Below are 72,089 nucleotides of genomic sequence, written 5' to 3'. Positions count from 1 at the left end.
GGCACAATAATAACGGCTGGACAACTTTCAGGTCATAAAATGACTAAATACAGCGAAAAAAACATAAATTTGCTCCGGGCACTGCAAACATACGTCCGATCGAGAATAACACAACAACAGCTACGCCGAAATGCTGAGAAAAGCTGCTCCGGTCGTTGAATCACGCAACATCTACTCGTCTTTGTCTCTCGATGATCAGGGCTCTGACTCTGAGGTCGGGGACGGGGTTCCCTTTGTTTTTAAGGGTGAAACGAGGAAACGGGTGAGGCTCCAGAGACCCACCAAAAAACCTCGGAATCTGCCTAGCAGTAACCCCCAACCCACCGTGACAAATTCTAAGAGTGTTAAAAAAGGTAACAAACGTTCACCTCCTGGATTCAAAATCCAAGATGAACGAGACTTTCCTTTGCTCCCGGGAACATCAAAAATCCCAGATGTCCCAATTTTTTCGACTTCTCAACCAGAGGGACAGCATTCGGAGAACCAGGAACAATCTCTTGGTGCTCCGATGTTAACGCTTTCTGGCATCGTAGACATCATCCTTAACTTCTTTAATGCTTCTGACTCAGTGAAGAGCATTGTCAAAGCACTTCTTCCTTGTGTGTCTCCTCTTTTGAAGCAGTTGGCTTCTAAAATGCCCCTCGTACCAAAATTAGACTCGTACCAAAATTAGACTCTTTCAAATTTTTAATTAACAATTTACAATGCGATGTTTTTGCGCTATCCGAAACATGGCTGACACCCGATGTAACCTTACCTTTTTCCGATTTCAACATTATCCGTCTTGATCGGTCCGACTCGTACGGAGGGGTACTTTTAGGGATCAAAAAGCAGCACTCATTTTACAGAGTCGATTTTCAACCGATGACAGGCATCGAAGCCGTCGCATGTGAGGTGACAATCCGAGGTAAAACCCTCAGTGTTGCCTCCATATATCTTCCACCGAGAACTGCGATATCTCGCAGGGATCTCGCCCACATCTGCTCGGTTATGCCTGAGCCACGGCTGCTCATGGGAGATTTCAACTCCCATGGTACAGGCTGGGGGGAACTGTACGATGACAGCCGTTCAACTTTGATATATGACCTCTGCGACGACCGATTAGACCTCTCAATCTGTTCGAGCTCACTATCGCTGGAGTGTACATGGAAGGTTATCCAGGATCCCCATGGTAGTGATCACCTTCCGATCGTTGTTTCTATTTCCAATGGTTCACGTCAACCTCCATATATCGACATTTCCTACGACCTCACGAACCACATTGACTGGGGAAAGTACGCGGAAGCAATTATCGACGGTCAGCAATCGGTAGAAAATCTTCCACCGCGGGGAGAGTATCAGTTTCTATCAGAACTGATCATCAGTAGCGCGCTGCAGGCACAACGTCGGCCAGTTCCAGGTCCTTCGGCTCGCAGGAAACCCCCCAATCCGTGGTGGGATAGCGAGTGTACAGAAATCTATCGCGAGAAATCCGCTGCGTTCAAAGAGTTTCGGAAACGCGGTTCGGTTGAAAACTTTAAGCGGTACGTTTCCCTTGACAGCAAGTTCAAGAACTTGATCAAGGCGAAGAAAAGCGGTTACTGGCGTCGGTTCGTCGAGGGTTTATCGCGCGAGACATCAATGAGAACTCTTTGGAACGTCGGGAGAAGAATGCGTAACGCGTCGTCGGTAAACGAGGATCGAGAAAGCTCTCCTCGGTGGATTCTCAAGTTCGCAAAAAAAGTTTGTCCAGATTCCGTACCCGTGGAGCGAATAATTCGGGATGTTTCCGAGGATAGGGACGACATGGATAGGCCGTTTTCGATGGTTGAATTCTCACTTGCTCTTCTTTCATGTAACAATTCCGCTCCAGGAATGGATCGAATTAAGTTCAACTTGCTTAAAAACCTCCCCGACGTCGCTAAGAAGCGCTTGTTGAACTTGTTCAATCAGTTCCTGGATAACAACATCATTCCGGATGATTGGAGGCAAGTGAGAGTGATAGCTATTCAAAAACCCGGGAAACCCGCGTCGGATCATAATTCGTACCGTCCAATCGCGATGTTGTCTTGTCTACGGAAGTTGTTAGAGAAGATGATTCTCTTTCGACTGGACAAATGGGTTGAATCGAATGGCATGTTTTCTGATACACAATTTGGTTTCCGCAGAGGCAAAGGAACGAACGACTGTCTTGCGTTGCTTACTTCAGAAATTCAGCTTGCCTTTGCTCAAAAGCAGCAAATGGGCTCAGTGTCTTTGGATATTAAGGGAGCTTTTGATTCAGTTTGTGTCGATGTTCTCTCCGACAAACTACACGGAAGTGGCCTTTCACCAATTTTGAACAACTTTTTGTATAATTTGCTGTTTGAGAAGCAGATGAGTTTTGCTCATGGCGACTTGACAGTTTCACGAATTAGCTACATGGGTCTCCCCCAGGGTTCATGTCTAAGCCCCCTTCTTTACAATTTTTATGTTAGAGACATAGATGATTGTCTCATGGAAAATTGCACGTTAAGACAGCTTGCGGATGACTGTGTTGTTTCTATAACGGAATCAATAGCAGTCGATCTGCAAGGACCACTACAGGATACTTTGGACAATTTGTCTACTTGGGCTCTCAAGCTGGGTATCGAATTCTCTCCGGAGAAAACTGAGATGGTTGTCTTTTCTAAAAAACACAAACCGGCAAAGTTTCCGCTCCATCTGATGGGTAAGGTAATCACTCATAGCATGTCTTCTCAATATCTCGGCGTCTGGTTCGACTCCAAATGTACCTGGGGGAAGCACATTGTGTATCTGATACAGAAATGCCAAAAGCGAATCAACTTTATGCGAACTATTACCGGAGCATGGTGGGGAGCACATCCGGAAGATCTGATCAGGCTGTACCAAACAACCATTCTGTCGGTTTTAGAATACGGTAGCTTCTGTTTTCAATCCGCGGCGAAAACACACTTGCTGAAGCTTCAACGGGTTCAGTACCGTTGTCTTCGGATCGCGTTAGGTTGCATGAACTCAACTCACACTATGAGTTTAGAGGTACTCGCTGGTGTACAGCCTCTGACAGACCGCTTTGCGGAGTTATCGTTCCGGTTCCTCATCCGATGCGAGGTTGTGAATCCATTGGTCATAGAAAATTTCGAAAAGCTGCTCGAACAGAACCCTCAAACTCGTTTTATGAGTGTGTACTACTGGTACATGACGCTGGAGGTAAGCCCATCTCCGGTTAACACCAATCGTGACAACTTCTCAGACTTCGACAGCTCCTCTGTGGATTTTGATCTCTCTATGAAGGATGAGATCACCGGTATACCGGAATCTTTTCGTTCCATAGGTATTCCACAAATTTTTGCAAGTAAGTTCGGGCATGTTAGCGGGGACAGACAGTTCTTCACAGACGGTTCGAAAACCGATGATTCGAGTGGTTTCGGTGTCTACAACGAATTTCATAGCGCCACCTACATGCTTCAAAAGCCATGTTCGGTATACATTGCTGAGCTAGCGGCTATATACTACACCTTAGAGTACATTCGCACTCTTCCACCTGAGCACTACTTCATTTTAACCGACAGTCTAAGCTCTCTGGAGGCTGTTCGGTCAATGAAACCGATGAAGCACTCAGCGTACTTCCTGAATGGAATACGCCAAGTCTTGAGTGCTTTGTCCAAACGCTCATACATCATCACCATAGCTTGGGTCCCTTCACATTGCTCAATTCCGGGCAATGAGAAAGCGGACTCTCTGGCTAAGGTGGGCGCTAGCGGAGGCGATATTTACGAGCGTCAAATCGCCTTCGACGAATTTTTTGCATTGGCCCGTCAGGAGACCTTGATCAGCTGGCAACACAAATGGAGAGATGGAGAGATGGGTAGATGGTTGCACTCCATCATTCCACAGGTGTCGAAGAAGCCATGGTTCAAAGGGTTGGATTTAGGCCGCGATTTCATTCGTGTAATGTGTCGGCTGATGTCCAACCACTATTTGTTGAATGCACATACCTTCCGTATTGGGCTCTCAGAAAGCAATCTCTGTGTCTGTAGCGAAGCTTACCAGGATATCGAACATGTCGTGTGGGGATGCAATGAATATCGTGAGGTCAGATCTGAGCTGCATGAAATTTTCCGGATCCGAGGAAAACAACAGAAACCCGTTAGAGAAGTGTTGGCAGGACTTGATTTGGAATACATGAACCTGATTTACCAGTTTTTGAAACGTGTTGATGTCAGAGTTTGATGTAGTACGTTCCTTGTTTTCGTTGTCCGCCTTTTGGTTTTGTTGTTCGCCCCTGTCTGTCGTCACCCCCCTTCCGTTTGTCCTTTTCTTGTCGTTTTCTACCGATAAATCCTTTCTTTTTGGTTCCGTTACAGATATGGACAATTTGTCCCATCAATTTTTTAGTATAAGTTAGCAAATAATTTAGTTTTAAACCCATAAATCCCTCCTTCCCAATTTTATTTTTTTTTTCTCAATCCTTAACCTCGAAACAGCCGCGAGTACTTCGGCTTCCCAAACTAACAGAGCTTAAGGCAGTAATAAATTGTAAAATGTAAAATCATTGTAAAAAAACAAAAGATTTCGGCTCAGTTATGCTCATGTGGCGCCCGAGCCTTCCAAATAAACGAATAAGTAAAAAAAAAAAAGTTGGTCAAATAGTTGTGTATTAGTGGTCAAAATTTGAAAACGTTCGGGCTATTCTCACGAAGATATGAAGATTCTGGAAAAAGTAGAATTATCCGATAGCCAAATTTGAGCTGCTATATCTCCGTATTTAATGAACCGAATGTAATGAAATTTAGAGCAATCATGACTTATATAATGAGCTCTGATTACCGCTCTCATCTTCAAATTTGGTCGACCCAATTTCCAGCGACAAGTTTATATTCATTTTTGTAAGTTTATATTCATTTTTTAGAAAATTTTACAACTTTAGCTTAAGTTTACATACATTTTTTGTAGAAGTTCCACCTAAATCATGTTCAAAGTTACTTTGACTTATCATCTCTTAAATGAGATCCAGGGGTTTGAAATCGGACGCAAATTAGCGGAGATATGGGACCAAAAATGACTTTTTTTTTGAGGGGGTGACCTTAAACTTTTGATCGGGAGTGTAAGAATGGAGTCATACAGTTATTTTCTTCTGCACGGGTATTTTTAAGCTTACCTGGCTAGTTAAATATGTAGTTGACATGTAGCCGTGATACAGAAAATAAAAAAAAAAGTTTCTTTTCATATTTTAATTATATTTCGATGCATCGTTTTCTCAAAGAAACTCATTAAGTTTATTTTAGTTTTATTTGATTTATCATTAATTTATTCGACGAAAATTAACGTAGCAACACTCATCTGCCAGCATGTCAACGCTGGTAATTATGGTGGTTTCGTGGGATGCGTACGTATACCACCGGCTGGCTGCAGGGGGGTACACATCACATCATATCCCCACGTTCGTTAAATCAGGACAAGTGAGATGGGGAGGGGGATCGGGATTGTAAACGCTTTTCAAATAATTTCTACGCCCAAAAGATGTGAGTTGTGTTGTTTTTAACTAACTAAACCCACTCCACGCTTGGCGCGCAACACTTCATCACACTCCTCGCTCAGCATAACTTCCATCGTGAAAAAAGTTGGCATCCAGCACCCGTCTATAAAAACAAGCAATGCCTCATCCCAACTCTCATTTTGGATAGATTTTTTATTCTTTGCTACTTTTGACTATGTACACATACGTACATTATATTATACTTTATGTATTTCGTGCGCATTTCTAAAGTATAGAATTTTTGGGATGAGTTTTTTTGGGATTTTGAAAGTTGGGTGGTTATGGGTAACATTAATTTTAGAGATTCCACGTTAATAAAAAAAACGTGGGAGAATGAGATTTTATGTGTGACGAAAATTTATTCATATGTACTTTTTTCATAAACCAAATATCGACAAAAAACTTATAAAACCGCCACGCCTGATTTTTTTTTATTTTATCATTATAACATGTAGTTTTTTTGCATGCCAATTAATTGTTACATAATGCTGATGATAAAATTTCATTAAAATAGCAAGTGTTCTGCTCCATCCGTTCCCTCCCTGTTTGCAATCAACAATCCACACTTTTGTGCGATGCATAAATGGAACCGTCGGCGGTGACGGGGATTAATAACACATTTACTAATGACTCTAAACCCTTGTAAGGTACATATTCATAGCCATGGTCGAATAGGTTAGGATACTGCATGAGTCATGTTGTTAAATAGAAAATAGGGGTCCGGTGTACTAGGTGGTGCAACATCTACAAACGGCATCAAGAGCGTACATTTCGAAATAACGAAAGTTTAGCTGCACCTGAACGAAATGATGAAACTATTGAATCCAAGCAACAGTGGTTGATGCAAAATGCCTTTAGAACTATAGGAGAATAAGAAATAACTAGGGATGCGGATCTGGCCTTTCCAACATTTTATGCGAGTTATCCTTGACACATTTGCAACAACAGCGCATAGGCAACGCTATGGGACACGCCGGACTTGGCTTAGGTGATGAGGAGTGCCCACGGGTAACAAACTGGAAGAATGCCGCCAGAGTCGGAAGAGCAGAAGACAAACGAATCCACCGCAGCATGGAAAGAAAAGCATGGATCGGATGATATGCGGACTGCAGAGGCAATAAGCATAAGAATACGGCAGTGTCACTTGCGATTACCGGGAAAGAAATTTGATGACAGATAAAACAATGCCGATGGTGGCGGTCAGGTGAAAGGCGAACTTTGAATATTCGTAGAGTGGTAGCACCGAAGGTCTACCGATGGATTAACATAGTTGATTACAGTCAAACAGGTCTATAAGTCATAGAATGAACTGAAAAGCAAAAACGCTGATAAAAAAGATGAGATCGCTGTCTATTGAGGGGCTGTCCATTAATTACGTAAGGATTTATGGGGGGAATCAATCGGTGCCATAATCGCTTGTTTTTAAGTAGGATGAACATGGAAGCGTGAGATTACTGATGGCACATATACCCTACAACATGCCGTGACCAAACCAACACAACTTTTATGAACCGCAAATACTTTCGGTATCATTTCCTTCGACTGATTAAGAATATCACTACGAACAGTTATAAAAATCGCCGGTTAGGTGTTAAAATAACACAAATTATAACTAAAATTGCTCTAGTCATAACATAATTATAACTGATCTTGATACAATTATAACAAGCTTATAACAAAATGAGATATAAAAAAAATAATCAAATTATATCACATGTTGTTATAAACCAGATATAAATATATTGGGTAAAAATTAAGTAGTGTAAAAATTAACTCATTTTTGTCTAATCAATTTTTAGAGTGACATTTTATTTTTAGTAAAAAGTTACTGGCATCAAAAAACTTCTCCACATAGTATACATAAAATCCAGGGATTCGAACCTAGGACGGCTAAAACCTAGAACAGGAGCTCGTCGTTTTTACCAGTGAGGCCATCGCAACAGTTGAAGTGAGGGGCGATATAAGCTGAAATGGTTCTTCATATTGGTAGCTCCTCTATAAATAGACTCGCTGATCCAACATACCGGAGAGGGAAAGTATGACGTCACCATACCCAGTTATGACGTCACCATGCACGTTACTACAGCCCATTTAGTCCCTCATCTTCGATGTCGTGTGTGATCACTACTTCGGAGCTGGAGCCCACATCACTGTACCTACGCGAATGGACGTCACACGAAACTGTTCTTAATACAGTTGATAGCAATTATATCTTCGTGTTATTAACTGAGTTGAACAGATAGCTAATGACATGCAAATAGTGAAAAGTGTGGAACAAAGCACTAGTTGCGCCAGCGTTTATTCAAATGTTTAAAGCGTTTTTTGACATGTTATATTACATTATTATTAATTAATGATATTCCTTCTGCAAAGTTGTTCAGTAGTATTATGGCGCTTAAGTGGTGAATGTTTCGATAGGAATATCCACCGCAGCTTCTTGCAGGAATATTCCCTTGGAGGAATTTATGAATGAATTTTTAAAAGGATTGAAAAAAGTATTTCCATAATGAGTCATTGGTGTAATTGTCGATAAAATTTGTAAAGAAACCTTTTGATAATTACTTCAAGTAATTTGTTTTCGAACACAGAGCGTTCAGGAAATCCAAAGGGATATCAAAACACTTCGTTTCGCTGTTGAACTGAATATTTTATTAACTCTAACAAAACAACTACACTTCATTTGCTAGTACATAACCATTTCGGTTGGCAGATATGCATACACCGATTATCTATGCGGAAAAAAGCTGTAGTTAATTGTAGTGATATTCACAACAGAGACTGAGTGACCAAATACTAAGAAATTTCGAATAAACTGGAATTGGATTGAAAAGTTTACCTTTAAAACTAGAACTTAATTAATTTCTGAGCTGCTTCAGAATTTCTGATGGATTTTCCCTGATGAAGAATCCTTTAAGGAATCTGTGAGGCATAGGCTGAAGTAATTCTCAATGGAGGAAATGTATGTTGGATTTTAAACTTAAGTTGAACCTTGCGGGAAATCCCTATCACGAATGATCTGTATACTGTACAATTGAATTCTTATTAGTTGTTTATGTTGACAGCTCCGACAGATCAAACGCGACGTGATCTGGTCGGTTAAATATAATTGGTGAATTGAAATGTGTTTTCGTGTTCTATGATCAGAGATGAAGGTTCATAGGAGTGGTTTCCTTGAGATCCCAACATGTATATGAAATAATCTTCCAACGAATCCTTGGGGCAAAGTTCTTTGAAGAATTCAAAAAGGAGGTCATGGAAAAAGTGATGGAGTAATTGGTGAAAAATTCCTTAGAGGATTACCCGGAAGAATACGTTGAGGAATTTCTTATGGATTTTTTGCAGAAATTCCTGGAGGAATCCTTTGAAAATTATTGGAAAAAATCTCTAGAGGAATTCCTTGGAGAAATTACCGTAGAAATCTTTAGAGTATTTTTTTTGTAGGAATCATCGGAAGCCTTTCTTAAGAAATCCTTGGAGAAGTTGCTGCAGAATTCTACAACCACAATTTCTAGAGGAACTCTAGGAGAAATCTCTTTAAGAACTTTCGGAGAAATAATTGAATTTTTGACTGGAGGATCGTCAGTAAGAATTCACGTAGGAAACGTTGAGAAATCTCTCGGAGAGATCTCTGGAAGAACTTCTAGTGAGCTCCCTAGAAAAACTACAAGAGAAATACTTTTAATATCTCTAAAAATATTCCCAGAAAGTACTCCGTAGCCATCCATAATAAACAATCAACCTGTAAGACATGTACAAAATCCTCTGAACAAATGTAAACGCCACGGTTCAATTACATATAACATTTTCCACTTGAGAGCCAAGGACTTCTCGACAACTTTGCTGATGAGTGGTGATCCAAACTTCCCAGGACAGCAGAATAATGAGATTTAACATATCAAATAGCTCGTAGTAGTGAAATTGTGCATACAATTTTACACCATTCGAGAATTTCAAGAATCATGAACAACTTTGCTGAACATACAAACTGTGCAGGTGATCTGAAGCATAAGAATCATTTAAAATTAACCAATATCATCACGTAATGGTGGTGTTGCTTTTCTCATTTTCCACCTTCCACAGTCACAAGCTTTCTGTACAAATTTGATGAAGACATGAGCTTTTTGGGAGTTCATATAATAAAGGATATCAACAATTGTGTATTTTCTAAACACAATGGCGCCATACAGCGGTTAATTTACGCACTAAGCACTACCAAAAAAATATTGATTAGCTACACATTACATTTTAAAAATTATTACTGAGTTTGTTATAATGTTGATGTAATGATGATCAAATCACATATTCATTTATTGTAACTGACTTTGTTAGAACCTTGAAATAATACGAACTAGTTTTCGTACCGTCGTGCGGGGCTACTTTTGAAATGCGGGGCTACTTTGGACACTTTTGAATATGGATTTTTTGAATTCAAAATATGGTTCAAATCTGTTTGATGTCTTAGGAACTATTATAAATCAATAGTTTTCCCTTCATTTGGTTGAAATTATTTTTCAAACAGACCGTTTATTGCTTGTCAGGACGCGAAAAAACATCGAATAAACCAATATAATATACATAACGTATCAGAACATTTGGTCTGTAGGCATTGTTTCTACAGTTCATAAATTTCAAAGGGTTGATCAATTCATTCAAAATGTATCAACGTAGCATATACAATCGAATATTTGTATCGTTATACGTTATAAATGACCGTTTCGCCCAAATAAATAATTGATGGTCCCTTTTTTCAGGCTATCTATATAGCAATATCACGCTGCTCATAATACCAAAGGTAGCACAGAACCATCTTAAAACGCATATTTTTATTAAAATTATGTATGATACAGTATACTACAGTATTGGTACAACGTAGTTTTCTAAATAACCCTGGAATTTGAAATGCAGTTTTGTTATAGATAAAAATGTCCAAAGTAGCCCCCATCCGGTTCTATATGAGATGTGTCCGATTGGTATATGAACAACTTTTTTGTTTATTGATGGATTTAGCTCAAATTTTGCATACATCCTACATACATACTCACAATTATTGTGTATAAAAATTGCGGAAATTCATGCACTAGTCTGGGAGTTATAATGTCATAAAGTTGAAAAACCATGAAAAAGTGTATAAAGAAGCCCCGCACGACGGTACCAGTTCCAACAAATATATCTAAATATAACAAACCTTGATATAGATATCAACCGTTGATATAATTATGTTATGTTTTTGTTATGCCTTTCTGATCGGGAATACTTACATTCTTTCACTGCGAAGGTTATACCAAGGGAACCCAGTAAACCTATACTTAATGGGTTTAACTTATACTTAATACTGGGTGTGGTTATACTGGGCAGACGAGTTTGCTAAAAGTGGTTCCAATTTTCAGTTTGTTATCCCAGAACCATTCTGCGGAATATAAAACTACACAATAATAATGGACCTAAAATGCTGGGCTGAGCAGAGGGTGATATCCAATTGGATGGATGCCAAAAATGGCAATCAGTCAAAACGATTTATAGCACCAAATGCTTATAAAACTAAAAAGCTCTTAGAGCTCAACAAGAGAGCTCTATGTACATACCAGAGCCTAGTAACTGGACAATGAGCCGGGGCCCGTGGCGTAGTGGCTACACGTTCACTTAATAAACGGATGGTCATGGGTTCGATCCCAGCACCGACACTTGCAATTTTTCGTCAGTTGCTCTTCCCCCCGAGAGCAGCTGACACCTGACTCTCTTCTGAGAATATGCTCTAACGGACCCGGAAACTTTGATATCGGCTAACGGCAACTCATAATGGACCCCCTAATCGGGCTGGAAAAGAAACAAGAGCCACACACACATCAACCTTCGCGTGGTAGCATGGACAGGGTAGAAAAGTGACAGCAGCGCAAAGGCAACCAGTTCGATATAGTAGAATTAGAATAGAATACATTTAGGCGCTGTACAAAGTGTAAGTGCAACTGCCAATTGGAATCGTTCACGCAGTGCCCTAGAGAACAAAAGAGCTGTAAATTAGGATAAGTGGTTGAAGAATAAAAAAAAACTGGACACTGCCCGAACAGGTATCACTTGAAAAATATTGGCCAGATTAAGAGTGATATCTGTCGTTTAATACGGAATGTGAAGCCTCGGAACATCTACTTTGCAGTTGTGTTGCTTTATACACGCGTAGACAAAGATTTCTTAATAGTGATTATTTGCAACCCTGTGAGATCTGGTTTGCAGAACCTGGGAAGGTCCTGGAGTTTATGAATTCCATTGCACCTGTCTGGAAAACAACGCGTCGTGGCAGAAGCTGATTATTTGACACATGATTATTTGCTAGCTTAATCCGAATCTAAAAACGGGGCATGCCAAAAAAGTTCAGCTTATTGGACGCAGTGGCTTAATTTTCTCAACAGCGAGGAGGAAAAAATATACTTTCTCCCTCTCTTTACACATGCATCGCTAGAATAAAAAAAACGGGATGAATAAGCTGTTTGCCTTCCTTCTAACTTTCATAGCACAATGTCAATCTTTCAGAAAACGCCTACAAGTTATGCAATCAAGCGAACTGTTCCGCGCATCATCTTTAACCCTAAAAGGGATACCTTCATGGCCTCAGTTTCGTCACCTCGCTGAGTGTGTTCCATCAAAGACGAGCTCTGAAAGGCACCTGGGGTCCAATGGACCCCACGTATCCCTTTTAGGGTTAAAGTAATAAAAACACCAATTCTTGCACTAATTTTTCACCTTACGCCTGACATCTACGCACCAATGTGTAAACCCTCTGCCAACAATATCCCACAAACACACTGACATCCGCATGAATTGGTGTAGAAGCAGAGGCATATTCTGTCTGCTGTTGATACAAACGATTGCATTCATCATTTCCTTCCCCTTCCTCACACTGACCTGCAACCTGAACGGGCAGGCGCCTGTCGCCTAAAAATAAAAGATCACCAACATTCACACAATGAAGATATCTACTAGTCCCCGGCAGATATCCCATTGGTTCCTTGTGTGAGTGTAGCTGGTCTGGCGGTGATGGAGTAACATCTCCTCTCTCCTCTCCTCTTCTTGGCGTAACGTCCTCACTGGGACAAGGCCTGCTTCTCAGCTTAGTGTTCTATGAGCACTTCCACAGTTTTTAACTGAGAGCTTCCTCTGCCAATGACCATTTTGCATGTGTATATCGTGTGGCAGGCACGAAGATACTCTATGCCCAAGGAAGTCAAGGAAATTTCCATTACGAAAAGATTCTGGACTGACCGGGAATCGAACCCGTCACCCTCAGCATGGTCATGCTGAATACCCGTGCGTTTACCGCCTCGGCTATATGGGCCCTTGGAGTAACATCTAAGGGTGGTTAATCATGCAAAGCTCAAGCTACACTGAAAGGCGGCTTGCAGTAATGACATGTATAAATATATTTTTATATTTACCATGGCAAAACATGATCATCGACCCACCAACGCTTCTTGTGTGCGTTTTTTTTTTCTTCTCACATCAACCGGTTCGATAACCGAGTGGTAGCGTGCGGGCCTGGTAATGTCAAGGTTCTTGGTTCGAATCCGGTTGCGAACAGAAACGTTTTTTTAATTGAAAATCGAATCCATGGTAAAATTGGAAACATAATTCTGTTGTATTCAAACGAAACTCAGTCTGCACAAATTTAGTGGCGTTGTGCATTTAAATTGACCCTCAGAATAGTAATTTTCACCGCAAGCCGCCGTTCAGTGTACATAACTCAGTCAATAGGAAGCAATCGGTGAAGTACTAGATTAAAAGTAGTAAGCTGGATTTTTGTATGGTGAGATAATCAATTCTCCATTTCTCCAATGAAATGTTGCAGGACTATGATAATCCTTTTCGGCGATGTTCAACAAATATCACAGTCACTGATTTTATTAATATTTTTTATCTTTCTGTGAAATGCTAGAAACTTTGCGGTCGGCTATGCTATGCCATGCTATGCTATTTTGTGGGTCTGCAGTAATTTCACGATGATCATCTTTATGGTCAAAATACTATTTCTCCTTTTTCTGAAATCCTGCCGATTCTCAATCGATCCAGGATTGATTGACTTTCTTGAGCATAGGGTAGAGTATCTCGTGTAGCAGATATGCGAAAGAAAAAAGGTCAATTGGCAAGGAAAGCTCTCAGTTGATAAGTGTGGAAGTGCTCACGGAAAGCTGAGAAGTTGGCTCTGTTCCAGTTGGGACGTAACGCCAGGAAGAAAAAGCATAATCGAAACACTCCCAATAAACTAATAACATTAATAACGATTCTAAGCATTGTTACAAAACATCCATCCTGTTATAAACCGCTGTTATCGATTATTCTACGAAAATAACGTGAATGTGTTTTCACTTATCTTTGCCAAGTGCTCTTGACATCGTCCGGACCTTTACCGAAACGCAGTGAAAAAGATATCTACAGACAGATTCGCCTTGACTCCCAAGTTTGTCAAAACAGGTAAATAACGCTATTATACTGCTTAAACTGCTTAATAGCCACAATTCGCTAGTTAAACATTTAGAACACTATAAAATTTATCATTTGTACATTGATAAGATCGCCGTGAAAAGGCATCGAGGTGCACGTCTCGTCATTCACAATCAATCTTTCTTCAGTATCAGAAGTAGTGTCAGCCGTTACCAGCCTTGTCTCTAAATGTGGTGTTTCTATGGCAACATTTTGTATAATATTGTCTGCTAAGTTCATTTGTTACGAAACGAAAAGGATCACAACAAAAATAGCTTAACCATGCCCGAGATAGCTACTATATCTTACCCAGTGTCCGAGAAAAATCATGAAGCTAGTGCTAATGGCAATGTCAACGATTTAAGCCAGGTAGTGAAATTTACCAACTGTTAATACTTATGAACAACGTTTTCAATTTGCTAAGTTGATGAATACGTAATTTGATGAATGCTGTGCCATTATGTTTGGATTTACTCAGGCTTTTGGTAACGTTCAAAACAAAGACAGGAGAAAGGCAACTAGGTTCCTCGGTCTAGCCAAGGACGTTGTCGTTTTGGAAATTTAAAGTGTTACTCCTAGGACTTAAATTATGTGTACTCTGCAAGAAGTGGGAAATAGTGATTAAAACAAAAAAAACTTCAAGTCAAGAAAGTTCTCGTAGACATTCTTCCAACAGTGTTTATACACTCTATGAAAAAGTTATTCTAAAATGAGCAAGATTCACACAAATCTGAGCTAAAAGGGAACAGCTCAAAAAATGAGTAAATTGCATTTTCAGCGCTGGCCCAAGCGCGAAAATCATATCATTTTAAGCCGTATAATATTCTAGACATTATCAAAAATATTGCAAAAACAAACTGATGATATTTTCGCACTTATGGGTAGTACGCAGATCGCAAGAAATTTCTTGGCCTATCTCGATGCGTGGAAAATTCAGGCAAGGAATCGTTCAAGAAATGAGAAAGCGTCGCTTTATTTCGGATCCTAGTACGGAACTGAAACAAAACGTCAAATCAAATGGGGCTTGCTGTGTTAAATTTCTTGGCCATTCCAGTCACGCAAAAATAATGCATTGAACGAAAATTACTTGAGCGATTCCTTAACTCATTTTTTGTGTTGTCCCATTAGAGCTCGAAATTACGGCCATGCGCAATTTGTGTCACGCTTTCAGGGGGGGGGGGGTTGGTTGGGTTTGCATAACGTGACGACCCATACAAAAAAATTTGAGGCTCATACAAAAAGTGTGACATAGGGGGGAGAGGGGGGGTTGAAAAAGGTTGATTTTTGCGTGACATAATGTGTGTATTACCCCTTACCGTGTATTGCGATCCTCTGTTATTGAGCATTGCAAGGATTTCTCGACGATCGTACAAATGTTCAATCTTTGAAAGCAAAATGTTCACACATCCAACAACAAAGGAAACAGCGCGTAAGGGTACACACTAAGATTCAGATGTTCCAGCTCAGTAATTTTTTCACTGAGTTCAGTATTTTTTCCATCTTTTTACTGAGTTTTCAACAGCAGATTTATTTCGGTACACTTGCTAATCGTATTTACCGTTCACCAGTAACGATATTTACCGTGCTTCAGTAACTTTTGACAGTTTGTGAGCTGAGCTCGGTAACTCATTTACAGAATATCCGCAAAATAAATAAACCGAGCGTACCGAGTTAAATCTGCTGTTGAGAACTCAGTAAAAAGATGGGGAAAATACCGAGCTGATCTTAGTGTGTACGGCCTGAGTGGACGCGTGACGCGTCACGCGACGCGACGCGGATTTCCCATACGATTTGACAGCTTCTTATTATTGATTGCTATTCCTTTGCGTGTAATTTTCCGCGCCGCGCCGCGTGACGCGTCCACTCTGGCCGGCACCTAAACAAACCGATTAATCGAAACACCAAATACGCACCCGCTACAGAAAAACTGTAGCGGCGACTTCAACCAATGTATGCTGAAACCGGTGTGAACATTTTGTGGTGGGACAATTTTATTTGCCTGTGCGTCGTATTTGCCGCAAGATCGTCAATAATTTTTCATTCATAAAATAAGTGTTCAACTCGACACTGCTTTTTCATTAGGACCTAACTGACATTTTCAAATTCTCTTCATCGATCCTCTCTTTGTGTTATTAAAGAATGTATATTGAGATTTCCAAAGAATTTTTGGTTGAAATGCGAAGAAGACGACTACATCTTGCTAAAGAAACAAAAAGAATAATGATTTCATTTGTTTTGATCAAGTTATTAGCGAAAGAGAGAGTCGATGAAGAGAAATCGATCAAGTCAGTTAGGCCCTTATGAAAAATCATTGTCAGTTACTGATCCGGAACGTCTCGTAAAATTTATTTACAATATCTAAATGATTTGTGCAATAAAAAGTTCAAACCATTCTAGATCTATATCTCGCGATATCATACGAGCGTATCTGCCAGCAATAATCAATTTGTCATCATCGATTTTTTTTTTCGAATCATTCTGGGAATGATCTCTGAGGATTTTGTTGAAGAACAACTTGAAGAACAATCGAAAATTATTAAAAGGGTTTTTAACCAAAAAAAAGGTGAGAAAAAATCGATTCTAATCGAGACTAAATTTGATGATGCTGAATCTGATAAAAGGATTCGGAAATCTTACAGCTGGTGTATTTCGTATGTAAATAATAAACTCAAGATCCATTAACAGCAAAATAATCCGCAGGTAAAGGTAGGAAATTTCGCTAAAAATCGTTTGATTTTCGAAAAAAATATAATTATTTAAACAATTAGGGAAGTGGAACCATCTTGGCAGAGGTCCTATTTAGGGCACTTTTCTGCTATAACTTAGCCAACTCTAAACCAATTGACACAATTTTTGGAACGCGATGAGATACACTGTGGTGCATAATTGATCGGACAAACGCCGATTTTCATACAAAATGGCCAAGTTTGAGATGCTGTAACTATGGTTTGCTTTGGTGGATTGAGCTCAATTTTTGACACGGAACTACGAATATGCTGAATTTTGTGTATACAAAGTATAAAATGTTTTCGTTCACAGGTCTGGGCGTGACAAGGCGTTGAAAATATTGCAGAAGTGATCGGACAGCGGTACCCCTTTGATTTACATGCGTGCCGCTGTCCGATCACTTTTACAATATTTTCAACGTCTTGCCACGCCCAGACCTGTGAACGAAAACATTTTATCCTTTGTATACACAAAATTCAGCATATTCGAAGTTCCGTGTCAAAAATTGAGCTCAATCCACCAAAGCAAACCATAGTTACAGCATCTCAAACTTGGCCATTTTGTATGAAAATCGGCGTTTGTCCGATCAATTATGCACCACAGTGTACGTATAAAGGGTGAGTCGTTAATTATTGTGCCACCCTACCTTCAACTAATTCGCAAATTGTCTACAGTTAATGAAATGAAACCAAATTTTTACAGTAGTTTAGTATATGTATGTACACTGATAAAATACTTTCGTAAAAGCTCAACGAATATGCTTCGTAAAACCAGTTTTCGTAAATTGAAAGCAATTTGCGTAAAATGTACGGTCCATTCGTACCACCACGCTGAAACAGTACAAATGAAGTTGTATCATGTACGAAATCACGAATCCGACAGACGCTAAGCTTGCTCATTCGTAGATTTTAGCTCCCGCTTTGTAGAATGAAACAAAATAAACAAATGTCAAACGTTTTTTACTAACCATGCGTAAAAAGAAAATTTCGCTTCGTAGAATGCAACAACGCTTTGCAGTCATCACAGATGTTTGAGTGGAGCGCAGCAAAGCAACCTGTTTTCATGTGCATATGACGGTGCGTGTGCGAGAAGAGGAAAGGAAGCATGCTCTCAGTTAAAAGTAAAAGTTATTTATAAATTGAATCAGAGTAGAAAGCGTTCTGGTTGTTTCCGAACGGTTTCAACAAGCGCCTACAGATGGATGTCTAGCACTGGTAGGTATCAATCAGAAGATACGTGCTCGGAGCCTGTGAAAACCAAGCTGATATGCGTTTGCTTTTTTTTTTTCAATATGATTTATGTCGGTCCGACAAAAAAAGAGACAGAAAAAATCTGTGTTATTGTGTCGGAGTGATTTTTTTTACGAAACGAACTCAGGCACACTACGAATCTTTTCGTTGCAGAAAACAACGAATGGCATTCGTAAACCGGACGAGCGATTTCGTACAATACAACAAAATATTTTTTCAGTGTATTTCAACTATTGGTATAGGTTCAAATTTAGGATGCGTTTAAGTGAAATTCACGACATTTTCAATTAACGCCCTCCATGTGGACATGTTCAGGCTCCACTTGAAACAAATAATTAAAGCTCTCTGGTTTGTTTATGCGCGCATCGTGCCTGGTTTTCACCCAGCTCCAAGCTTATGTTTCACTGACAACCGTTCCTGAAGCCTATTGATGAACATTAAGATGATCCCATAATGTATAATCATGGCGCATGGTCCAAGGCGCGATACCATGATTTTTTTATTTTTGCATGTGATTATACAACATCTTTTTTAGAACTGTTAGCTAAATTTATTTTGTATCGACCGGAAACTCACTGATAACTTCTCAATTCATTAGGCTGACACAAATTTCGATTTTCTCTTATATCAACACCCCCCCTTGGAAATTCTTAGACAGATTTCGACATTTTAAGGGAGGAAACAAAAAAAAATGATTAAAAAATTTAAAAATTTTAAAGTGAAATTAGAGTTGTCGAGAAAATTTCTTAACAAATCCGATGAGTTTGACGATTTTGCCTAATTGTTTGGGTAATTTTTCATCAAATTCATTTATTATTTATCATGCCCCCCTTGACGAGTCAACGAGCAAAGTGTCAAAATAGGAAAACGAGATTTGTTCCGGCCTTATATGTAAACAATAGACTATAAGGAGAAACTGTGCAAAATTTGGTTGATTTTGGTGAAGTATATAGGAAAAAAGTTACGTTAGTTTGAAAATGGCACAATAATTATCGACTCACCCTTTAGTATCTAGCCGTGTACTAAATTTCAAGTCAATTGGTTTGGGCGCAGACAGACGTTCTAGCTCGAACAAATTTATTCAAATTTTCTATGTAAATTTTCACTAGCGACACCTAGGCAACCGATTGCCACAGTGCAGTCGCGTGCAGTTGACAGTTTGAGAAACCACGTGCTTCCAGCCGCTTACTTACCACCCAATTCACCACCCACCGAAAAATAAAATCAAAACAAACACTGTCAAAACCATTCCTACATCTGCGTCACATTCACAAAGATTTCCCAATGCGAGTGAAGTTCATCCAAATGCAGTTTTATTCAAGCAAATCTATGTAAAATAAAAGTAATAATAAGTACAATATTTTACAAGAGTCCTGCGCTAATTTGTGCAAAAGATTTTAGACATTAAATAAAAGTCATTTACTCTGCACAAATTATGTGGAAACATTATTAGCGTGCAACACGTGCGGTCTTTTCCTGCCATCCGGCTGGAAGACGACCGTGGTGACAGTTGTTGGTCGCAACGCATATGTGAGGCAGCGATTGGATATGAACGTCGCTAACGCCATCTGTTCGCTGATTGCCACTTGGCAATTTGTGGCGGCCATGTTTTTTACACAAGCTGCTGAGTCAAACTTGAACGTCTGTCTGCGGTTTGGGATTGACTGAGTTATAACGAAGAGTGCCCAAAGTATATAAGTTTCTATTCCTTAATAAACGAGTGGGAGCAGAGAAATTCAAATTTTCCAATATTGTGGGGGAGCATATTCTATTTGATATAACATAATTTATAAAAGCAATCATGGCAAAATCTCTTCGATTTTCGAGGCTATCTAAATGAATCAACATGCTCCGTGCCGCATATGATGGTAGCGGTAAGTGAGCCCAGCCTAGTTTGCTTAAAGCAAACAACAAAAACTGTTTTTGGATCGACTCTATCCGGTTAATGTGTGCAACCTGATATGGAGCCCAAACAACACTACAATATTCTAGAAGAGGTCTTACGTATGTCACATATAGTGTTTTAATTGTATAAGGATCATTAAAATTAAAACTAAATCGTTTGATGAACCCAAGCATGTTACTTGCTTTATATGTAATACTGTTATAATGATCAACAAAAGTTAGTTTCGAGTCCAGAATAACGCCTAGATCTCTTACCAGATTACGCCTTTCAACAATTTTCTCACCTAGAGTTACCACTTTATGAGTTATGTTTAATTTTCTCGTGAATGTAATTGAATTGCATTTTTTAACGTTAAGTTCCAACAGATTTTTGCTACACCAGCTGAAGAAAACATCAATTTCATTTTGAAATATTTCGAGATCAGATGCTTTACGTATCTCCATGAAAAGTTTCATATCGTTTCCAGGGTACGAAAAACGGATCACGCCGAAAAACAAACGCTTTGTCCTAAGCGGTGCATGTCGGCAACAAAGCCGCTCCGCAACAAACGTATGTCATGCGATGAGAGCAATATAACAAACATCGCTTGCCGTGCGTGTGCCGATATTCCGGTTTTTCTGCTGAGATTTTCAACCCACATCATCGAATTCATAAGCATTTGGACGAATTACGACTCTTGCAAACCTCAGAGTCGAGTTTCAGTTGTAAAACAATGCGAAAATCACGATGTGAATAGAACGAGACAAATATTCCTACCGTTTTTGTTGTGAACAAACTCGGAAGCGATTTTGTCATTATCTGCTAACAAAAAAACAAAGCGTTGTTGCCGTGCCTTCTTTGTTGCCTATTTTTCGCTTGCGGTGCCACATTCTGCGTACACTGATCGTTTCATATCATCATACAATCTTCAAGATTAATCACATTATTGATTTTCGGCAAAAAATCTTGCACGTGGATCCACTTTACCCTGCTGATCAACTTTCCCCCAGATTACGGTAAACAAATATGGCTAAATTTCCTTAACATAAAAATGAGCATAAAAATGAAGGCTTAAATTACTGTTTTTCAAAACACTAAATTTTTTTTTAATTTTTCAATTTTGGTTGACTAAAGCCTGCGCACTTTAGAATCGGTACACTATCAACCGGCTGCATATCAGAAACGGTTTGACCTAGAAAAAAATGTTGTAAGAAGCAAATGAAGCTTATTTATTGTATTTTGAAAATATGAAAAATTGAGTTTTTATTTCTTTAAAATGTAATTTTGATATGATTGTGAAATTCAGGCCATTTTATTTTGCACAACAAATGATCGTCAACATTTGCAAATTTCACAGCATACGGGCTGGTATTTCCACAAGAAACAAAATTATATTCATCAAAGATATGCTCAAAACAAGTTACGACATTAAACTCTTGACAAACATGATTCACAAGACCATAAAAAACTTAAAACCTTATTGTCCATTCACGCTATATTCAAAGCTTAATTTTACCCATTTTTTTTTATGAAAAAATATATCCTGGGAATGTTTTTTGGATCTACAATCCCTAATTCAAGTGGCCTAACATACAGTATGCGGCAGGAAAAAATGCGAGAGTGTTTTTCAACTTCAACCCTCGTTTTCGTCCATTTGACGTCAACCAATCTATGTTTCAATGTTCCATGATCTCTAATAGGCAAATTTTCTGAACAGTTTATTAATTTTTTTCCCATTTTGGTCACTAACCTTTACAGGGCGGCGCCCGAAGCTGAAGACAATCAGAATTTTCAAACCGCAGAATAGCACACAGGTCGCTAAATTACGTATCTGATAAAACAAAAATTTTAATTTTCTCTACAATATCATCAAATATATGTACTTATTTATTTTAGCATGTGAAACTACATGGCTCTGGATCAGTGTGGTCTGGTTGTTCATCGAATTTAAGCTAATTTTCTTACTGTTACAGTCATTTTGTTTAATGACCATTGGGCGCGCAGTTTATTGATACCCGCTTATTAGGCTTACATTATCACATGTTAAACATCAAATATGTTTATTTTTATTTTGCAGTGCTAGAATATAGACATGGACTGATACACTGTATAGAAAAAATAGTCATATATATCCCATATTTAGCGTGTAATAGTGCCTTGAACTTTTCGCATTTTTTCCTGCCGCACCTTGTTATTCATATCGAAACCTGGTTAATTTTTGGAATTATTAGCAGTTTTTGTTCACAGTAAGGCTAAATCCTCCTTATAAGCCTAAAATTTGATAGTTTTCATGTATGAAACACTTAAAGTCATACAGATTATGAAACTATATATGTAATTCTATGATCACAAATAAAAACAAATCCCGAGTAGATTCAGTTTTATTAAAGAATCGTTCACGCCATCAAAACACATCCAATGAATTTCGTCAGCAATCGTCCATGCAGCTTGCGAGCCATGATTATTCAAATTGTTCTGCGTCAAATCATTGGTTTCTTGTATACCAATACTACAGGGGGTGGCCAAAATGTTTGGGATAGGCAACTTTTTTTTCTCTCACAAAAAAAATCAACATGCTATAACTTTTCATTGAGTGCATCAAGAAATCTCAAATTTTGACTGTTTGTCAACCTATTATATGTGCATCATTGGTGCAAATTTGGGCTCGATTGAATAATGTTTCGCAAAGTTAGAACCGTTCGGGTAAAACACTATTTTTTAGACAACTCATTTTTGAGCTGTCATATCTCGGAAACCAGTGAACCGAATTGAATGAAATTTTGAACGTACACTAACACTATGTAAACGCTTCACGAACTATTAAAACATAGGTACTTTTTAAACGTTGATTTTTTGATGCACTCTATGAACAGTTACAGCATGTTGATTTTTTGTGGGAGAAAAAAAGGTGCCAATCCCAAACATTTTGGCCATCCCCTGTATTTGTAGTATCCTGCCCGTATGCGTATTTGCCGAACTAAAGTTTATGCGAAAACAGTGTTTTTTACCTGAAATATCTATGCAAGCCTTTGATTTTCCATAAAACCCTTCGTAGGCTTACCATAGCTATATTGGAAATTTAAAAACACCCATGGAATATTTTACCTCCCTTAATCAACAATCATTATACCTACAACGATTCTTTACAGCGAAATTGATGGGTTTGATAACTATGTATTCCGACACAAATCTTGAATCTGACGATAATTGGTTTTTGCTCAATTTGTGCAGAAAAAAACTGGCACTCTTTACGAATTCAGATCTATAGTTCATCTAAAAAAATAAAATAGCAAATTTTATATTTTTCCTACAAACTACATAAGCATAGATAAGCTTCAATTGCTTCTAACAACATTTTTTTTTTCAAGTGATACCGTTTTTGATCTGCCGCCGGTTGAAAGTGTACCGATTCTAAAGTGCGCAGGCTTTATGCCCAACTAAAAATCACACATTTTACAAGCACTTTTATGACGAATTAATTAAGCATACATACATTTATTTATTCAACATCACATTTAAGACAAGACATAATCAACAATAGTACGCCACAATACTCGATTTGTGGCTGCTGCTCTCCATCCTTGGTCGCGCCCAATGCTCGCCAGGTCACGCTCCAGCTGGTCCGCCCATCTTGCTCTCTGCGCTCCACGCCCTCTTGTGTCAACCGGATCAGTTGCAAACACCAACTTTGCAGGGTTGTTATCCGGCATTCTTGCAACATGCCCTGCCCACCGTATCCTTCCGGCTTTGGCTACCTTCTGGATGCTGGGTTCGCCGTTAAGTGCAGCCAGCTCGTAGTTCATTATTCTCCGCCACACACCGTTCTCCAGCATACCACCGAAGATCGTCCTTAGCACGCGTCGCTCGAAAACTCCGAGTGCTTGCAGGTCCTCCTCGAGCATGGTCCATGTTTCGTGTCCGTAGAGGGCCACCGGTCTTATTAGCGTTTTGTACATGGTACATTTGATGCGTGGATGAATCTTTTACGACCGCAGTTTCTTCTGGAGCCCGTAGTAAGCCCGACTTCCGCTGAAGATGCGCCTCCGAATTTCACGACTCACGTTGTTGTCAGCCGTCAGTAAGGATCCAAGGTAGACAAATTCTTCCACCACCTCGAATGTATCCCCGTATATCGTATCATTACTACCCAGACGGATCCGGTCGTGTTCGGATCTGCCTACCAGCATGTACTTTGTGAGCGTTTGTGCGCCATCAAGCATGGGTGTTTTGCGCTTATCCCGTGCGCGTTTCGAGCACAGAACACTGTGAGCTAAAACGCGCTTATGGCTCTGTTTTGGGTGCAGAAGGGTTCGCTCGCTTTGCTGGTCTTAATGGTCGACCAGCAAAGCGAGCGGAGGGGACAGTTTTGAAACACCACTGTCACGTCGGTTCGTCGGTGCTGGCGTCGTCGTTTCCTCCGTTGCCATGGTCTGCCGTGCCTACGTTCTCCACGTCATTCAGGTGCTGATCGAAGTGCTGTTTCCATCTTTCGATCACCTCACATTCGTCCGTCGAAAGGCTTCCGTCTTTATCCCTCCATAAATTTCGGCTCGCTTTCCGCTTCTGTTTGTAACGTTCCACGTTCTGTCGGGTCATTTGCTGCAGCATTACCGCCCTTGCTGCGTTCTTCTCCTCCAAAACCGTTCTGCACTTTTCGTCGAACCATTCGTTTCGTCGATTCCGTTCCACGTACCCGATGGCTGCTTTCACTGTAATCCAGCAGTCCTCTAGAGGGGCCTCATCGAGCTCGCCCTTGTCTGGCAACGCGGCCTCGAAATTCTGCGCGTATGCTGAAGCGACATCCGATTGTTTCAGTCGTTCTAGGTTGTACCGTGGCGTTCGCCGGTACCGTACATTGTTGATGAAGGAGAGTTTTGGGCGCAGTTTGACCATCACCAGATAGTGGTCGGAGTCGATGTTGGAGCCACGATAGGTCCTGACGTCGATAATGTCGGAGAAGTGCCGTCCATCAATCAGAACGTGGTCGATTCGACATTCCGTCTGCTGTGGTGATCTCCAGGTGTAACGATAAGGGAGGCTGTGTTGGAAAAGGTGCTACGTATGGCCATATTTTTGGAGGCGGCGAAATCAATGATTCGTAGTCCGTTCTCGTTCGTTTGCTGGTGGACGCTGAACTTACTAATCGTCGGTCTGCATTCCTCCTCCTGGCCTACCTGACGACGTGGCAGCGATCGTACTCGCGTTTGAGCTGCACGTAAAATGCGTCCTTGTCATCATCACTGCAGTGCTTCCGGAGCGTGGGCTGCGCACGTTTATTATGCTGAAGTTGAAGAATCGGCCCTTCATCCTCAACTTGCACATTCTTTCGTCGATCGGCCACCAACCAATCACGCGCATCTGCATATTACCCATCACGATGAATGCTGTTTCCAGCTTGCATGTGTTGGCGCAGCTCTGATAGATGGCATGATTACCACTGAACGTTCTCACCATGGATCCTGTCCAATACACCTCCTGCAGCGCTACGATGTCAAACCCGTGGTCCTTCAGTAGATCGGCGAGTATGCGGGTGCTCCCAATGAAGTTGAGAGATCGGCAGCTCCACGTACCGACTTTCCAATCCTTTTTGTTCGCTGGGGTCATTGCCGTTGGTCTCGGTTCGCATTATTCTGTAGCTGCTTTCCGTTACAATGTTTTTTTACGGCTGGCTCTCAGGGCCTGACACCAACCCCCTACATACCGGAAGACCATAGTGCACAGTTTAGCTTAGAGTTCTTCCCTGGCACTCGAACGTAGATCAGCCGCCCCAAACATGGGGATCAGACGCTGTTGTGAGCCGCTTCTCCTGGAGAACAGACGCTCAGGTTTGCCAAAGCAAACCCACCCCCACCCCTCCCTGTCAGCCTTCGACCAAAGTTCCCACCGGGGTTGGTTACCCGATCTTCCCTAAGGTTGCTCATAGTTTCCGGTCGGTACCACGAGGAGGTAGGGATAGAAGTTGTTGGGCAGAGGAGAATTTCTCAGCATACCCAAGAAACAGAACTAGTTGAATAACAGTTTCTTAAACTAAAGTTTGTTCAAGAGTTATTTTTGTTCCACTCCTGTACCGCTAAAATGTTTGTTGGGTACCCAGCTGCCGTGCATGATGCTGAATAAGATTAGGATAATTTTTAGACAAAACCTTTGTTCGGATTTTGTTCACACAAATGAGGAGAAATTATAAAGCGTAATGTTTTGCAACAACTGAACTTTTTGTTGTTAACTGTTAACTTCTTTCTGGCTTGCAGTCTTGTATGTTGGCTCACGAAACAATTATTTTTGCTCCAACGTTTCGATCCCGGTTTGGATCTTCATCAGCGGATCTGAATATGTATTTGAAAAGGGGTACATTGAACATAAAACATTGAACATAAAAGTGTTGATAACATAGAGGAAAGAAAAAAAAATCAAAAACCTGCACTTACAAAAAATTATTCGTCACTGTCCATAAACTTTTAGCCTGTACTGTTGTCTGTGCATGTCGGGAAAAGTCCTATGAAAAATTACTCATTTAAGCTGTCTATCTTGTGGTTTGTGTCTGAAATTCAACTTACGGTATGGTATTCTAGTACTTCACGTCGATACGCCTCCACTCTACTATGTTTTCACCCACTATTTCACTAAATCACTTCTCACTCGTCAATGTTCACCTATTTCTCTTGATCGTCTTCTATCTTATAAAATGGTTTCTCTGTATTCCTTATATCTGTGTTGTGTTTGTATCTGATTCATTTCTACTGTTTCTGTTTTTGTGTGACAACCTTTTCAGTGTGTGCATTATACCTGTATAGCATGTGTTTAAACCTTCTACATCTGTACGTTTGTTTATGTTTTGTGTTGACATGATATGACAAATTTCTAGGATGGGTAGTCTACTTGTTCTTAAACTAGAATCTAAAATGTTAGCATTTTGCAGATCAAATCTATGTCCCGTTATTATGCAGTGGTTCATCATCGCGGTTCTCTCCTTCAAATTACCTAACTTATTTAGCCTATCTGAAGTGTTTTCAATTTTCATCGTCTTGTCAAGGAGGTTTACGTCTGATTTGTGTCCATATATTCGTGTCTGTAGTTTATTAGTTGTCATACCGACGTATTTCGCATCGCATTGCTGACAACTAATACTATAAATGACATTGTTTTTCTGGTACGTGTCTGTCCTCCCTTTCATAGCTCTATACATCGGGGCCACTGTGTAATTGTTGTAGTGAACAACATTCACATTGCTGTACTCATCAGATCGGCGTATGTATTTCGCGATCTGTTGAGACAGTCCTTCGATATACGGGATTGATTTGTAAATTTTGTTATTCTCCGTAGTCGTTGGAACTTGTGAAGCTGTAGGTGTAGGTGTTAGAGATGTTCTGCTAGGGTTTCCTCGGTTGGTCAGTCTGTTGATCAGCGAGATCGGATAGTCGTTGAGTCGCAGTATCCTCGTCACTATCATGTTTCTTTCCTGCTGTGTTCTGCTCGTTGAGAGGGTGTTTACTTTCTTGATGACGTTGTCACCTGTACTTGCAGAAATCACAACCGGAATGCTTCTCGATACAGTTCTGCCCAACCTTGATGTAGTCATTCATGTATTGAAGAAGTACGTCGATGATTTCTTCCTGGTGTTGCCTGCCAATGAAGTAGAGAGGGTTCTGCAAGCTTTCAACGATTTCCATCCGAAGCTTCAATTCACTGTCGAACATGAAGAGGATCGCAAACTACCGTTCCTGGATATGGTTGTCGTTCGACCCGAAGACCAGCCCTTCACCACCGATTGGTATATGAAACCAATAGCATCAGGCAGAATACTCAACTTTCACTCGATACACCCGATGCACCTGAAAATAAACGTAGCATGCAACGTCATCAAGAAAGTAAACACCCTCTCAACGAGCAGAACACAGCAGGAAAGAAACATGATAGTGACGAGGATACTGCGACTCAACGACTATCCGATCTCGCTGATCAACAGACTGACCAACCGAGGAAACCCTAGCAGAACATCTCTAACACCTACACCTACAGCTTCACAAGTTCCAACGACTACGGAGAATAACAAAATTCACAAATCGATCCCGTATATCGAAGGACTGTCTCAACAGATCGCGAAATACATACGCCGATCTGATGAGTACAGCAATGTGAATGTTGTTCACTACAACAATTACACAGTGGCCCCGATGTATAGAGCTATGAAAGGGAGGACAGACACGTACCAGAAAAACAATGTCATTTATAGTATTAGTTGTCAACAATGCGATGCGAAATACGTCGGTATGACAACTAATAAACTACAGACACGAATATATGGACACAAATCAGACGTAAACCTCCTTGACAAGACGATGAAAATTGAAAACACTTCAGATAGGCTAAATAAGTTAGGTAATTTGAAGGAGCGAATCGCGATGCTGAACCACTGCATAATAACGGGACATAGATTTGATCTGCAAAATGCTAACATTTTAGATTCTAGTTTAAGAACAAGTAGACTACCCATCCTAGAAATTTGTCATATCATGTCAACACAAAACATAAACAAACGTACAGATGTACAGGGTGCGGCAGGAAAAAATGCGAAAAGTTCAAGGCACTATTACACGCTAAATATGGGATATATATGACTATTTTTTTGACAGTGTATCAGTCAATGTCTATATTCTAGCACTGAAAAATAAAAATGAACATATTTGATGTTTAACATGGGATAATGTAGGCCTAATAAGCGGATATCAATAAACTGCGCGCCCAATGGTCATTAAACAAAATGACTATAACAGTAACAAAATTAGCTCAAATTCGATGAACAACCAGACCACACTGATCCAGAGCCATGTAGTTTCACATACCAGATGGAATAAGTACATATATTTGATGATATTGTAGAGAAAATCAAAAATTTTGTTTTATCAGATGCGAAATTTGGTAAAAGGTTATTGCGGTCATAATAATTATAAAATGCACCATAGGAAAATGAAAATGCACCATAAATAATTAAGCAATGTACCGATAAAATGCATAGCTTTCTCCATAAATAAATAGAATTGTTCCATAATAAATTAAAAATGTAGCGGTAAACCAAAAAAATTTCTAGTTAAAAATGAAACATTGTATCAATAAAAAAATAAATAAAACACCATAAACAAACTAGGTTGCTCCATAAAAAATAATAAAAACATCCATAAATAATTAACATTTGCTCCAAAGTAATACCATATTTGCTCCATAAAAAAATTAAATTGCACCATAAATATCATCAAATTGCACCATAAACAAATTGTAAATTTTACCTCAAACAATGCAAAATCTACAAAAATTAATCAAATTCTGCATCATTAGTAGTATTGCAACGGCTAGTATCACTGTATAAATATATAAATATATAAATATATGTTAAAATGTGGAAGTTGAAAGGCAATATTCTGCTCCTTCTGCCATGATAATCTAAAAAGAATCTAATAGAAATAACGTCAGTTGTTATCAGGATACTTAGTTTATTTTATATTTATTTAAAACATGGATTTATTGTTAATAATCGATGCAGATGTGAAGTAAGAGAACAAGAGTTGACCCTTTTTGATATTTTTTCCGATCAAATTGGAATCATCAATAAATGTATGTAAACTACAAGAATATGGTTAACCCTCTTTCAAAATGCGGATTCTTTAAATCCATGCGGCGTAGCCTGTGGATGCGTCGTAACTGTGTCGATTCGGTTCCAGGAAATCCACAGATCTAAGAATTTACCCGGTATAATGCAAACAGAGATGTTATCCCTTTTTTAAGTCCGACGAGCGTTAGCGAGTTCGAACAGCAAGCGATTATACGGTAAATTGCATCCATAGTTTTTCCATTTTTTAAGTCGTTCTGTCATAGATGTGTGCTTCGATATATGATTTCTGTATATTCTCTTTTTACTTTTCATATTACCATTTTCCAATCCACATCCTAAAGTACGATATGTCGTTAGACACTGCAGCAATGGTACAATTAGATTAAATTTATGTAGCTTTTACATTCTTTGTGGTAAAATTTACAATTTGTTTATGGTGCAAATTGATGATATTTATGGTGCAATTTAATTTTTTTATGGAGCAAATATGCTACAACTATGGAGCAAATGTTCATTATTTATGGATATTTTTACTATTTTTTATGGAGCAAACTTATTTGTTTATGGTATTTTATTTATTTTTTTATTGATACAATGTTTCATTTTTAACAAGAATTTTTTTTGGTTTACCGCTACATTTTTAATTTATTATGGAACGTTTCTATTTATTTATGGAGAATGCTGTGCATTTTATCGGTACATTGCTTAATTATTTATGGTGCATTTTGATTTTTCTATGGGGCATTTTCGTTTATCTATGGGTGCATTAAATAGGCTGCCGCGAAATTTAGCGACCTGTGTGATTTTCTGCGGTTTGAAAATTCTGGTTGTCTTCATCTTCAGGCGCCGCCCTGTAAAGGTTAGTGACCAAAATGGGAATTTTTTTAATTAACTTTTCAGAAAACTAGCCTATTATAGATCATGGAACGTTGAAACATAGATTGGTTAATGTCAAATGGACGAAAATGAGGTTTGAAGTTGAAAAACACTTTCGCATTTTTTCCTGCCGCATACTGTAGAAGGCTTAAACACATGCTATACAGGTATAATGCACACACTGAAAAGGTTGTCACACAAAAACAGAAACAGTAGAAATGAATCAGATACAAACACAACACAGATATAAGGAATACAGAGAAACCATTTTATAAGATAGAAGACGATCAAGAGAAATAGGTGAACATTGACGAGTGAGAAGTGATTTAGTGAAATAGTGGGTGAAAACATAGTAGAGTGGAGGCGTATCGACGTGAAGTACTAGAATACCATACCGTAAGTTGAATTTCAGACACAAACCACAAGATAGACAGCTTAAATGAGTAATTTTTCATAGGACTTTTCCCGACATGCACAGGTAACAGTACAGGCTAAAAGTTTATGGACAGTGACGAATATTTTTTTGTAAGTGCAGGTTTTTGAATTTTTTTTTCTTTCCTCTATGTTATCAACACTTTTATGTTCAATGTTTTATGTTCAATGTACCCCTTTTCAAATACATATTCAGATCCGCTGATGAAGATCCAAACCGGGATCGAAACGTTGGAGTAAAAATAATTGTTTCATGAGCCAACATACAAGACTGCAAGCCAGAAAGAAATTACCGCTGTAACTCTCTCAGTCGAAGAAATTCAAAAAGTTAACTGTTAACTGTTGTTGTTTGTTCGGTTTAACTGAATAGTAAACCCGACTAGAAAATTCTAACAAAAATATAACATTATTATAACAAACCCTGTTATATATAACTCATTGTGATATAATCAAGTTTTAATACCTTTGGGGTTTAAAAATATTATACAGTAGACGTTCGGTCGGTGCAAACGGTTTAACTGCAATGCTTTCTAACTGCAAGTCCGGTAAGTGCAACAAATTTGCAGTTATCGCACCGCTTTCCGTCAAAATGGTGCGCCAGGTTAGCCCGAATGAACAGTCGAATGAATTTTACGTTCATTTTACGTCAATTGATGGGTTGTTGACGCCAATCTGACGTTGCAGTTATCGAATTTTGTTCGCTAAGTGAAACGTAAACATGTTGCAGTTATCGAACGTCTACTGTATCTCAATTATATCATATTATGTTATAAATGTTGTTTAATAACTCATTGTGAAATAATTTAGTTTCAATTACTTGACATTAAGAAAATCATTTTGTACAATTGTATCAAAATATGATAGGAACTAGTTTTCTTGAAGCTTAAACTTCTATCATATTTTGTTATAATATTGATCAGATCATAACAAAATAGGTTAATATTTTGATTAGACCGGTGTACTTTTTGTTACAATTTTAGTTATTTTAACATCATCCTGCACCTAGTTTATAACATAATAAGTTATAGAAATTTTTTATGACATCATAACACAATGTGTTATAAACTTGATAGATTTTTCTAGTCGGGAAGCTGTTATTCAACTTAAGCAAAATGATTGAAAATAAATAAAATGTAAAAATTTTCAATTTTTGCGAGAGTTTATGATTGGCACTTATGCTGTGAACAACCATAGTGAAATAATTACTACACATAAATTTACCTAAATCAAGATTCGAACTCGAGACCAGAGTTGATGTACAACACGTGCTCTAGTCCCATGTACGGGAGCCGCATTGCAAGCAAGCTCCCAGGAGCACTTAACATTTTGAGACTTCAACTTGTGCGCCTCATTTTGCTCAAGATGTACCTCATGAGCTTTGTCTCATGCGCTGATTAAAACTGAAAATTTCATGACAAAAGCTTTCTAAACGAACGAGAATTGAAACCTTACCCGATTAGATGGGAAAATCAAAATTATTACATGTTGTGTTATTTTGTTACAATATTTTTTGTAGCAATGGTTGTTATGAAACATGTACCGTTAGTAGTTAAAATAACAAACAAAAATCTAACAAAACTCGTTCCACACACACATATAACAAATTGAGATACATATAATCATAACAATATTATATCAATTTTTGTTAGATTAAATTTGTGAAATCATTCTGTTATATTTTTCAGAAAAAAAATGTTACATATTTTGTTATAAATCTACGGAAAAAAGTTGTTGAGGTTCTTCGCTACCAAGAAGTTTTTTTTTTATCTGTAATAACGAGATTTTGACCCCTAGGCTAGTTCATCTCGGGACCCACGCCTTACTTCCCTTCCGAAGGAAGAACTCACATTTTGTGAGTTTGTCGGGAGTGGGATTCGATCCCAGGTCCTCAGCGTGATAGTCAAGTGTTCTAACCATCACACTAGGTCTGCTCCGACTAAGAAGTTGTTTTTCACCTTAGATACCAACAGCTCTCGCGACGCATGAGACGAGCTCTCCGAGAGCAATGCGCCCAACTTACACTCACAAGATTATCGTGAGCCTCATAGCAGCGCAGCACACTGCGTTTTTATGAAGAGCTAGGAGATGATTTGGTGGGAGGCTCGCTGTCACATTTATGTTCACATGAGTAATCGGAAACTCTGCTCGAGACCTTCCTATCTGTGACATACCAGGGATGATGAATTGAAGCGCTCAATTCAAAACATAAACTTCCTGTAGTTTAATAATGGCCAAACTTTGATTCCTATGCGGCAGTGATAAATTAGCACAGAACACTATGGTTAACAACTGAACAACACAATTATTCAGCTGCTGTTCAGTAAAAAACACATGTTTTTCATCCAGTACTCTGAGTCGAAAAATGATGAAACGAAAACGCTTATTCGACTTGTGAAAAACATATTATACAGATACATGTGATATTTTGTATATGAACTCAACAAGAAGCAGAAAAAGGTCTTGCTAAACTATTTTGTAAAGGAAATGCAAATCGAATAGAAATCTTATTAAACGCTTGAATGGCTTGATGGCTACTTTATCAATTGAAATAGCATTTGTTCAGTAATGTGTATATCATAATTTTAGTTCAGCTATTGTTACTATTATAAAGAAACATTCCAGCATGCATGCTTGGTTGTGGCTTGCGATTGTTAGTAGGATGTGTTATGTGTTACGTGTAGAGGGGAGAGTCGAAAATTTGTTACGATTTGTTACATGGGGGTGATGGGGTGTCAACAATAGTCGAAAATTGCGTTACGTAATATTTGAATGTACCCTATATTGCCAGCCCCAGGATAAAAATCAACCTAAAAACTGTTTCTCGCACCATTTTCCGCTTATTTCACAGTTTTATTCGTGAATAAGTGAAATTTTGTGGGGTGTACCAAAATTTGGAGACGTGGGACATGGCATTCCCCCCTCTAAATTCGATCCTGAATCTTGAAGTTTTGTTTATCGGCAACAAGAGTGCATATTTTCAAGTGTCGCAAGCCTATCATCGATTCATTTGTTAGAGGACAGGGGTCCCTAATCCACCCAAACAACCAACCCCCCCCCCCCCTTAATAATGGACAATGCAACGTTAGATGTCGCAGTGCCGCACAAAGAAATTAATGTGCGTTTGAAAGGTTCTGACTTTTGATGTAATAACGACATTGGCTCCGTTATGCTATTATCTATTTTTGAGTTTTACCCAAACAATCAGGAAGACGAGGTCATCCAGGCAAGGCTTGCCCGGTCCTAGGTGCTACCCCATCAATTACTTATTGCACATTTATAATAAGCAAACAGACAAATTTGAATTGTCGAAAATATAATTTATTTTTGGCTACTCCTTCCTATGGCATTAATTAATTATTCGTCATTACCAAATAAGGACAGGACATCTGAAACCGGAGGGCCAATTTTCGGTACATGGCTCATTTCAAACAACACCAATGCACAGAGTGCAGTACTACAATGCGGAAAAGCTCCTCCTTCGTGCATGGAGGCATATTCTCTCGATCACATGATTGGGACAGTTTTTTCGGCAATAATTTACTTCTAATGATGCATGGTTTCCGAAAAAAGCATAAATAAGGACATAAATCATTAATACATAATTGCGTAAACCAAATTTTGATCAATTGAAAAAATCTTCGCATTGATTCACATACGATAGATCTTAATCTTTCTCAAGAATTTGTTTGTAAGCTGATTCTAGCCTTATTTAGTTTTAATAAAGGGCCTTGTTTCCCGGACTGAAAAAATCTCGTTATTCGGGATTTTTTTTTCAAATCCGGAGATTTTCCGGAATCCCTGGAACAAAATAAATGCATGGAACGAACTCCAAAAAAATCTCTTCCAATAAAAACGTTGAATTGTCCGGAGCTCACAACTACACTTAAAAAAACGGCATAAATTGTTTTTATTATTCGGCGGAATGGAGTCACCAAGGGTTTTTTTCTATTTATTTTTAATTGTTATAGAGAATAATAAGGTTTTATGGACACTAGATATATTAATATGAAGCCATCTTTTCAATCTGCAATGATGATTTATAAAAAATAAATGGATTGGGAGGGTTCGAGTGAATGGGATAGTTATGCTACGGAAACGACTAAGCAGTCTCGAGGATACTATTTGGTTTTACCCAACGTTTCGATCACTTTTTTGGTCTTCTTCAGGGGTTAATCGCTATTATCGTTTTTCGTCAAATTTTCTGCATAGAACTGTCGGGGTCTGGTTAACTATTTTGTACATCGAGGTGGTAAATTAGTGATTCATAGCAAATTTTTAATTTCGCGTCACTAAATTCTTCCACTTGTTTTAAGCACTGTTTAGTTTTCTGTTTGCAACTGTTAAATTGAAAATGGTGGGTTGAAATGGAGGAGAAATGGCAGTAACTGTCGGCGTCGACGTAAATGTGGAAAATATCGTCGAACGTATGTGCAGCGACGAAGAAAAGTGGAACATGGTTATCAGCAAAGCTGGCGGGAGGAACAACGATCGGTTTCGGGAGACATTTCTTCGCCGGGGAGCTCTCTGACGGAGTAGACTTGACCCACCGCTGGGGGCTAGTGGAGTAGAACGCGTTGTAGCACTGGTCTGGGTTGTCGGAGCACCAGTGAGCCGGACACCAGGGCCCACCGGCATCGCTGGAGTGACTTCGGCACCCTGCCGGTAACTTCGCAATGTCCGCATGGCGTAGAAGATGTCTGCCTCCGGGCGGGTTTGCACTGAATGGTGAAAAATGTAGGAAATTAACAAATTACTAACAAGAGCTAAATGGTTCAGCATGCTCGCTGATTGGCGAAACGCAAGAAATTTAACAAATTAATAACAGGAGCTAAATGGCTCAGCATGGAGGTAGCGAAAAAGCGTAGAATAACAAATTGGTGGTGGTGCACAAGGCACATAACGGCTTCCCTTCCGAAGAAATACTGCATGGTGGTACCGAAGGGGAATTTAAGGTGGAGGTATACTAGGAGAGTGTTTTTAGTGGGTAGGCGCACATTCGAATCCCACACAGCGTCTTCTGAAAATTTTTGGACTCCTAGATAAAATAAACGCATAGGGTTTGGGACCATTTGGGCAGGAGCACCTATTTTGGGCACTTGCTGCTATAACTCAGTCAAATTCAAACCAATTGATATGAAATTTTGTTCATGGCTAGATACTGTGCGTATCTTATCGTATTCCAAAACTCAAGTCAGTTGGCTGAAAACTAACTGAGCTACAGCAGCAAGTGCCCAAAATAGGTGCTCCTGCCCAAATGGTCCCAAACCCTACATACACACACAGACATTTGCTCAGTTCGTCGAGCTGAGTTGATTGGTATATGAGACTCGGCCCTGCGGGCCTCGGATCGAAAGTCGGTTTTTCGAGCGGTATTTATACCCTTCTTATGGGTGTAAGAAGGGTAAAAATGTCTAACTTAAAAAAAAAAATACTCATTTTCTTCCGGGATAAGTTATCTTGAACTATTTAGCCACATTTGTCCGAACAAAGTTTTGAGTAGAACTTGTACACAGATAACTGATGAAATTAATGAACATTTTAGACATGAAAAGTTCTAGGTGGAATTCCATAAAACGTTGTCGTAGGATTTTTTTAAATACATTTCTATACATTTAATTTTTTAAATACATTCCTAGAGGAAAGAATAGATAAAGTCGCTACATAATACCTGAAGAAATTATTGCACTGACCCACTCTTTGTGCCTTTTCTCTGGGAGCAATTTTGGGAATATTTTTGGAAGCGTTTCAGTGAAAAAGAATGGAAGAGTGTTTGAAAAATAAATAAAAAATCCGTCAAAGATTCTAATGGAAAAAACATCAAAACACATTTCACGACATGTTTTGCAAAAAGCTCTGTTTATTTTTTTTTTTATTATTTCATGGTATTACATTACTACCGATACGGGCTGTGCATTCCAGCTTTTTATCGACAGTTCTACAGCTAAAAACTGAATACTTTCTTCGCCAAGAAATTATTTTTACATTAGTATATCGTGAGCTATGCACGATGGTATTCCCAACAAACATTTTTGCTGTACAAGAGTGGAACAAACAACTCTTAAGCAAACTTTAGCTTAAGGAACTGTTATTCAACTAGTTCTGTTACTTGGGTTTTATGTTTTGAGATATTAAAACAATCCCACATTTTGTTTCAAAATTTCTATTCGAAATTTCTCCATTTGTTCTCACCCAGAATTTTTCCCCGAGTCCGCAATATACTGAAACGATTTGGTTCCATTTCTTAATTTCACTTTAATTTAATAATTTCAGGGGTTTACAATAAACAGTAGAACTGTAGAAAGCTTTTATAAAAAGGTGGCCGGATAAGCTGCGGCTCAAACCAACACTGATCTCTCAGCGAACCAAATGATCGTTCGATACTTTTTAGTTGGGTTGCTCGGTTTGTCTCGTTACAATACTTTATGAGAAAATATCTCAAGGAATTTCATCGGAAATAACTTCACGATATCGCCAGAGAATATTTCAAAGATTACATAATAAGTCGCTGTAGAAGTTTCATTAGGAATTCATCCACAATTGTGTTGTTCTGCTGAAGTCTAAGATTTATTTGAGCGGCTTTTCGCTATAATTTTGTTTCAAATGAGTAATTACTGATATGATGGAAATATCAATAAATTATTCATAAGGGATTCTCCAGAAAATATGTATGTATTATCTTCAGGAATCTAGTTTTCTTTAGATCAGGTTGCCTGCAAGGATTTCAGATATCCCCTGAAAACCTTAGAAGTTAATGCAGCCAATAATACACATGCTCCGTAAAAACATCTCATTTAATTCTGTTAAAACAAATTTTGTTCTATATGGATGATCACCGTTGTTGATTATGATGCGGGTTTGTGCACCGGCTGTTTTCGGTGAAAATGATTAAAAATACAGCATTTATCGAACGTTTCGACACACTGTCGTTTTCGGTCATCCTCAACGGTTCCTTAAATGTTTATTTAATTAGTTGATTTTATTGATTTGTTATTTATTTAAAATAATATCAAAACTTACATGATATGAGGCAGAACTATATTCATTGCCCATTTGTTTACTTCTGATTCCCAGCATCGGCGCCAACTTGTGACGTAGTTGGGGGGGCGAAAATCTCCAAAATTGAACAAAATTCAACTTTTTTTTGCTCAATGCACTAGTTTTCACGTAAATATGCCTAAACTAGATGAACTCCGTCGAAATTTTACGAATTTGGTTGATTTTGAGAGGCCTCGCCCCCCCAACTACGTCACAAGTTGGCGCGTATGATTCCCAGGATTTTTGTCCAGGGAAATCCCGGACAAAGACGCTCCAAATTTATTACAAATTTAAAAAAAAATATTTCAAAGACATTTTGGGATTCCAACTGTTGATCGCTTCCCATCTGATTGGCAGCTGCATAACAAATCCGCCTACAAATCGCTACCATCAACGCTTAAAATGCTAAAAAGGTTTTGTGCCTTTTTGAGAAAGACTTTGAAAGTAAGTTTTCCTTGGGATTTTCCCTTTTCCAAATTGGTAATAAAAAAAAAACTAAAAATTTCATTTTTAGTCTCCAACAGCTTATTTCAGACTCTTAACCAGAAAATATGATTATTTGGATATACTAGTCCCACACTGTATCATGCCACAATATTCCTAAATAATGAACGCTGTTGTTAAAAGGCTCGTCAGATGAGAAAAAAAAAAAACATTGAGGGATTTGCTCAAAAGTGCACGCTTCCTATCGCTTCCGAAAGGTACAGCCGCGGTTTCCAGTCCCAGTTTACTTCATCCTTATGGGAAATAACATTGTGGCGTTTCCTACGGTGCGGTTGTTATTTACTTTCGAAACCGATAGAACGCGTGAACTTTTTTGCAAAGCCCATTTTTGAAATATCTCAACGACCGCGCGGTGTTTACGTTTCAAAAAATCTGACAATATTGTGCATCCTAGCTTAATCACTCAGATCCTGCTGATCTGAGTCAGCCGCCATAAGACTGCGCCCGTTTGATTTGTACACGGCAGCTCACAGCTCCACCCGGCGGCTGCAAAAACAGTTTTAGCCAAGGTGCACACCGTGTACAAATCATAGGTGCGCGGTCTGGTGCGATCTAAGGCTGCGCGTTTCGAACGCAGCTTGCTGAGAATCTAAGATAAGCGCGACAATACTAGTCCCACAAGACAGTCACGAAAAAATCGCTCTAAGCACAGACCCGTTTTTTTACTAACTTACCTGTGGTTTAAGGTAAACACCGTTATCTATTAGGTTATTAATAACTTGATGATTTTGTAGCTATATCGGTCTCTTTCTACTCATAGTATAAGGGAGTAGAGATCAAAGTGGATAATGAAATATATAATTATATAAATAATGATTGAATTCGCTAGGTAGCGATCAAGTGTGAAAATTTTATAGAAGATGAAATTAGGCAAGTAGGCCATGTATTGAACGAATACATCAAATGCGTGAAACTTCTGCCGTACGACCTGTGCTTTCGGCTTGGTTGGTAGTTCATACCATCTTATCAAGACTGGAAAAAGTTTCAGGCACCCGACTGCCTATGTATTGTTCTGTTTTCATCACAAAATCTATCGATCGGTAACTTTTCCCTTATACTATGAGTAGAAAGAGACCGATATAGCCTCAAAATCAGTCGGGTGCCTGAAACTTTTGCCAGTCTTGGTAAGGTGGTACGAACTACCAAACAAGCCGATCTGTTTAAAAGCACAGGTCGTACGGCAGAAGTTTCACGCATTCGATGTATTCGTTAAATACATGGCCTACTTGCCTAATTTCACCTTCTATAAAATCTTCACACTTGTTCGCTACCTAGCGAATTCTATTATATCTATCATTTCATTATTCACTTTGATCTCTACTCCCTTATACTATGAGTAGAAAGAGGCCGATATAGCCACAAAATGATCAAGTTATTAATAGAATACGGTCGATAAATCAGAATATGTTAGGTTACACTAGTTTACAGCATTTTTGAACTCGGTAAGCTGATGATCGTTTTTGGTGTAGAATCATGCCCTGAGTTCGAAAACGCGAAGGAGAAAAATTACAGTAGAGCAGAAATTTTTTCGACTTTCCATACAAGGTTGATGTTTTGAAATCGTTTTTTGTTCTATTTTTAAGCAAAGTCGCTCACTTCACACATCTCATTCTCCGTAATCAATGCTCCGATTGAGCTGATTTTTTTACTGTAATTCGCCTACATATGATATGTCAAATAAACGTTGAGAAAGAATTTTTCAATTGTTTTTTTCTTATTGAAAAAAATACATTTCTTCATAAATTTTTGGAAATTTTGCTAAAATTTAAAGAGATCGTCCCCAAAACTCGCCAATATCTTGAATTTCATCAATCTGACGCAAAACCTGCATTCAGATGATCGAATGGTATCGTATTCAGCTTTTAATTTATGGAAAAAGATTTAAAATTGGTTGAACAATACGCAAGACATTTGAATTTTATTTAATTCCATATTTTAAAAAGTTGTAAAACTCGATATTGAGCTAAAACTCAAAAACTGTTCTACTTTAAATTTTTTGAAGCACGGTTTCGAAATCAGCGTTAAATTATGCTTCAAAAATTTTGGTCGTTGAAACAAGTTCACGACTTTCATTTTATTTTGTAAACTAGTGATTATTAATTTAATTGTTTATGCTGACAAAAAAAAGCTGACAAGTAAAACTAATTGATGGAACTTCTCATAATCACATATATAAAATTCTTCATTCTCAACAAATCGTATTCTAACATATGATTTTTTTAAATATTTTCCAGCCCGATGCATCGCAGTCAAAAAATACTGACCAAAATCGCCCTGAGTGGTCCAACAAGCTCGAATTTCTTATGTCATGTATTTCGATGTCCGTTGGCCTAGGAAATGTGTGGCGTTTCCCGTTTACTGCTTATGAAAATGGGGGTGGAGCGTTTTTAATACCCTACCTTATCGTGTTGTTTGTCATTGGTACGAAAATTATGCGAAAATAATACAACTACTCAATTAATACATTCCCTTTCATAATACACACCCCACAGGCCGCCCGTTGTACTACCTGGAAATGGCACTGGGACAATTTACAAGCAGAAGCTCAGTGAAGATTTGGGAGGTTTCGCCACTGTTCAAAGGTTTTTAATAATAATGTTAATCTTCACACATGTGCAGTTCTTATTGAAACCTGAGAAATAATTCATACTTACATTGATATTACTTCACAGAAATACAGATCTGTGCAGCATTTCGAAGAACTCCTATTTAATTTTACGAATATTTTCAGGAATTGGTATTGGACAACTTGTAGGCACTACTTCTGTGGTAAGCTATTACGTTTCGTTGATTGCACTTACATTGTCGTACATGTTCGCATCGTTCGCTTCCGTGTTACCCTGGGCCACGTGCAAGGAAACCTGGGGTGACAACTGTGTAGACTCATCACTTATAGCAAACGAAATGCGAGACAACAATAGCTCAGCCGGACAGAAAGTGAGCAGTTCCCAAATATACTTCTTGTAAGTATACGTACTTATTAGGGTGGATCAAGAAATCATTTTCACTCCACACCGCTCATTCAATTTTGGCTCCTCCCAAAATTTTAGCTCAATTGCATGGAATTGAAACAGCACAAGCTCTTCACAGTTCATATGGAAATTGAGTTCTTTAAGAGTTCTCAGATTAGCGTATAATCTGTATCTGCCCTTTACATTAAACAAAATCTAAGACTTCATCAACCATGGTGCGCTATGTTATATTTATCATTCATTCATAATTTATGTAACGAAAGTTTCTTGATCGGGACGAGCTGTCATCAAAATTGAAACTGTTTTATAAAACAAACGAAATCAGCCAAAGGTCGAAAAGACAGAAAATTTAAAGAATCGTAATTCGCAGGCACAAAAGGTGTAAAACTTATTTTCAATATTTTCAAAGGAAGACCAATTTCTCTGTAGTAAATAATTTCCGACCTTTTGTCTTTCAAATTAGTCCTTGTTCCTAAGCTAGTTGCGTTACTCCATGACAAACCCATCTAGTATGCAAGATATAACGTACACAGACGCAGATTCGGGTAACGTATGTGCGTCTGTGTTAAATAATATCATCATCAATGTGCCTGAGCCTAATTTTGCATTCCATGTATACCCAAACTTTGATATTCTGGTTCGCTTCCGAAGCCAGTTTTCAGAATCGGCCAAAAAGTGACCAACCTTGGGGCACCAGTTTCCGGAACATCCGCAGAAGTGTTCAGGGTATCCCAAAACTCAAGAAACATGTTCCAATGGCCTTGTTTTTCAAAATCACTAATCATTGGGTAACTGTGTTGCTGTATTATTTATTTCCTACAACTTCAATAACACAGTTATCCAAACTTTTGCTTACACAGCAATATATCAGGCTAGAAATCATAATACCCATGCTGTTTGTACCATTTCATTGCAGAAATGGAAAATTGATGATCTCACCATACAAAAATCCAACTCACTACTTTCAAGCTAGTACTCCACTGATTGCGTTTTATTAACACATTTTAAATTTTTTATCTATTATTCTATTGTAGTGAAAGAGTTTAAGAGAGATGAATGCACTCTAACATTATGTTCTTTTAAACAACACGGAAAATGAAAAATAATTAAATAAAAATAATTTAACAATAATCATAAAGCTCAAAATGTTTTCGTCTTATAAAATCGGCTCCCTGAATAGGCTTCCAGGAAAAATATGAAACTGTAAGGATGTTCGAAAAAAAAACAAAAACCGAAATTTAGAAAATTGTGAATCACAATGAACATGTTTAAATCGATTTTAGATGGCAAAAAAAAAGATATTCAGATCAAGATCGAAAATTTGGGTATTAGAAGGTAAAGAAACTTTCTTCGCGACTGTAATTTCACCTAAAAATTTTAAAATTTCCTGAATAATTGATTGGTGTTATGTTCCCGCCAAAAAAAGCACGTGGGTTTCGCAATGTGACAGATGTTTTTGAATATATTTGTGATGAACGACAAGAGTGTGGCTCAGTGAAATGAATGTGCTTGCTGTCGAACTCCATATAGGGTATGTGTGCAATCAGTAATCTCACGCTCCCATATTCATCCTATTCGAAAACAAGCGATTGCGGCACCGATTGATTCCGCGTTCTTTGTGTTTTTGGGTGCTCACTTCTAACAAAAAAATACAAAAATAAGAAACAAAACAAACAGCGCTTTAATCCTTTGTTTTTCGTAGGATGAAAATGAGAGCCACATGCTTAATAAGGGAACCAAAACCCTAATGTAATAAAATTTCATAGCAATCTGGCATCATCACTCATATAATTAGTAACTGTCGCACTTCTATCACATGCGCATGGCTACACCACATTTATTTCGGTAAATGCATCATGCATCTCTAAGATATCTAGTGGAATATAAATCCCAAGGAGATAGTGACTTTCATTTTAGAAGCTCCCAAGCAACAATTCAGAACCACCAATAAGCATGCCATTTTAACAAATGTTCTAAAAAGGTACCGACAGTTGAATAAATATTTCATACAGCGAAAACAACACATCATATTTTTTGTTAATTAAAAAACTTTGTTTAGGAATTTCCATCAATACTGGCTTAATCGTTTTGTTCAGCTGCTGATTAGCAGTGTAATAATATCATTTAATTAGCTTTGTTCGCCATGTTCACATTTGTAAACATGCGTATCGAGCATTTCAGAAAGAACGACGTAACCAGATAAATCTGGAACTTATTCCTTCTTTTTACAACGCGCGCACCCTTTCGAGATAAAACTACAGAGTAATTTCACGCCATGAAAATACCCAATAGAAAACTACAAGAGTTCAAAACATGTTTGAAAAACTCAAATCCCTCTGGAGAAAAATAGGACAAAGCCCCATTTGCTGCAGGAGATTTGAAGTAAGCAGAGCTTTTTAGTGCCCACTAAATCGATTCTATAGCTACAATCCTCAGGGTAGAAGCTAAAGATTCGTAGCTATACAAAAGACTGGTTTATCCGAAGACATTTAGAACTTGAACAGGTCCGAGTTCCATTCAGGAATACCTCTTTCGGTCCGCACAGACCGCAGAGGACAAGCTTCTTTCAAAGCAGTAGCTATGGTATACCACAATGAAGGGCGTTATAATAACAAAACCATAATGAAACTCTCTTGGAGCAGCAATGGAAGCGAGTTATCCATAAAATGTGATCGCAACCAATTATTACAGGTTCCCTAGCTTGTTGATCAGGGACGCCTGAATACGCAAAGTTTGCGAAGGAACACTCCAAAGTGCAAAAAGATCAAATGGAGAGTCCTCATCTGACACATGCCAATCAGCCAACAAACTGACAAATTCTGCTCATGCAGAGTTGGGTTAGGTGCAATTCTATGTTAAGTTAACCATGAACTGTACTACCTAAGTATTCCATCAAAGTGAAGCATCTCAAATCAATGTTTGAGCTACTTCAGATGCCAAATATCAGCGAAAAGATGCTGAAAACAAGAGCTTACTTGAAGGCACCCATAAGGAAAGGTTGAAACATACTGTTAACGTTATTCTAAAATATAGCATGCTCGAGGCACGACAGTTCATCTATAATGAAAAAAGCAAAGCTGGGTTCACAAGGTAACCTATACAGAAGTTACCCTACGAAATTGAACTTTTTGAAGTAGATCCACTTGGGCTACATACGCTTTTTACGCTGAAAATTGATCTGAGGTTTCCTTGTCGTAGCCACTACCCAAACTAGACAGGATTACACTCTTCACAATCACAGCACAAAAAGGAAACATCAACGACCAACCAAATCGGTGTTAATTGAAAAACGCCAATGGCGAAAACGCATTAAGCGAACCCATATAGGCAGTAATGTAAGCTAATTAACAACATTTGAATAACCCCGCCCTTATTTAGCCTCAAATTTGAGACTTAAGAAGGGCAACTGATTATCTCAGAGAAACGCAAGGTCCACTGCACCATTGCTCCGGTTAGCGCAGTAAGGGCGTAATACTGTGGAGGACGCCCTAATTCTCCACAGGCTCCGTTTGTGGTTAGGTTTTTATTAGACCCCCCTAACCATTTATTCTTTGGCACGGTAAGCATAAAGCCGCATAACACCATGAATTAGGGGTCACCTGTTTAGTGGACTCTTACCACTGGATCAGGCGGTCCGTAGTGTTATTCTTAGCCGATTGAGATAACTGCTACCGACACTACACAGCTATCTAGGCTGATCGGGAAAAGAAGTTAACATTGATGGTCAACTTCCAAACGAACCCGAACAGCCGGCAAATACTGGCTTAATCGTTTTGTTCAGCTGCTGATTAGCAGTGTAATAATATCATTTACTTAGCTTTGTTCGCCATGTTCACATTTGTAAACATGATTGTTGATTAGGAGCCTAAAAAGAGCATTGCGACAGCATATTATTGTCGTCGCAGCACCAAATCGAAGTCGTGACTCGCGCGACATGCGAAATTACAGACACGAAGTAAATTTAAATCGATTGGTGGCATTGCGAATCGTTCAGCTAAATAAAAGCTACAATATGCACTTATCCGCATCAAGTTGCGACACATAAAAGCGGGTAAAAACTCAATTTTTGCACCCCAGGTCACTTTGGATTTCAAGCAAAAGCATAATATTTGGCATCAAACAAAAGCCTTACAGCAGTTCTTAATTATTAAATCGCACTTAAAAAAAACATCACGAATCACCTTTCACACTACACTGACCAACGGCAGCAAAATTAGCGAGCTTGACAGCGGCAGCTGGCTCCTCTAACCCTACGTCTCCACTAGACAGAAATGTCTTGCCATTTTGCTGCCAGAAAGAGAAAACGTAACAGAAATGATCAACACCGCTGCTTTCCATGCAAACAGCGAGAGAACATTTCTGTCATGACACATCTGTCCAGCAAAATGGCAAGACATTTCTGTCTGTCGAGTCGCTCCGGATTACGTGCAGTTTCGGATACCACACAGAAATTCCGCATACCTCACTCAAGTTACGAACAGCGATTTGTTAGTCACTCCGCTTTCCGATGTGGTTACACTTCTACTATTATTGTTTATTTTTGAGCTTCTCAATAATGACATTTCCATAGACAAATAGACGACCAAAGCTTGAACCAAAGCGTCACAGACAATAGACATACAAATGACAAATATAACATAAATCTAATTACCGCAGGGTACATCAATAGTGTTTATGTACTCTACATTCCTCACCTGGTCCGAGGATTGAAATATGCATAAAAACAAAGAATTTTATTGATACCGACATAGTGTTGAAAAATAAAATTGACCCAATCATTCGTTATAACGTGCTGGCATTTTTGAAATTCTTCTGGTGCGCTTGGGTGGTGGCGTTTCTTTAGAAATCGGGCTACGAGTCATCTCATTCTCGGTAGCTGTTTTTGCATCTGCCGTAGCTGCACCTGTCACAGCGGGATCTGTCGTAGCTGGATCTGTAGGATCTGGATCGGTCGTTGCATCATGCGGAATGGGCCATCCCCCTGAGGTGCGCTACAGGCCGACGATATCCAACTCCACTGCCAACAAGAACAACAACGTCACTTTCGCCTCTCTGAATCACCGAACACTCCGGTCGAAAGCTGGGCTCCAATTCTCCCGTCTCATAACCCTTGATCATGACGGCGTCTCCAATTGTTACATCTGCCCCTTTGGCGTGCTGTCGCTTATCGGGGCACAGCCTCCCCCGCAGTGAAGTGCTAATGAAGGCAGCAGGTCCCTTACAGGTCTTCCAGTAAGCAGCTCCATCGGAGATCCCCCGGCAACAGAATGCGGAGCGGTGCTGCAAGAATACACACAATCCTCAAGCGCCCTCCTCCAGGCATCCCATAATGACCTCCCAACTCGCAACGCTCGGAGCATCCCCTGGTTCCGTCGTTCGACCAACTCACTCATTTGGGGCCAGTAGGGGATGACACCAAGGATGGCACGGACTAGTTGGATGCTTCCCGCTGGTACAGCAGCTCGAAAACTCCTCGCTGGCAAATGGAGGTCCATCATCCGTTCGAACCGCTTCAGGACAAGTGTGCTCCGCGAACACTCGCCCCAGTGCCTCGACACTCTTGTGCGCACATGCTGTCCTCATCTCAATCACAGTCAAAAATCGGCTGCAGCAATCAACTATAACCAAAAGTGTCACACACTCCTTTGCAGAAAAAAAATCCAATGCCAAATCCCGCCACGCACGATCAGGCATTTCTTTACGTAGCATCGGCTCAGGATTTCCTTATTGGCTTACTGATGCACACTCTGCACACTCTTGCACACGATTTTCCACGGAACGGTCCATATACGGCCATATTCTCATTGAAACAACTCCAGGATGACCCCTATGTGCGATATCCAACGTACCCTGCTGAAGCCCCGATGGAAAAATGACTCCACCATTTCTCACCATTAGATTATCTATGACCCCCAGTTCCTTCGGATAAAACTGATATGAAATCATCTGTGATGGCCACACTTGAGATTCAATAGCCTTCGCAACCTCTGTGGGTACGTCTTCATTACTGGCTTTCTTTCTAAGCTCATCCATCGGCCGTCACCGACAAACATAGTGCTCCGAAGTCTCATCGAAAGGTGGATCTGTCCGCTGACACAGCCTCGAGAAGATGTCCGAGATATTGTCGGCTCCAGGAACATACACAACTGCGTCAACACAGCACCAAGACCCACTGCTGACGCATCCACATACAGTTCGGTTGGGTCATTAGGGTCAAAGAATCCCAGACGATAAACAGTGCCGGCTAGCTCGCTGCACAGGTCGTCAAATGCTGTCCTCTGCTCAGTACCAAACAAATCCACCTCACCCCTAACGAAACAACGCAAAGCTTCTAACCTCTCCCCTTGTCTCCGGCACCCTAAAGCTTCTGATTGCTGCCACTTTGTCGTCGGCAGGACTTATACCATGACCGCTGATCTTGAAACCAAGTATCTCCAGCTCCTCCACCTCAAACAAGCATCCATCCTTGTTCAGCAAAGCGTGATTCCTCTTAATTACAGCCAACACCTTTTGTAACCATTCATTGTGCTCGGTTAGTCGCTCTCCACACCACAACATCATCGATACAAACTATTACCCCATCAATGCCCGCCAACATCTCGCTCATTCGTTGAAAAATCTCTGGCGCGCAATTTATGTCAAACATTAGGCGCCTGAAACGCATCAGACCCCCGCTCGTCATGAAGGTTGTTACCTCTCGCGATTCAGGATGTAGTTCCACGTGGTAGTAGGCAGAAGAAACATCAAGCTTTGGGAAAACAACCGCTCCTTTGAGCTTATTAAGAAAAGTATCGAAAATTGGAAGTGGATAGTGCTCATGTTGTATCGCTTGATTGGGATATCGCACATCAATACATAGCCGCATATCATCAGTCCCCTTGGGGACCACTACCATTGGAGAAATTCAGTCAGATGGCCCAATAACTGGTTCAATCATATCGGCATGGAGCACTTCCTGAAGCCCCTGATTGACCCTAGCATCCATTGCCACAGGGACTCTGAGGTAAGCCATCTTCCTTGGAAGCATGGTGTAATCAATCAACAGCTCCACCTGGACGTTCGGAAATCTTTGAAACGCAACCCTCTTTTGGACAACACTGTATTTATACCTCTAACCCTTCTTTCAACACCGTGAGATCCTCAGTCGTCTCTTTGCTAAGCAGACATCGTTGTGCCCCTTCAATCATAAAAGAAATCCGCATAATTCTTGGGCTTTGTATCATGAATCGCTATCCAAGCTTCAAAAATGGCCAAAACCAGCAAGGGTTCCTGAGAAGCATACGCTGTATACTGTCAATCGCATTGAAACCCTCTATTCTTGGCGCTACGGTCTTCAACCGGTCTCGCATCTTTTCAATGTCGTTACACTCTCGGTGTGCGCTACGGTCTTCAGCCGGACTCGCATCTTTTCATTTCTTCTTCAGTTGTGCGCTACGGTCGCCAACCGGACTCGCATCTTTTTTTTACTTCATCCTCGGTGTGCGCTTCGGTCATCAACCGGACTCGCATCTTTTCTTTTTTCTTTTCTTCACTTCGATTTCACTTTTAAGCTTCCAACTTCTAGAGAATCGATTTTCACTTTAGAACTTGCGACATCCCTCACGATGCCATGGAATTTTTCAAATCGTCCCCGCAATCAATAATCTACATCGTACACAATCCTCTCAAGCATACACACAATGATCACTGATCGAACATGTAGCATCAAGAACTCAAAACATCCATTTATTATCGTTCAACTTTCAAGTCCCCTCTCAAAAACCGGAACCGCAGTTTAAAGGAAACTTACCGTAGCAAACAAATCGTACCGGCTGCGCCAAATTGTCGAGTCGCTCCGGATTACGTGCAGTTTCAGATACCACACAGAAATTCCGCATACCTCACTCAAGTTACGAACAGCGATTTGTTAGTCACTCCGCTTTCCGATGTGGTTACACTTCTACTATTATTGTTTATTTTTGAGCTTCTCAATAATGACATTTCCATAGACAAATAGACGACCAAAGCTTGAACCAAAGCGTCACAGACAATAGACATACAAATGACAAATATAACATAAATCTAATTACCGCAGGGTACATCAATAGTGTTTATGTACTCTACACTGTCTAGTGGAGACGTCGGGTAACCAGCCTCTAACTAACCCGACGTCTCCACTAGACAGAAATGTCTTGCCATTTTGCTGGACAGATGTGTCATGACAGAAATGTTCTCTCACTGTTTGCATGGAAAGCAGCGGTGTTGATCATTTCTGTTACGTTTTCTCTTTCTGGCAGCAAAATGGCAAGACATTTCTGTCTAGTGGAGACGTGGGGTAAAGCAGCGTCTATAGGCCCTGATGATGATGGTTCCTTTATCGTGACACGGGTTAAGCCTTCAAATCTCGTTCGGGTTCAGGATCCACTTTTTGTCACAAAAAGAGATGACATTTTTCTTCCGTATACAAAATCGGAGTTCCAAAAACTAAGCACAAATAACGTTGTTGGGTATAAATGAAAACATGTTTGAAAGTACTTCAAATTTTCAGAACAACACCGCACCGTAGCTAATCAAAGCTAACTGAAAACTTAATTAACATGAAAAGAAAATCGTGTTAAGTACTGTTCCTTTGAATTCCACTAAGAATTTGCATCCTTTGACAGATACGTATTTCGACCTCAACTGTAAGGTCGTCTTTAGTGTCTTGTCGAAATACGTATCTGTCAAAGGATGCAAATTCTTAGTGGAATTCAAAGGAACAGTACTTAACACGACTTTCTTTTTATTTACAGATATTCTCCTAACAAGCCCAGGTTAATCATCTTTAACTAACATGAATAAACGTTACGGATATGATTAAACCATTGATTAGCTTCCAAATTGATGTAAACAATAGGACAGATCGGTAAAGTACTAGATTTCTAGTAATGAGCTGAATTTTAGTATGGTAAGAAGGTCAATTCTCAATTTCTGCAATTGAATGATGCAAAAAGCGTGGGTATTATGGTTCCTTGCCTAATTTGATGCTGTTTGAGCAAAACTTTGGGCAACAGTGTTGTTGTTTTCTCCATTTCTTGCAACATAAACAACATAGTTATACAAAGTTTTGCTCAAGCAGCACCAAATTAGGCAAGGAATCATAATACCCACGCTTTTTGCACAATTTCTTTGCAGAAGCGGAGAATTCAGTAACAATTTTGAAAACGACGTATAATCAATGGTGTAGCATTGATTATACGTCGTTTTCAAAATTTGTTACTAAATTGACCATCTCACCATTCAAAAATGCTCATTATTACAAATCTAGTACTACATCGAACGTGCCCCATTAGTCGAATAAAAAAAATTAAGCGATGTTTAAGTAACGCAGGCAACATATTCGACTCAATGTTTAATTATTTATTTATTTATTTATTCGCCGTCTTCAACCTTACAAGTTGTACAGTTGTTAAGTATCAACTTATTTAAAATTATTTATTGTTTAAAAACTTCCAATTCATGTAGTCCTGATTGGAGAAGAGCTGATTCAGACGGAAGTGAAGTATTCATTCATTTATTTAGTATTACATCAAACTCAACATAAAACTGAATCAACAATATTTCTTCATAATACACGGTTCGTGGCTGCCGTTCTCAATCCTCGGCCACGCCCGATTCTCTCCAAGTCACGCTCCACCTGATCCGCCCATCGTGCTCTCTGCGCTCTACGCCTTCTTGTGCCAACCGGATCTGTCGCAAACATCAACTTTGGAGGGTTGTTATCCGGCATTCTTGTAACATGCCCTGCCCATCGTATCTTCCTGGATTTGGCCACCTTTTAGATGCTGGATTCTCCTGCACACCGCTGAAGATCGCCCTTAGCACGCATCGCTCAAACTCCGAGTGCTTGCTGGTCCTCCTCGAGCATGTTCGATCCATGTCTCGTGTCCGTAGAGGACCACCGGTCTTATAAGCGTTTTGTACATGGTTCATTAGGTGCGTGGGTGAATCTTTCTAGACCGCAGCTTCTTCTGGAGCCCGTAGTCGGGCCCGCTGATGATGCGCCTTCGAATTTCACGACGCACATTGTTGTCAGCCGTCAGTAAGGATCCGAGATAGACGAATTCCTCGGCAGTAAAGTAGTAGGTTCCGAGTTCGAGTCTTGTCATTGATGTGAGTTCTATCATAAAAATGTGATTGAAATGCGTTATTAGTTGTTTCAAGTTATTCACATATGGAAAATATGTATGTAAACATAAAAATAATGTTTGCTTTCATTCTTACAGCTATATTGAAGAAACGGTCAAGAAACTTTTTGGCAGCATTTGCTCAACCAAATTCAAATATACACATTGAAATGATTGTCATATTTTGATTGAATTGTGTTGGAATAATTGTCGTAGAAAGCTTGTTATTAACCTTCCAGGACGCGCGCCATTAAGCAACCGAAACTGCACCGCGCTCACACTGTATACAAAGAGCGAGGTTTTTTGGTAGTGTTGTACTTTTTACAACAGCGCGCGTGCTGGAGGGTTAAGATCCCAACAGCTAATTCGTTAGGGTAAACGTACCAATAGTGGTGCTGGTGCTATTAGTAGCTCCATGTAGTAAAATAATTAAATAAAAATGATAGTACCACAAAATAAAAATGTGTGGAAACGATTATCGGTAGTTTTTCATTTAAATTTTCTAGGAAAAATGTAAAAACCATCGTTTATTTTAGCTTTGTTTTAGAAATCATTTGCACCAACTCTATAGGTACACGGTTCCTATTATGGTGGTAAAATTTAATAACTTTGGTTCCTATAGTGGCGCCTACAATCAAATTTTCAGACCTACAGTCAAATTTTCAGACGTTTTTACAAACTAACAGTAAATTTATAGCCAAAATCATTTTTACCGTGGTGCACAAAATTTAAAAAATCTCATTCTTCGTGTCTGAGATATCTTTGCCAGATATTTTGAAATTTTCATAGCATCATCTACACATACTATACGGTAACTGTTAAAACAATCACCTTTTTGGATGCGTTCAATCAAAAGTTATACACTTTTTTCTGCGTTGCATTTTTTTTTTTTTTCTAGTAAATACAGATCCGTGTAACACGCTAAATATAATTTACACAAAAGGTAGTTTACACGGAAAAAATGCACGGTTATGAATATTATTGGGTATCGGACTGGAAACACAAAATTTAATGGTTTTGTATGGTACATCGAGGTCTTGAAATTAGTCTATGGTCATATGTTCCCATAATCCGTATAAACCCATCTCGCCCTAAATTTTCAAAACGGACTCGTACTAATAAACACCATCTCGTTCACAGAGATATAGTGCTCAAGGAAAAAGACAGCATCGACGACGGGATAGGAGCGCCGGATTGGAAGCTCACACTTTGGTTATTGCTGGCATGGGTGGTCATCTTCTTGGTGCTGGTGCGTGGCGTTAAAAGCTCTGGAAAGGTTGCCTACTTTCTGGCGATTTTTCCATATGTTGTACTAATTATCATTTTGGTTCGTGCGCTAACGCTTGATGGAGCCGCCGACGGAGTAATCTTTTTCATCAAACCTCAATGGGGCGAGTTACTCAATCCTAAGGTAAGCTTTTGTTTTCAATTATGGTTGGTCAATCTCGCACATGAAAATCTAAGCACACAATTTCAATAAATGCTTCTCACTACATCGTACCAGGTGTGGAAGGAAGCAGTGGTTCAGTGTTTTTTCTCACTAGCAGTTGGAATGGGACCGGTCATAATGTATGCATCATATAACAATTTTAAACACAACTCCTATAGGTAGGTGGACTGGTCCTATCTAACAGACATAATTATTCCATAAATAAAAAGCTTATCATCATCAACGACACACCAAATGTGACTAACAAATTCACCGAATAATCCTTTGAAATGTATCTCATCTACTAGGTATGGTACTCTGCTACCACTCAGTTGTTCTTTTCGCTCTCTGTAGGCATGGGAAGTATTATAATGTTCTCATCATACAATAATTTTCATCACAACATATATAGGTAAGAAAGTTGGTTTTATTTGACGCTTTTCCATTAAATATGAACTAATCTAAGCAATAACTTCATCGAATATTTGGGGGTCACATTAAGTGTAGTGTCAGTCGTAGCATTTTTTTATCCTAAGACTAAAATTGCAAATCTGCACTTGTAGCAGCTGCAGTTATAGTTGTTATTACACTGATGACCGATAATTATTTATTAACCATATACACTGATCCTGAAGACCAGATGCGATTATTACAGGATCGTTATGGCCGAGACGAGAGGTGTGATGGCTCCTACAGAGCAATCTCCAGAGATGTTGGAGGGGATCATTGGAGGACTTTTTCCGCGTCATGATCCTAGTCCTTGGCCTCCTTTCGTAGGACAGCCGGGGACTGGGGCTGGCGATGAGGAGAGGGTCACCGATGTGGAACTTGCGGGGATAGCTAAGTCCCTTAGCGTAGGTAAGGCCCCAGGTCCGGACGGAGTTCCGAACCTGGCCTTAAAAGTAGCTATTGCAGAGGCTCCCGAGATGTTCAGGTCTGCTATGCAGAAATGCCTGGACGAGGGAGTTTTCCCAGAAGCTTGGAAGAGGCAGAGCCTGGTACTATTGCCAAAGGCGGGGAAACCACCCGGAGACCCGTCGGCATATAGACCAATATGCTTGATTGACACGGCGGGGAAGGTGCTCGAAAAGATCATCCTCAATAGAATGTTGCGGTTCACCGAGGTCGAAAATGGTCTTTCGAGTAACCAGTACGGCTTCCGGAAGGGAAGGTCCACCGTAGACGCTATCTTGTCGGTTACAAAAACCGCCGAGAAAGCACTCGAGCCTAAGAGGAGGGGAATTCGCTTTTGCGCGGTAGTGACTCTGGATGTAAGGAATGCGTTTAATAGCGCCAGCTGGTCTTCTATTGCCGATGCGCTCTTGCGTCTGGGGATACCGGAGTACCTGTACAAGATTCTCGGAAGTTACTTTCAGAATCGTGTACTAGTCTACGACACGGAGGTGGGTCGGAAGTGCTTTCACATAACCTCAGGAGTCCCGCAAGGTTCCATCCTGGGTCCGGTGTTATGGAATGTCATGTACGACGAGGTGTTGAGGTTAGAGTATCCAGTGGGAGTGGTGATTGTCGGATTTGCCGACGACATTACGCTCGAAGTCTACGGTGAAACGATCGAGGAGGTAAAGTTGACTACCAACCACTCGATCAAGGTTGTGGAGGCGTGGATGCGGTCCAGGAAACTGGAGCTGGCTCACCACAAGACAGAGGTGACGGTTGTTAACAACCTAAAGTCGGAGCAGCAGACGGAGATCAGTGTAGGAGACTGTACTATCCTGTCAAAGCGCTCCGTCAAACACTTTGGCGTGATGATCGACGATAAGCTTACCTTCGGTAGCCACGTCGATTATGCCTGTAAAAGAGCCTCCACAGCTATTGCGGCACTGTCCCGGATGATGTCCAATAGCTCTGCGGTGTACGCCAGTAAGCGCAAGCTTCTGGCTAGTGTTGCTACATCCATACTTAGGTATGGCGGCCCGGCGTGGGGCACCGCGCTAAGTACTAAATGCTACCGACGGAAGCTGGAAAGTACTTACAGGCTTATGTGCCTGAGGGTTGCGAGCGCGTACCGTACCGTGTCACACGACGCTCTCTGCGTCATTACTGGTATGGTGCCTATCAGCATTCTTATCAGTGAGGACATGGAGTGCTTCGAAATGCGCGGCACAAGAGGCATACGCAGGACTGTCAGGATGGCCTCTATGGTCAAATGGCAGCGCGCGTGGGACAGTTCCACCAAAGGAAGGTGGACCTATAGGTTGATACCGAGGGTAGATAGTTGGATTAATAGGCGCCATGGGGAAGTCACATTCCACCTGACACAGGTCCTTACAGGTCATGGTTGCTTCCGACAGTATCTACACCGTTTCGGGCATGCGGATTCTCCCGAATGCCCAGTGTGCAATGGTTTAGAGGAAACGGCGGAACACGTTTTGTTCGTGTGCCCGCGTTTTCGCACAATGCGTGACCGCATGCTTGCCACATGCGGGGAGGACACAACTCCGGACAACTTGGTCCAGAGGATGTGTAGGGATGAGTTTGGCTGGAACGCCGTTTCAACGGCTATTACCCACATCGTCTGGGAGCTACAGAGGAGGTGGCGCGTGGACTCGGAGAATGGCTAGTCCAGATGCAGAACAAGAGGTGGTCCAGGGGTTCGGAGTCGGCTTCGTAGGTCATACCGGTGCCCTGCGGTCGAGATCGACCCTTACAACGATTAAGTGGCCGCGGAGAGGAAGTCCCGGTAGCGGTGCTGTCGTGGCGTCGGTCTACTGGGTTGGATCCGAGCCCGCGGTTGGAAAGGGGTCCCCGGCAAGGGTCGGGGTAGGTGAGATCCTGCTGTCTGCAACCTACGGGTGCATCTGATAGGGCCTGAAGGGTAGTGATACCCTTCCTTACGGGCAGGTCAGATCGGGTTGCACGTGGGCATCAGTTCTTGATGTCCGCTCAGCAGTAGGGCGCGGGCGGGGTTGACCCTGCCCGCCTTCCGAGGACAAAGGGAGTGGCGAGGACCACTCGGGAAACTGGCTAAGCGCCAGCATGCTACCGTGATGGACTCTCCAAAGCGAGTCATCGATGTTCGTTGCTGCAGGCTACGCAGCTAACATTGTGGGTGCGATGTGCACTAGCCCCTCTCTGAAGCAATACCTTCTTGGTGGTTCCGGCACAGAGAACAGACATCCAGGCTAGAACAAATTTCATTCAGAAAGTTGTGTAAGGATTTGAATCTTTACTTGAGTAAGGTTGCAAACCAATACACGATGACAACACTAACGCCACCAAACACCATATTGCCACAGTCAGTGGTGAGTTGAAACATTTCAAGTGGTGAATTAAATTAGTATGGGAAATTAACCGATTGCAGCGCCACGCTATTGCCACTTGTGTTGCCGATTTCAAATGGTCGTTAAATTCCTTACACAGTTTCGGAACTGGACTTGGATGTCTGTTCTCTGTGGTTCCGGAGAGACGTAGGGTTTGGCGACCATAGGAATTGTTTAGTGGGTACGAGGAGAGAGTAGTCCTGGATTTTACTTTTGTTGTTGAAGACGGCCTGTCAGACCTACACTACCCTAACCTTCTGTTAGGGTGTCTGTTGTGCAGATTATCCCCCTATGGTTTAGAAGGAAAAAAAAAAAAAAAAAAAAGATGCGATTATTATACATTTTTTGGATATTGTGGGTTTCTAGTGGGAATTTTCTTGGCCAGTCCAGTTATTCAGTTCTTGATATCTATAGCCGAAACACAGACAAACAGACGTAGCAATTGCGAAATTTCAATCGACCACGCTTTTAACGATCATTTTAAATCTTCGTAGTTGTGGCTTTCACAACTAGAGGCGTGGGCATCGTTTTCTTTTGCGTTTAACCACAGAGAACAGACATCCAGGCTAGAACAAATTTCATTCAGAAAGTTGTGTAAGGATTTGAATCTTTACGTGAGTAAGGTTGCAAACCAATACACGATGACAACACTAACGCCACCAAACACCATATTGCCACAGTCAGTGGTGAGTTGAAACATTTCAAGTGGTGAATTAAATTAGTATGGGAAATTAACCGATTGCAGCGCCACGCTATTGCCACTTTTGTTGCCGATTTCAAATGGTCGTTAAATTCCTTACACAGTTTCGAAACTGGACTTGGATGTCTATTCTCTGTGGTTTAACGTTTCACACTAGCGCCTTCTGTTGACGATATTGAAAAACGCAGTGTTTCATGAAACATTTCCACCACACGGAGAGACGAAACTACCCAAAAGTGAGTTCTTTCCACCCAACTTCGGGGTTGCGTGCGTCAAGCCAATTTTGAGTTGATGGAATCGATGTTTTTGTTGGGTTGTTCCCGCTTGCTTCCATGTGAAAAAATCCCTAATTTTAAGTTTTATCCACCCAACCGTAATTTTGACTAGGTTGTATTCACTCAAATTTGAGTACTGTGCTAGAAACTCAGTGTTGGCTTGACGCACGGAACTGCAAAAGTTGGGCTGTTTCTCTCTTCATTCTCTGACAACAACAGAAAGAGCGCATGAAAAGGGAGATGAAAAAGAACTCAAAATTGAGCTTAAAAGTACCTAATTTTGAGTTTTTCAGTTTCTCCGTGCAGATGGTGGACTGAGCAATGGATTTTCACGAAAATTGTTCTAGGTGCTATGTATGTTTGTCTGTGACCGAAAGCCGATACTGTAACTGCTTTCACTACAAACTGTAACTTTATACATAACCAACTATAATGTCTGGACGCCTTGCAATTTTACGCCATTGCAAGATTTTTTTATGGTATTCAAAACCAGTAAAACTTAAGAATAAAGACTTTCAGAGTCTACTTTCACACTCAACCAGTAATCATTTACACAACACTGTTTTACGTTGCATGGTCATTTTACCAACCATGTTTTCTGAGGCTCCTTGAAAACCATCGGACAATGTTATACATTTTTGGGACATTCTTGATCCAAGTTGTTTTGGAGTTCAGCCTTTGACTCGCGTTACAATAGCTGTTTCCGCCATAAACTGTTACATTACATAATCGGTCTCGTTTCATAACAGATGATCGATAGAATTTTGGTCGGAAGACAGTTGGCCGAATTACAAATAGCCTAAAAACATTTGGCTGGAATCCGATAAAAATGAACTGTCTATGTTCAAAAGAAGGTTCTTCCTAATCGAGCTAACGTATTTCGATCATCTTTCCCTTCAGTCATCTGTCCTTTCGGCATTTTGGCATTCGACCATCTGTACGGAGACCAACCAGGGCTCTCTTTGATACTTACGGATTATGCCAAGATACTTATGGGGTACACTTGTTCCACCAAACTATCCTGAAGTTAACAACATCGGCTGTACTTATACTTGTAACAGGAGCCATATTGAATAACGTTGCATAATCAGTCAAACATAAATTTAAAAAAAAAACTGAAATGTTGTCTTGAATCAAGAAATATGATTGCAACTCTCGTGGTGATCCTAAGCAAGTAAAGATTTCACTTAGCTCTTCGAAATTTAAATATTTGTGTAAAAATGTGAATAACCTATACTAACAATCCTTTCCCAACATATTGTTATCAATGCAATACTAAAACTTTCTGGAGAACCTTCTAATGTTACCTTATTTTCAGAGATGCAATGATCGTGACAACGCTGGATACATTCACTAGTCTGTTAGGAGGCATGACAATTTTCAGCATTTTAGGAAATCTCGCCCATAACCTCGGAATAGAAGATATTTCAAAAGTTGTCAAAAGCGGTACCGGACTTGCATTTATCTCATATCCCGATGCAATCGCAAAATTTGACATTGTTCCACAGGTATAAGTAACTAAATTAAATATACGTATTATACCGCATTTAGTTCACCACTGGACTGCGAACTGCGACTTCATAAGTACGAAAACGTAAATAAAAGTGCGCGATTGCATCAAATCAGGTTGATGTCTTCGGCGCACAGCACCGAACAACAGCTATGGCAGATTATGCACGAATACGGATTCCCGGATAAACTGATACGGTTGATCAAGGCGACGATGGATCGAGTGATGTGCGTAGTTCGAGTATCAGGGACACTCTCGAGTCCCTTCGAATCTCGCAGAGGGTTACGGCAAGGTGATGGTCTTTCGTGCTTGCTGTTCAACATTGCTTTGGAGGGTGTAATAAGAAGAGCGGGGATAAACACGAGTGGGACGATTTTCACGAAGTCCGTTCAGCTGCTTGGTTTCGCCGATGATATTGATATTATTGCTCGTAAATTTGAGACGATGGCGGAAACGTACATCCGACTTAAGAGTGAAGCCAGGCGAATCGGATTAGTCATTAATGTGTCGAAGACAAAGTACATGATGGCAAAGGGCTCCAGGGAGGAATCACCGCGCCCGCCACCCCGAATTCATATCGACGGTGATGAAATCGAGGCGGTTGAAGAATTCGTGTACTTGGGCTCACTGGTGACCGACGACAACGACACCAGCAGAGAAATTCAGAGGCGCATTGTGGCAGGAAATCGTGCCTACTTTGGACTCCGCAGAACTCTACGATCGAATAAAGTTCGCCGTAACACGAAGTTAACCATCTACAAAACGTTGATTAGACCGGTCGTCCTCTATGGGCACGAAACATGGACCCTACGTGCAGAGGACCAACGCGCCTTTGGAGTTTTCGAACGGAAGGTGTTGCGTACCATCTACGGCGGAGTGCAGATGGAAGACGGGACTTGGAGAAGGCGAATGAACCACGAGCTGCATCAGCTGCTGGGAGAACCAACCATCGTCCATACCGCGAAAATCGGGAGGCTACGGTGGGCGGGTCACGTCATCAGGATGTCGGATAGCAACCCGACTAAAATGGTTCTCGAGAGTCATCCGACCGGTACAAGAAGACGTGGAGCGCAGCGAGCTAGGTGGGTCGACCAAGTGGAGGACGATCTGCGGACCCTACGCAGAGTGCGGAACTGGAGGCAAACAGCCATGGACCGAGTGGAATGGAGGCGGCTACTATGTACAGCAGAGGCCACCCAGGCCTTAGCCTGACCGGTAAGGTAAGTAAGTCTTCGGCGCACTATTTCTTCAATCTATGGTGAAGAAGTGCTCCGAAGACACCGAGTTGTTTTGATGCAAACGCGCACTTTTACTAGCGTTTTCGCACTCATGAAAACTAGTGCGATAGTCCAGTGGTGAACTAAATGCGCTATAACTTTGAATAAGTATAGCCTCAATATTATATGTAGTACAGTCAACTTTCGTTCGTTGCACTAAACTCGTAGCCCAGTTAGTGAAAGACTTTCACTAGGTGGGCTGAGTTTTGAGCTGTCAAATAATCTTTAACAATAGAGATTCAGGGCTACCAACCTTGACAAATCATGCTTCACGTCAAAAAGTGACGTTTGACTTCGATTTAACTGGGCTATAGCCCACCTAACGGGCGCCCAGTTAAAACGTAGCCCACCTAAACGTAGCCCAACGACCGAAAGTTGACTGTACTGCAACAATCACCCAAAAAGGTTTAGCATCAGTAAGCAAGTCTCAAAAACTCAAGAACTCCCGAAAATGTTGTCAGCATCTTCCTCAGGTCCTCAGGATTTGAATTTATGCAGCACACTCAGTTGAGCTCGGCTAATTTTCATTCTTTTGCCGAGATCTGCACATCCGAGTGCTCGGCAATCGCAATTTAACTGAGATATCAGCAAAAAGTCAAGTTTATTCATAGCAGCACCCATGGGTTCCGCTATCATTGAACATTAAACGTCAAGTGTTTAGCCGAAATATCAGGAAATGAACTGAACTTTAACCGAGTTCCGCACAGCCGATCTCGGCATTCTGTTTTAAGTGTGAGGGTGAAGCTAAACTATCTTGGGTGATCCATTACTGTTTCAATAAGAATCATTTTGTGAGTCTACATTTATGACGGGCAGTGTTTGTATTGTTTACTTAAATTTAGTATTCCATCCAAAGCCACAATTAAAATGATATCGTTTTCTTTTTATTCCCCATAGCTCTTCTCCGTACTATTCTTTTTTATGTTGTTTGTCTTGGGGGTAGGCTCAGCAGTGGCTTTACACGGGTAAGTTCCAATAGGACTAATTGTGCGAAACATAAGTTGAAACTAAGCAATCTCTCGTCCGTAGAGCAATAATAACGGCATTTTGGGATGCCTTCCCGAAGCGTAAATATTGGCATCTAGCATTAATTCTATCCACTATTGGATTTTGTACTGGATTGGTGTACATTACTCCGGTAAGTATTTGTTAATCTATCAAGCAACTAGGTAATTTAATCATTTTTTAAGCTCTGCTAGTTTTCCCCTTTCGATTTGATTTCTCGATATCTAGGAAAATGGTTATTGGGCTAGGAAGTTGGAACTCCGCTAGATCTAAGAACTCGTGAATATATATAAAATTTTGAAAATCGTTGGTTGCCATCATGGTGAAATAAAAGTTTTGGTATAAAAATCCAAGATGGCGGCAAAAATCAATATGACCGACCCAACTTTTTATAATTGTAAATAGTAGCTCTCTTTCCTCTTTTCAACAACATTTCGTTTTGAGGTGGTTTTAGGCGAAACTTTCGAGTTAGGGGAAGGTGGGGTAATATGCACCCCCTAAGCAAACGTGGCCTAATAACTAAGATTAAGACAATTTTATGAGTGGCTTGCGTATTGAAAGTTAGTTTGCTTATTTAGCTAAGTGACGCCAACTTTTGGTGCGCGTGATATCAATTTTACCGAATCAAATTAACAATTTAAAAAAGTGTTACGTTTTGGGTGCTGACAAACTGTTGGGGGCAAAACGCACCTTGAGGTGGGGCAATACGACCTCTGGCATTTTCCGCTTTGAATTCTAATAAAATACCAAGCGGCTCCATCTTACTATTTACGGTAGCAAATGGAAGGTGTAGGAGGCGGATGGTAGTTAATAGGTTGATTCCATATGATCGGCGCGCAATCGCTTAAATTGCGTGCGCTTGAAATTAGACAATCTTTCCAAATGTGGAAAATCATCGTTTTCCACGCTTTTCATTTGAATATTCTCGTCATTCTTGGGCATGTTCGGCTCACCTTTACGTCTAGTTTCATTGCATCTGACGGAACTCCACTTATATAATGAAATAGGGTGAGGGCGTTTTGCCCCGGGGGTGCGTATTACCCGAGGTTACCCTATAACGGTTTTAATGCGCCACCATTTGACCAAAATCGAGGGGTCTGCAAAAAATGTTGTGGCTCTAATTAACGGGGGTCCATCAATTTGAGTAACAAAATGCCTTTTCTTTACCTTTTTAGCGAAGACTTTCAGAAAATCACCACCTAAAACATTTTTGAAGATAAGGTGTAAATAGTGGGCCGATCTCAGCGAGAATTACTCAATTATGATAAATAATTCAATTGTCATAATACATAATTTCTGGTTCAAACAATTCAAAACAATTTTTGCTATAGCAAACTGCACTTTATTTGTAGTTTGCTGACAAATTTCAAGCTCAATCGATCATTAAAATGTCAATTCTTCCTTCGCAAGGTAAGTAAAGTGTGGGTCCCAAGATGAACTAATAAAAGGCTAAAAATATCGTTAATACGTAATCTACGTAAAATATAACAACAATTAAATATTTCAGCCATTTTTTGTCCAGAAAATAAACATAAAATCAAATAGCAAAAAGTCCGACCACCAAGATTGATTCAAAAGGACTGATCCTTTGAACATCGACAGGACACTACATTTTCATACCTAAACTCCCTTTGCGTTTAAAAGTCGGATATTGTGGAACAATTTATAGCGCATTTAGTTCACCACTAGACTATCGCACTAGTTTTCACAAGTGCGAAAACGCGAATAAAAGTGCGCGATTGCATCAAATCAACTCGGTGTCTTCAGAGCACTTCTTCACCATAGATTGAAGAAATAGTGCGCCGAAGACATCAACTTGATTTGATGCAATCGCGCACTTTTATTTACGTCTTCGCACTTATGAAGACTGAGTGCGCAGTCCAGTGGTGAACTAAATGCGGTATATTATGTCAGTAATTTTTCCTCCAAAAAAATCATAATAAAATAAAATGAAAGAAGTCCGATAACCAAAATTGATCCAAAAAGGATCTTAAACATGATCCTTGAAAATCGGCAGAACACTACATTCTTACATCCCACCACCACTCTTTGCATTTAACCCCGAGTTTAACCCTTAAAAGCCCTAGATAAACAACTTTTTTTTAAACACAAAGACCATACAATAAAAAAATGAAACCAATTTTTAATTAGATGCGGTAATATCTGGGTGCAGCATCCCGTAACCCTCCCCCCTTTCTGAGTATTGAGAAAAGCGTTGCCACGTGGGTATTTTTCGTCAATTTATTGAATCTTAGACATATTTTCGTTCTGATACCGTCGTGCGGGGCTTCTTTATACACCTTTTCATGGTTTTTCAACTTTATGACTCTATAACTCCCAGAGTAGCGAATGGATTTCCACAATTTTTACACATAATAATCGTCAGTATGTATGTAGGATGTATGCAAAATTTTGAACTAAATCCATCGATAAACAAAAACGTTGTTCATACATCAATCGGACACATCTCATATAGAACCGGATGAGGGCTACTTTGGACATTTTCAACTATTGTCGCGCTTATCTTTTGTTAGAGTCCTGCGGCGGTCGTACGCTCGCAAGGCATACCGCCGCATGACAGTCGCAAGGCAAAACAAAAGAAAAAGTGTTCCCGCCAAACACAAAAGCACGTGGGTTTCGCGAAGTGACAGATGTTTTTGAATGTATTTGTGACGAACGGCAAGAGTAGCTCAGTGGAATGAGTGTTCTTGCTGTCAAACCCCATATAGTGGAATTTTATACTTTTAAATCTGGTGACGCTTTTATGATTAGTGACTGTCGCGCTAATATCAGAAGCCAGAGGCAGATAATCGCCATATTCTGATTTTTCTTGAGAGACATAATATCAAAAAAACTGCATTTAAAATTCCAAAGTTATTTACTACTTTGTACCATTACTGTAGTATACATATCTACTAGAGTGGGTCATCGTTTATATGGAAAAATGAAAAATTCAATGGTATCCCATCAGATCAAAGCTTTTTTGATCCCATTTCAGGACCCAAATTAGTGTGCAAAATTTGGGCACGATCGGTTATGTCTACGTTTTGCGCATTGTGTTTAAAGTTTTTATGGGGTTTTACATGGGTAAACACACTTTTTTGCATTTTTCTCATAACAAGCTCGATTTTTTCTAAAACCGTGTAACCGATAAAGTGAAAAACATAGCCTAGGGTGTCCTGAAAAACTTTGTCGAAGACAGCGAATAAGTGATCTGATGCGTCTGGAAAAAGTTATAGCGTTGACATTGCTTGGCGAAACAGCATGATTTTGTTGCTATTGTTATTCCTTTACATGTTAAAACATAAACACATGCATGCGGTTCGTTGTTTATAACTTTTTTCACAAGCATCGGATCGCTTTGCGGTCTTCAACAAAGTTTTTCAGAACACCCTAGGCTATTATTTTACTGTATCGGTTAGAAAGTTTCAGACAAACTTTTTCAACTTATGACTAAAATGCAAAAATCATGTTTTCCCATACAAAATCCCATACAAATTTCATTTGCAATGCGCAAAGTGTAGACGCAACCGATCGTGTTCAAATTTTGCACAGATACTCAGGACCCGAAACGGAACCAAAAAAAAGCTTTGATCTGAGAAAACGGTTCCGATGACCCACGCTAATATCTACATATCTATATCATACATCATATCAATAAATATATGTGTTTTAGATGGTTCTGTGCTACCATTGCTAGTATGAGCAGCGTGATATTATAATACAAACAGCCCTAAAAAAGAGACCATCAATCTTTTATTTAGGTGAAACTGTCATTTATAATGTATAACGATACAAATAATCGATTGTATATGCTACGTTGATACATCTTGAACGAATTGATCAAACCTTTGAAATTTATGAACTGCAGACACAATGCTTACAGAGCAAATGTTCTGATACGTTTTGATTATTTTTTTTGTTTATTCGATGTTTTTCGCCTCCTGATAAGCAATAAGGGTTTGTTTGAAAAACAATTTCAACCAAATGAAGAGGAAAATATTGCGTCATAATAGTCCCAAAGACATCAAACAGATATGAACCATATTTTAAATTCAAAAATTCCATTTTCAAAAGTGTCTAAAGTAGCTCTGCATTTCAAAAGTAGCCCCGCACGACGGTACTTGAAATGTAAAATGTATTGTGGATTTAGCACTAAATTGGTGTCGGAAGTAACTTCATTGACTTTCGATGTCTTTCCTATGCGTTGAACATAACGTCGGAAGTAGTGCGCTGTAAAGAGCATCAGATTTACTATTATGTTTCCAGTTCAAAACCGAATTAGCGACATTTTTTCTGTGACTTCCGCTGCTTTTGCCTTGCGTTAAACATAATGTCGGAAGTGGGGCGCTGTATTGTACACCTGGTGCTCTATACAGCGCCCCACTTCCGACATTGTGTTTAACGCAAGGCAAAAGCAGCGGAAGTCAAAGAAAAAATGTCGCTAATTCGGTTTTGAACTGGAAACATAATATACAGCGCACTACTTCCGACGTTATGTTTAACGCATAGGAAAGGCAGCGGAAGTCAATGAAGTTACTTCCGACACCAATTTGGTGCCAAATCCACAATATTTGGCCATAAAATGATCGCTCTGTGCTATGGATTATTTGGAAGCTACCAGATGTGGTCTCCGGACATAATCTTCGGTGGAACCTGCTACATACTGTGTATATAACTTTTTCTACCCCTTTCGGGACGGAGCGCAAAAAACAGAAATCTCCATACAAATGGCTAAACTTTTGCTCTCCAGAAATCTTAGATTTGCAAACAAAATAGCAATTGGGTTGTTTAGCGAATTAAATAGTGCTATTTTATATAGCCTAATCGAAAAAGCTCATTTTTCTGAGTATAACGTGATTTTATTGGATTTCAATGCGTTTCGATGATTAAATTAACAAAACAGTTTTAATTTTCGTGGATAGAATGACAGTTTAATCGAAAAACTGACAGTTCGACCATAGACTAATTTCGACCCGAACAAAAAAAAACACATACAAACTTTAAATGCATTTTCAAAATCTGGCGTTCGATTTGAATAGGTCGCATCTACATAGGAATCACAGCAAACATACGACCTATTCAAATCGAACGCCTGAAATAGTTCACGGACTCTAAAAATTATGAAATTTTGGATTTCGACTAATTTTTGTGCGGAGAATCTGATTATAAAATAATTTATTTTAACTAAAGCTTAAATGATTTATTAGTGGAATGCAGTTCACCATAATCTATGATTTAGCGTAAATTTCCAGTGAAGTTCACACACATGTATTCATAATTCTGAGGGATAGATCATATTATTTGAAACGAACGTACCGAAGTTCTACTGACTTTGCTGTAACTTTACACGATTTTCATGTAAAATCAATAGGAGGCAATCAGTGAAGTACTAGATTGAAAGTAGTGAGCTGGATTTTTGTATGGCGAGATGATCAATTCTCCATTTCTGCAATGAAATGGTGCAAACAGCGTGGGTTATATGATTTATTGACTAATTTGATGCTGTTTGAGCAAAAGTTTGGATAACTGTGTTGTTAAAGTTGCAGGAAAAAATAATACAACAACACAGTTATTCAAACTTTTGCTCAAATAGCATCAAATTAGCCAATAAATCATATAACCTACGCTGTTTGCACCATTTCATTGCAGAAATGGAGAATTGATCATCTCACCATACAAAAATCCAGCTCACTACTTTCAATCTAGTACTTCACTGATTGCCTCCTATTACTGATGCTTAGACGACCGCCGCTGTGTTGGCTTATTAGTCAGCCATATTGTTTGTTTGTGTTCCGTGTGAAAAATCGTCCAGGTGTTCAAAATCATGTTCTTTTCGCCTTATTTACCAGCAGAAAAGTGTCAGCATTTGGCCATCATAGTCACGGTTCGTACAAAAGTGTTGTAACAGTGCAAATCAGTGTTTTTCTGATTATGAACTCTCTTGATCCTACGTGAGGAAGACATCACGGAATATGCTTCTGCGACGACGTTGACTATTGAGAGAAGTTGTACGATGCCGTCCAAACTAGGAACGGAACATCCTACTGCACTGGCTAACAGTGGCGAGGCTCGCAGCGGCGGCACTGTGGCAGTGGAATTAGCATGATACGGTGCGAGCAAGGATGGAAGAAAATCACTTCTTACGATAAATGATATACACCTACGAACAATCAAAGATAGCCGTTGCTCTTGCGGTAGCATGATGCGGCACCCTCGCGCTGTGCCCGTATCACAGAGCAATCAAACTTCTGATGCACGCTTCATCGCGTGATCTCTCGTTATCGGGATCATGTTACAAGTCGCGATAAACTTTATTCATCACGATTATGACCACTTTTGCACCCGGAACCAAAATTCATGATCTGGAATATTACATTCATATGCAGATCGTGAAGCTTCAGCAATAAGAATGCACAAAAAGTGATCGAAAATCGAAATTTATCAATTCGACTTCATGATAACGATCGCATCGCGGCCGCACATGCCGAGCGATTTATTATTCGCGGAGCATGGGTAGTTATGAATGCTTGACGACAAAATTCAATCGTTGTTGCTATGATCGCGCCATGCCTTCCAACCGCGACACATTTGGGATCCTATCATGATCACTATAGATTTCCATCCTTGGGTGCGAGACATGGGGTGGGAGCGTTGTTGTTGTGCTTTAATTGCACCAAAAGTGGTGCCGTGCAAGAGGCCCGGAATTCACATCGTTGTTGGAATCTCTCTCTCTCTCTCTTCTTGGCGTAACGTCCTCACTGGGACAAAGCCTGCTTCTCAGCTTAGTGTTCAATGAGCACTTCCACAGTTTTTAACTGAGAGCTTCCTCTGCCAACGACCATTTTGCATGTCTACATCCGTGTGGCAGGCACGAAGATACTCTATGCCCAAGGAAGTCAAGGAAATTTCCTTTACGAAAAGATCCTGGACCGACCGGGAATCGAACCCGTCACCCTCAGCATGGTCATGCTGAATACCCGTGCGTTTACCGCCTCGGCTATATGGGCCCTTTGTTGGAATCTATACATCACTTATTGTAAGTCATCTGCTGTATATAAATACAGTCAGGTTTTTTTTACGCGGTTTTCATTTACGCGGCCGCGTAAATGAAAACTCCATACAAAAAAAAAGTTCATCGTCTTATTTTTGCATGATTCGTCGAGAAATGGTGACTTTTTTTACGCGGTTTTTTGAATTTTGAACTGAGTTTTTTTTTTACGCGGTACGTATCCCCCGCGTAAAAAAAACCTGACTGTAGTATGAAAACGTATATATTTGGTTGAAATTATTACTACGATGGTTGGAATGTGTCAACAACAACAAAAATACAAACTTGTTATGAATACCTTTTTTTCCTTTTCTCCATCATACAAATATGTAAACAAAACCATTTACGATTTCCGAGATTAAGATTCGACTTTAAGAGTGCAGTAACAATCATATGCGACTGTAAAAACGAATATACGATTTCTACGATTTTATTCACTTCGTACGACACAAGTGTGATGCAAACGATCAATATACAACATTGTTATAGTTGTATACGATTTCACCGATTTTCATCATACATTTAGGTAGCAAGCTCGATTTAGCAGATTCATATACGATGTGAAGCAACGATTTCCACGATTCACAGAAATCATATATACGATGCTAGCGAACTTGTAGCTTGACACTAAGAATGTATGTTTTTTTCACGATACTATCCGACTCTGTGCGATCCTACCGATAGTATCTCGCACCTTTTATGATCGGAGACGACTATATGAAACAAAATCGCAATTGAAATTTTATTTGGCATGAAATGTGATTTTACGCAATCATTGTCAACAAATATACGTATCATTATACAATTCTGATTCAATATATGAAAATATACGATTTTTTCCACACAATGATTTACGATATGTGGTTGGCTGGGCAATCGACCTACTACTGAATATTTGAATCAACAATTAAAAAGGTGATCGTTGAGAAGCGATGAGAGTGTGACGTCTGTTTCTCTGTGGAAAAGGCCTATTGCGTGCGAAAATAGTTCTTTCTACTTCGAGGTTAAGCTAAAATTCATTTTATGACACTAATATTGAACCATTTCACATAGAATATAAGTTCAACATGCTTCTAAAATTTCATAATTAGCTAAACGCTAAGATAAAGTTACTCTAAATTGAGCAAGAAAAATCTTTGTGTGAACACAAATTTGATCTAAACTAGGACTGCTCAAAAAATGAGTATTTCATCGCTAGTGTTGCGCTAAGTGGTATCCAATGATAAGATCACATCAGTTGAAGGCATATAATATACTTGACATTATCAATACGTCTTAAACGGATAAGATTTTCGTACATAGGCCAGCGATGCAATTTACTCATTTTTTGCATTCGCTTTACCTCGAAAATGGGTGAATTATGTTACCGTGTATAACAAAATCCACTATATATAATATTATGTAGTTCGCTGTAAATTGTTTAAATTTTTCTCCATGCATTATCTTATACGCAAAACAAATTTGATGACGAAAAACAGCATATGGGGGGAACATGTACCATTAGGGCACCCTGACAACCAGTAATTGTATAAGATGTTGCATAAGATGATAAAGTGGAGGCCATATGCATGCACGCCTCCATTTAGGCGCATGCAAAATGTACACTTTATCATCTTATGCAACATCTTATACGATCACTGGTTGACTGGGCAGGTGCACGTACTTTGGGCATTTGCCGTTATAACTATGTCAATTTTATACCAAATAATTTAATGTTTGGCACACGGTGAGATACATACAGTATCTACCCAAGAAACAGAACTAGCTGAATAACAGTTTCTTAAGTTATAGTTTGCTTAAGAGTGGTTTGTTCTACTTTTGAACAACAATTTTTGTTGAGTAATCCCTTACAAAAATTCAATTTTATTGGTATGAAATTGACTTAGTTATAGCGGAAAGTGCCCAAAATAGATTCAACTGCTCAAATGATACAAGACCCTAGTGGATTTGATATGTAGGGTGTCAGGTCAATATGTCTCCTGGATCGTTCATGTTTAAGCTTAGTACCAGAAATACCTAGGCGGACGTTCAACTACAGCTGATGCTGAACGGTGTCCGCTGACCAGAAATAAGAAGAAGGTGACGAAAAACTAATGAAAACGCTTTTCATTTCATTCCAGGGCGGACAATGGATACTTGATCTGGTTGATCATTACGGTGGTACTTTCTTAATCTACGTTTTAGCCATCGTTGAAATGGTTGCGATCTTCTGGATTTACGGACTGGACAACTGGTGCAATGATATCGAATTTATGGTGCAGCGCCGGGTGGGACTCTACTGGAGGCTATGCTGGGGTCTAATAACGCCACTTTTCATGATTGCTGTTTTTCTCTATTCACTGGTTGAATACAAATGGCCCACATACAGTGGCCAGGAGTATCCGAACGATGCTTTGATTTGTGGCATTTTTATTTTTGTGTTCGGTATGTCGCAGGTGCTAATTTGGGCCGTGTGGACCGTAACAGAAGATTCTACACAGGAGTCGGTGTGGGAAAAAATCACGAAGGCAGCTAAGCCAAGTGCACAATGGGGGCCGTCGGTGGAGCACACACGGAAAGCCTGGTTGAAATATAAAGAGGAAGCTAGAACGCGGCGAGACGATATAATTTATGCCAAAAATCATTCATCTATTGTCCGGAAGTTGTATGTGTTGTTTGGATTGTACGACGATTTCATACGGCTAGATAGCACCAAACTTTGAAACTTTCGTGTACAGTGCATATTGGCTGATAAGTTAAAACTGAATGCAAATCCTACACCTCTTTCATAATGTGTTTAAAATTTAATACTTTTATTTATTATTGAATCCATGATTGAACCATTGAATAAAATGCAATAAAGCCTTCTAAATATGCTGTACATTTTATTGTTACATTACACACTCCCCAAGTTTGAGGCCGTCAAAAAACATTTTTTCGTAAAACTTTTAACACAGAGAAACAGACGTCACACTCTCATCGCTTCCCAACGATCACCTTTTTAATGGTTGATTTAAATATTCAGTAGTAGGTCGATTGGCCACTCGCGGCGCTGGTATCGTTTTGATCCTTTTGGACGTTTACTCACTACCGCTATCTAGTGGGGGCCCGGCCAAGCACAGTACATTTAGCATTGGGCGATTACGCTTCCGTGACGATGTTTTTTAATGAAATTTGTTCTAAGAGTTACGTCTGTTTCTCTGTGCTTTTAATAAGAAAAATAAAAATAATAGTAAGGCCGATTTTCGAGGATGTTTTCGATCACCTGGCAATCGTTTGACTCATTTGTCCATAACTCAGTTCAGAAACCTAATATTGAAATATGGTGTTCGGGAAAGTTGTAGATTAGTGTTTTTCCTACAATTATTACCAAGGATGCCATATTCTAACTCTAATATTTACCGCGTAAAAGCGTTAGTACCACCTATTCATACTAAACGATCGGATTTTTCGATCGTTTAATATGAGTAGGTGATACTAGCGCCAAAACGCCGTATATATAAGAGTTTTTTTTCTCTGTTCGGGACATAACCACTGCGACCAATATTTTGATCTATTGTGGTATACCCCGTGTCCTTTGTATAGTGCATGTCGTATTACTTTATCACCATTGAGAAGTTATAAAGTATTCGGTTTTGTTACAGTAGTCATTTTCAACATTATCGCAAGGAAGGATTCTGATTGATAGGTTCCGCTTTATCACGCTCCTTTTTCAGTCAAAATCGGATCCCTTAACGAGAACGTCAAGAAATGATACCGATATTGACCATGCATCGGAACCCTATTCCTTTCTGTTTCAAACCAGTGAACACCGAATAAAAGATTAGGAATACTAACCCATTTTTCCTTGTTTCAAGATCCATCTCGGCCACACCTAAAACCGAGACCTATCACTTTCAACAAGGTGTGAAATGTAATAAGGACCAAAGTGTTTTCCTTTGATTACTCAAATGTGCTGTTCTACTAGCTGGAAGCAGTTAGGACTAGGGTTCGGTTTGGTAGATCTTTCGCCGCAACGCAACCCAATAAGGTGATCTTACCCACGCTACGGGCTCCGTTAAAGATCGAGCATATTTTAAACCCCCTCAACCATTCATCCCTCAGCACGGGTCGCCTGACACCTTGGATTGGGGTTACCTGTTTGGTGAACTTTTACCCCCGGAAC

The 72,089-nt window shown here is 39.8% G+C and overlaps 1 protein-coding gene across 2 annotated transcripts; it reads left to right on the top strand.

Annotated features, from left to right (window-relative positions):
* The first annotated feature begins 14,085 nt into the window (after positions 1-14,085).
* Positions 14,086-70,805, top strand: LOC109406368 (sodium-dependent nutrient amino acid transporter 1). Of its 2 annotated transcripts, none has more exons than XM_029858338.2 (10): positions 14,086-14,356; positions 40,535-40,721; positions 40,793-40,882; positions 41,032-41,263; positions 52,558-52,828; positions 52,922-53,025; positions 58,421-58,610; positions 60,787-60,854; positions 60,919-61,027; positions 70,066-70,805. In XM_029858338.2, the coding sequence occupies exons 1-10, from the start codon at positions 14,270-14,272 to the stop codon at positions 70,645-70,647; spliced, it is 1,920 nt and encodes a 639-aa protein (XP_029714198.2). In that variant the 5' UTR covers positions 14,086-14,269; the 3' UTR covers positions 70,648-70,805. The 2 variants fall into 2 exon arrangements, with proteins under 2 accessions (XP_029714198.2, XP_029714197.2); XM_029858337.2 differs by lacking the exon at positions 52,922-53,025 and adding an exon at positions 53,155-53,258 and having other exon boundaries at positions 14,090-14,356.
* Positions 70,806-72,089: the final 1,284 nt, after the last annotated feature.

The sequence above is a fragment of the Aedes albopictus genome, chromosome 1, assembly GCF_035046485.1.
Source record: "Aedes albopictus strain Foshan chromosome 1, AalbF5, whole genome shotgun sequence".
Classification (NCBI taxonomy): Eukaryota; Metazoa; Arthropoda; class Insecta; order Diptera; family Culicidae; genus Aedes; species Aedes albopictus.
Note: the sequence above shows the minus strand (reverse complement) of the source record. Positions and strands in the feature narration are given on the sequence as shown.

What these genes read in the sequence shown, in the direction of transcription:
- LOC109406368 (XM_029858338.2), top strand. Translation starts at nt 14,270, where the DNA reads ATGCCCGAGATAGCTACTATATCTTACCCAGTGTCCGAGAAAAATCAT. An exon ending in GGTTTCGCCACTGTTCAAAG is followed by an intron (nt 40,883 to 41,031) that starts GTTTTTAATAAT and finishes GAATATTTTCAG; the next exon opens with GAATTGGTATTGGACAACTT. An exon ending in TTTAAACACAACTCCTATAG is followed by an intron (nt 53,026 to 58,420) that starts GTAGGTGGACTG and finishes CCTTATTTTCAG; the next exon opens with AGATGCAATGATCGTGACAA.